Genomic DNA, 72,089 nt, shown 5'->3' with positions numbered 1-72,089 from the left:
TTGACGGTCTCCTCATATTTCTGTAATTTAAGATCTTGCCCTAGAAAGGTTTTTATTGAATAGCGGAATAGGAAATATGATCCAAAAAAGTGTATGTATCTCGCACGTACAAAACCACACTAGGCCCCAATTACTATTGTTTCTACCCCTAAAAGGATGGATGAGGAGTAGGAGGAGTATGGAACAGACAGCACCCTCAAATCTTCAGAAGTATGAGATGAACCCCAAAAACTTGGAAAGGTGGATCTCACACGTACCGACACAGACTATCACGCAATTTAATTGATCCCCAAAGGATTTAATTGAATAGCGGAATAGAAAATATGATCAAAAAGAAAGTGTATGTATCTCGCACGTACACCACCACACTAGGCCCCAATTACTATTGTTTGTACCCCTAAAAGGATGGTTGAGCAGTAGGAGGAGGAGTATGGAACAGGCAGCACCCTCAAGTCTTCAGAAGTATGAGATGAACCCCAAAAACTTGGAAAGGTGGATCTCACACGTACCGACACAGACTATCACGCAATTTAATTGATCCCCAAAGGTTTTAATTGAATAGCGGAATAGAAAATATGATCAAAAAGAAAGTGTATGTATCTCACACGTACACCACCATACTAGGCCCCAATTACTATTGTTTGTACCCCTAAAAGGATGGTTGAGGAGTAGGAGGAGGAGTATGGAACAGGCAGCACCCTCAAATCTTAAGAAGTATGAGATGAACCCCAAAAACTTGGAAAGGTGGATCTCACACGTACCGACACAGACTATCACGCAATTTAATTGATCCCCAAAGGTTTTAATTGAATAGCGGAATAGAAAATATGATCAAAAAGAAAGTGTATGTATCTCACACGTACACCACCACACTAGGCCCCAATTACTATTGTTTGTACACCTAAAAGGATGGTTGAGGAGTAGGAGGAGGAGTATGGAACAGGCAGCACCCTCAAATCTTCAGAAGTATGAGATGAACCCCAAAAACTTGGAAAGGTGGATCTCACACGTACCGACACAGACTATCACGCAATTTAATTGATCCCCAAAGGTTTTAATTGAATAGCGGAATAGAAAATATGATCAAAAAGAAAGTGTATGTATCTCACACGTACACCACCACACTAGGCCCCAATTACTATTGTTTGTACCCCTAAAAGGATGGTTGAGGAGTAGGAGGAGGAGTATGGAACAAGCAGCACCCTCAAATCTTCAGAAGTATGAGATGAACCCCAAAAACTTGGAAAGGTGGATCTCACACGTACCGACACAGACTATCACGCAATTTAATTGATCCCCAAAGGTTTTAATTGAATAGCGGAATAGAAAATATGATCAAAAAGAAAGTGTATGTATCTCACACGTACACCACCACACTAGGCCCCAATTACTATTGTTTGTACCCCTAAAAGGATGGTTGAGCAGTAGGAGGAGGAGTATGGAACAGGCAGCACCCTCAAATCTTCAGAAGTATGAGATGAACCCCAAAAACTTGGAAAGGTGGATCTCACACGTACCGACACAGACTATCACGCAATTTAATTGATCCCCAAAGGATTTAATTGAATAGCGGAATAGAAAATATGATCAAAAAGAAAGTGTATGTATCTCACACGTACACCACCACACTAGGCCCCAATTACTATTGTTTGTACCCCTAAAAGGATGGTTGAGCAGTAGGAGGAGGAGTATGGAACAGGCAGCACCCTCAAATCTTCAGAAGTATGAGATGAACCCCAAAAACTTGGAAAGGTGGATCTCACACGTACCGACACAGACTATCACGCAATTTAATTGATCCCCAAAGGTTTTAATTGAATAGCGGAATAGAAAATATGATCAAAAAGAAAGTGTATGTATCTCACACGTACACCACCACACTAGGCCCCAATTACTATTGTTTGTACCCCTAAAAGGATGGTTGAGCAGTAGGAGGAGGAGTATGGAACAGGCAGCACCCTCAAATCTTCAGAAGTATGAGATTGTGTTCACTGTACCCCACAAAGATTGTGTTCCCTGCACCCCACAAAGATTGTGTTCACTGCACCTCAAAAAGGATTTTGTTCACTGCACCCCACAAAGATTGTGTTCACTGCACCCTAAAAGGATTTTGTTCACTGCACCCCAAAAAGATTGTGTTCACTGTACCCCCCAAAGATTGTGTTCACTGCACCCCACAAAGATTCTGTTCCCTGTACCCCACAAAGATTGTGTTCACTGCACCCCACAAAGGATTTTGTTCACTGCACCCCAAAAAGATTGTGTTCACTGCACTCCAAAAAGGATGTTGTTCACTGCACCCCAAAAAGGATTTTGTTCACTGCACCCCAAAAAGATTGTGTTCACTGCACCCCACAAAGATTGTGTTCACTGCACCCCACAAAGGATTTTGTTCACTGCACCCCAAAAAGATTGTGTTCACTGTACCCCCCAAAGATTGTGTTCACTGCACCCCACAAAGGATTTTGTTCACTGCACCCCAAAAAGATTGTGTTCACTGTACCCCCCAAAGATTGTGTTCACTGCACCCCACAAAGATTCTGTTCACTGTACCCCACAAAGATTGTGTTCACTGTACCCCACAAAGATTGTGTTCACTGCACCCCACAAAGGATTTTGTTCACTGCACCCCAAAAAGATTGTGTTCACTGCACCCCAAAAAGGATTTTGTTCACTGCACCCCAAAAAGGATGTTGTTCACTGCACCCCAAAAAGGATTTTGTTCACTGCACCCCAAAAAGATTGTGTTCACTGCAAGCCACAAAGATTGTGTTCACTGCACCCCAAAAAGGATTTTGTTCACTGCACCCCAAAAAGATTGTGTTCACTGCACCCCACAAAGATTGTGTTCACTGCACCCCAAAAAGGATGTTGTTCACTGCACCCCAAAAAGATTGTGTTCACTGCACCCCACAAAGATTGTGTTCACTGCACCCCACAAAGGATTTTGTTCACTGCACCCCAAAAAGATTGTGTTCACTGGACCCCAAAAATGATTTTGTTCACTGCACCCCAAAAAGGATGTTGTTCACTGCACCCCAAAAAGGATTTTGTTCACTCCACCCCAAAAAGATTGTGTTCACTGCACCCCACAAAGATTGTGTTCACTGCACCCCAAAAAGGATTTTGTTCACTGCACCCCAAAAAGATTGTGTTCACTGCACCCCACAAAGATTGTGTTCACTGCACCCCAAAAAGGATGTTGTTCACTGCACCCCAAAAAGATTGTGTTCACTGCACCCCACAAAGATTGTGTTCACTGCACCCCACAAAGGATTTTGTTCACTGCACTCCAAAAAGATTGTGTTCACTGCACCCCAAAAAGGATGTTGTTCACTGCACCCCAAAAAGGATTTTGTTCACTGCACCCCAAAAAGATTTTGTTCACTGCACCCCAAAAAGGACGTTGTTCACTGCACCCCAAAAAGATTGTGTTCACTGCAGCCCAAAAAGATTGTGTTCACTGCAGCTCACACACAGAAAAATGGATGTGGATCACTGACACCTGCCTATCTCCTATCCCACACCACACAGCAATATCGATTGTAGTTTGTAGAACACAGTTTCCCTAAAATTCAGCAGCAGCCTCTCCCTAACAGGATTGAGAAGAGATCGTAGATCGGGACTAAGTGCAGACCCCACACAGCAATATCGATTGTAGTTTGTAGAACACTCTGACCCTAAAATTCAGCAGCAGCCTCTCCCTAACAGGATTGAGAAGAGATCGTAGATCAGGATTGAGTGCAGACCCCACCCCCCACACAGCAATATCGATTGTAGTTTGTAGAAGACACTGACCCTATAATTCAGCAGACTCTATCCCTAAAATGCCTACAACTCGCCCTGCCTAAACACTCCGACCTGTCCCTCAATTCTATCCGGACACAAATGGTTTTTTCCTGCCTGTCTTTCCCTAATCAGCAGCCAGCACGTTGATGTGTGCTCTGTCCCTGATCTAAGCAGCAGAATGAAGACGCTGCGGCTGCCTGGAACTTATAAAGACTTGGTCACATGCTTCAGACGGCCAATCACAGCTACTGAGACATTTGCAGGCATGGCTGGGATGGCTTAAGGCACACCAGTTAAACGATTGTTCATTGGCTGTTGAAAGCCCGCCATGAAAAGAGCGCCAAAGCATGCAAATCCCCGGAAATAAAACGACCGAACACGGATTTTTACCCGAACATACAGTAAAGTGTCCGTGTCCGTGTTCGGGTACAAAAAATCCAATTATTCGGTACGAACACGAATAATACAGTCCGTGTTCGCTCAACACTAGTCGGTGGCTGTCCCACAGTACGTCGTGCCCAGCCGCCACTACTTTTCCAGGCAAGCCATCCCTTCCCTGCACAACCAAGTGGGGGAAAAAAATCAGGTGTGCACTGCGCAACGCCATCTGTGCCAAGGTCCACCTAACTACCGATTCGTGGACCAGTAAGCACGGTCAGGGGCGTTATATCTCCCTAACGGCACACTGGGTAAATGCAGTGGCGGATGGGCCTGAGGTGGATAGCAATTTGGCGCATGTCCTTCCACCACCGAGGATTGCAGGGCGCTTCAGTTTGCCTCCTGTTCCTAACTCCTCCTACTCTGCTTCCTCATCCTCTACCGCCTCCTCATCCGGACAGCGTAATACCTTCACCACCAACTTCAGCACGGCCAGGGCTAAACGACAGCAGGCAGTTTTACAACTTGCCTGTTTGGGGGACAAACCACACACCGCGCAGGAGTTGTGGAGGAGCATGGAACAGCAGACAAATGAGTGGTTGCTGCCAGCGAGCCTCAAGCCCGGCCTGGTGGTGTGCGATAATGGGCGAAATCTCATAGCAGCTCTGGGCCTAGCCGGTTTGACGCACATCCCTTGCCTGGCGCATGTGCTGAATTTGGTGGTGCAGAGGTTCCTTAAAAACTACCCCGATATGTCAGAGCTGCTGCAGAAAGTGCGGGCCGTCTGTGCGCACTTTCGGCGTTCTCACCCTGCTGCTGCTCGCCTGGCAGCGCTGCAGCGTAACTTCGGCCTTCCCGCTCACCGCCTCATATGTGACGTGCCCACAAGGTGGAACTCCACCTTGCACATGCTGCAAAGACTGTGCGAGCATCAGCAGGCCATAGTGGAGTTTCAGCTGCAGCATGCACGCGTGAGTCGCTCTGCGGAACAGCACCACTTCACCACCAATAACTGGGCCTTCATGCGAGACCTGTGTGCCTTGTTACGCTGTTTTGAGTACTCCACCAACATGGCCAGTGGCAATGACGCCGTTCTCAGCTTAACTATCCCACTTCTATGCCTCCTTGAAAAAACAATTCGGGCGATGATGGAAGAGGATGTGGCACAGGATGAGGAGGAGGAGGAGGAGGATGAAGAGGTAACATTTCAAAGGCTTTCAGGGCAGTCATTCGCAAGGGGCTCCGAGGGTGGGTTCCTGCACACACAAATGCCAGGGACACAATTGTCCAGCAGGGGCACAGTTCTGGAGGATGAGGAGGAGGAGGAGCTGGAGGAGGAGCTGGAGGAGGAGATGGAACCATGTTCACAGCAGGGTGGCATTTCAAAATTATTGGCCTTTGAAATGCTGTCATTCCGTCTGGTGGAGACGCACAGTTTTAAAAACCTTATGTCGGTGGCTGTCCCACAGTACGTCGTGCCCAGCCGCCACTACTTTTCCAGGCAAGCCATCCCTTCCCTGCACAACCAAGTGGGGGAAAAAATCAGGTGTGCACTGCGCAACGCCATCTCTGCCAAGGTCCACCTAACTACCGATACGTGGACCAGTAAGCACGGTCAGGGGCGTTATATCTCCCTAACGGCACACTGGGTAAATGCAGTGGCGGATGGGCCTGAGGCGGATAGCAATTTGGCGCATGTCCTTCCACCACCGAGGATTGCAGGGCGCTTCAGTTTGCCTCCTGTTCCTAACTCCTCCTACTCCGCTTCCTCATCCTCTACCGCCTCCTCATCCGGACAGCGTAACACCTTCACCACCAACTTCAGCACGGCCAGGGGTAAAGGACAGCAGGCAGTTTTAAAACTTGCCTGTTTGGGGAACAAACCACACACCGCGCAGGAGTTGTGGAGGAGCATGGAACAGCAGACAAATGAGTGGTTGCTGCCAGCGAGCCTCAAGCCCGGCCTGGTGGTGTGCGATAACGGGAGAAATCTCATAGCAGCTCTGGGCCTAGCCGGTTTGACGCACATCCCTTGCCTGGCGCATGTGCTGAATTTGGTGGTGCAGAGGTTCCTTAAAAACTACCCCGATATGTCAGAGCTGCTGCAGAAAGTGCGGGCCGTTTATGCGCACTTTCGGCGTTCTCACCCTGCTGCTGCTCGCCTGGCAGCGCTGCAGCGTAACTTCGGCCTTCCCGCTCACCGCCTCATATGTGACGTGCCCACAAGGTTGAACTCCACCTTGCACATGCTGGAAAGACTGTGCGAGCAGCAGCAGGCCATAGTGGAGTTTCAGCTGCAGCACGCACACGTGAGTCGCTCTGCGGAACAGCACCACTTCACCACCAATAACTGGGCCTCCATGCGAGACCTGTGTGCCTTGTTGCGCTGTTTTGAGTACTCCACCAACATGGCCAGTGGCAATGACGCCGTTCTCAGCTTAACTATCCCACTTCTATGCCTCCTTGAAAAAACAATTCGGGCGATGATGGAAGAGGATGTGGCACAGGATGAGGAGGAGGAGGAGGATGAAGAGGTAACATTTCCAAGGCTTTCAGGGCAGTCATTCGCAAGGGGCTCCGAGGGTGGGTTCCTGCACACACAAACGCCAGGGACACAATTGTCCAGCAGGGGCACAGTTCTGGAGGATGAGGAGGATGAGGAGGAGGAGGAGCTGGAGGAGGAGATGGAACCATGTTCACAGCAGGGTGGCACCCAGGCCAGCTCATGGCCATCACTGGTGTGTGGCTGGGGCGATACAGAGGACACGGACGATACACCTCCCACAGAGGACAGCCTTTCGTCGCCTCTGGGCAGCCTGGCACACATGAGCGATTACATGCTGCAGTGTCTCCACAACGACCGCCGAGTTGCCCACATTCTAACTTGTGCTGATTACTGGGTGGCCACGCTGCTGGATCCCCGTTACAAGGACAACGTACCGTCCTTAATTCACTCACTGGAGCGCGATCGCAAGATGCGCGAGTACAAGCGCACGCTGGTAGATGCGATGCTGCTGGCATTCCCATCTGACAGCGGGGCCACAGTGGAAGCACAAGGCAGAGGAGGAGGAGGAGGTCGCCAACGCAACCAGGGCACCGCCAGCACCTCAGAAGGCAGGGTTAGCATGGCCGAAATGTGGAAAAGCTTTGACAGGACGCCACAACAAACAGCAGCACCAGCAGCTCAGATGGAACGTCTTAGCAGGAGGCAGCATTTTACCAACATGGTGGAGCAGTATGTGTGCACACGCCTACATGTAGTGAATGAGGGGTCTGCCCCCTTCAACTTCTGGGTCTCCAAATTGGGCACATGGCCTGAGCTTGCCCTTTACGCCTTGGAGGTGCTGGCGTGCCCTGCAGCCAGTGTATTATCTGAACGGGTATTTAGCACGGCTGGGGGCGTTATAACAGACAAGCGCAGCCGCCTGTCCAGAGACAATGTGGACAAGCTCACGTTCATTAAAATGAACCAGGCATGGATCCCACGGGACTTTTCCGTACCTTGTGCAGAATAGCAATGGATACCGACCTTACCCACCCATTGTTCCATTTTTGCTCTTTCTCACTCTTTTGGGGTGTACCCTCATTTAAAATTTGTGAAAAGAAGCAGTGTTGGCTACCTCGTCCTCCTCCTCAGGGCCAGATTAACGTAGGGGCTATTGGAGCTGCAGCTCCAGGCCCCTACCTTTTATATAGGCCCCGGGTTGGCCATATTCACTGTGACCGCTCTTCTGTCACTTGTAAACACAGAAGTCTGGCTTCTATGCTCGCTTCCCCAGGCAGCACCCTCAGAACCTCCCCACACAGCGCGAAGGCCTGACAAGGAGGGACAGTTGCCGATGCATGGATGTGTTTATGGGCTTCAGAGACAGCATCCCATGTTGAATTAGGCATGCATGGCTGCACCCTTCCTCCTCTGGGTGCATGCCAAGGCACGGCCCTTAAGGCCCTTCAAAATCCTCAGCACCAAGACCATGATGCTCTTAATCCGGCCCTGGTCCTCCTCCACCGCCGCTTCCACCTACACCGCCCATAGATGTGCGCAGCCTATTGCATTAGGGTGTGCACCCCAAAGTTAAAATACACATGCATGTGTTTGCCTACATGTACATGGCCCCGATACATTACTCTCCCTGCTGGCAAAGAGAAATAGAGCAGAGCAGGTCCGAGGGAGATCTTTCCCATCTCCTCACTGGCAAACAGAGCGATAATGCTATGTGCTCTAGGTGATTAGGGTGTGCCCAGGTACACCCGGCACACCCTGTGCGCACGCCTATGACACCGCCACATCCACCACCACCTCAACCTCCCTCCTACTCCATATGGGCCTCGTCCTTCAGAGATGAAGAACATTGTTTTATTTTTCTGTTTTTTTTTGTTGTTTTAAGTTATTTCCCTATCCACATTTGTTTGCAGAGCACTTGCCATGCTCTTAACTACGTTTTGCTGCCATTTGCAGCACTCTAGCCCTTTCCATTGGTGTTTTAGAGCCATTTTAGTGCCTTAAAGTTCGGGTCCCCATTGACTTCAATGGGGTTCGGTGTCCGGGAAAAGTTCGGTAAAAGTCCGGGACACGGACCCGGACTTTTTTTTAAAGTTCGGCCGAACCCGTCGAACACGGACATCTAGGTGTCCGCTCAACCCTACTCACTGATTATCTTTTTTTCCAACAGTAATGGGTGATCTCTTGATCTCTAAGTGAAAACCCTTGTTCTCTAGAGAGATAAGCAGAGATAGACTTGTTTTTAATACCATTACACACATTAGCTCAGAAACTGGAAGAGAACTAAATTCATTGCACTCTGAGTGTAGCAACAAGGAAGCCATCATCGCCCTTACTTGCTGCATAGGTAAGGGTAAACAACAATTATGTCACTTCTCAGACTGGTTGGGGAAAATATGGGGTAGAATCATGGTAAGAGGGCACAATTAAATCTCTGGGCTACGCAGAATAAGCTTTCTTTGGTGGTATGAAAATGAACACTAAAGAAGTGATCTAAAACATGAATGGGCTACCAGGTGTGTCTGATGATAAAAAAGATAAAAAAGAAACAAAAAAACGATATATCTAAAAAATGGTAAAGAGTAATAAAGTTAAGTGGATAGTGGGTAAAGCTGTCAATCCCTGTAGTGTCATCACATACAATCGCTATATAATTCAGTAAAGTGGAACGGCGCTAAGTCCATATGTGATAATATAATGCAAAAAGTGAAAAACATCCCATAATTAATGCAATCAAAAAAACAAATCTATCTTCCCCAAAAATACATTTGCCATATCAATGCACATAAACAAATACAGTGAATGTATGGTGCAACACCTAAATATAGACCATGAATAATACTTAGCAAAATAAAAGCAGTAAAAAACACTTTGAAATTTCACACAATATAGTGTTATAAGAGTCCTATGTAGAGATTATAAATCCCCATAAAAAAAAAGTTAATAAATAAAGTGCTGCGATCGTGGTGAAATTCCAAACAAATGGTGCAATCAGGTGCTCAATCCAAGCAATCCACCACCTCTATTTACAAGGTCATGTACATCAACCTGTACGGGCTGCTGGAAACAATCTTGATACACTTCTATTTACAAGGTAATGCGTATTAAGCTGTATGGGCTGCTGTAAAGGATCTCCATACGCTGAATGCACATGAAAAGGCAGAAAGAACTCCTCATATTGTAGTATTTAGAACAGGTATTACCCACTTGCCAACCGGCAAAATGGCGCTACTGCACGAAACAACGTACCTGTATGTCGTTTCATTCAATAGCCACAAGATGGCTCCATGACCCTGCCAAAGGTGCGATTGCACTGTGATTGGCTAGTGGTAATGTTAATCAATGGGTCAGTTGTCTGCCAGCCACGTGTGATCATCCCCGGGAGAGGCAGAATGGCGATTTGTAAACAAGGCAGATCGCCGTTCTGCAAGGGGATAAGATGGAGATCTTGTGTTCCTGCTAAGCAGGAACCAGGATCTCTGTCTTCCCCCAGTCAGTGTAACCCCCTCCCCCACAGTTAGTAAGCGCCCCCTAGGGACACACTTAACCCTTTGATCGCCCCTAATGTTAACCCCTGCCCTGCCAGTGTCATTAGTGCAGTGACGGTGCATTATTTAAGCACTGATCACAGTAATAGTGTCCCCAAAAAGTGTCAAAAGTGTCAGTTAGATGTCCGAATTGTCTGCTGCAATGTCGCAGTCCCGATAAAAATAACTGCTCACCGCCATTACTAGTAAAAATAAATAAATAAAAATTCCATAAAAATATTGCATCGCTTGTAGACTCTATAACGTTTGTACAAACTATGCATATTGAGAAAAAAAAAGAAAAGAAAGGAAATTAAAAAAAATTGTGTTTTTGTCCCTCATGTAATGGAAAAGTAAAGTTAGGTAAAAAAAAAAAAAATAAATACATTTTTAATTGTAAAAAAGTTAAAAATCAAACCCCCCCCCCAAAAAAAAATTGAGCCCCCGCCCCCACATATACGCACTTACAAATGTAAACACACGTAGCAGGCCTATGCCTGAAAACATAGTTTGCGATAACCATGTTACATATCACCTAGCAGGCTGTAATGAGAGCAATATTTCTATCACCAGACCTTCTTCCCAATGCCAAACTGATGACCTATAGGGCTTTTAAAGCGTCGCTTATGGAAAATATAGGGTACTGAAGCTTGTCACCATTTCACGGGCACACGCAAATTTAAGGTTTGACATGTTGGGTATCTATTTACTCAGTGCAACCTTGGCTTTTATAATTTATTTTAAAAAATTGGGTAAAATTTACTTCTTATGTGTTTTTTTACAGATATTTTGAGTTTCCTAGACCTTTGCGGTAATATCGTGTGGCGTATGAAATTGTAACTACCACTCTTTTATTCTCTAGGGTGTCTGCTTTCAGAAAATAAATCATGTTTTGGGGGTTTTTGTAATCTTCAGGCCTAAAATTATTTTTTTAACATGTGTGCAAAATATGCAAAAACGGCTCGCCTTCGGAAACATGTTCCCAGACTTGTATAAAGTACTCTAAATTTCTACTTGAGTAAAAGTACAAGTGCTCGATCAAAAAATTACTTGAGTAGAAGTGGAAGTGCTCGCAGAAAAAGTTACTTAAGTAGAAGTACTAAAGTATTCAACATTTTTTTTACTTAAGTATTGCAAGTAGTTTTTTCAAAAAATTTGCTACTTAAGTACTAAAAGTAAAAAGTACCAGTAGTTTTGAAAAAAAAAATTCTACTCAAGTACTGAAAGTAGAAGTACAAGTACTGTGTTATGTAGTTATTAAAGAAAGAAGTCAAAAGTTTGAACATCATATTGTTTTTATTATTTCAAATGATTTATTCAAATGATTAACCTGTGTTTGTTAGTAGTTTCTTGTTGCACTTTAAGCGCTGTAGCACCATTTATTTGTTTGTTTCATATTTTCTTTTTATTGGAAAGATTTGGTATAGCAGCTTTTATTATACACAGCCTTTATTTTCGTATGCGCTGATTTACAAATGACATTATACACATTTTTTTAAGCTTTATGCAACCTGCCATCTACTGTTCTGGCAGTGGTAATTTTTTTAAAAGTAACGAGTAACTATGCAGCACAAAAAAAAAATACTTGAGTAGAAGTATCGAAATCATCGAAAAAATGTAGTGAAGTAAAAGTAGAAGTAGGAGAAAAAAATTCTACTCTAGGAAAGTACAGATACCGCATTTCGGTACTTAAGTACAGTACTTAAGTAGTTCTACTTCGTTACTATACATCTCTGCATGTTCCACCCGTAAGCTTTGTTAGTTAAAATAACTGGCTCCTAACTTTTTTAGCTGGCTCCTAGATTCAAAGAAAATTTGTCAAGCCCTGGATTAGCGAATGACAATCAAAGAGCCAGGATCATAGCACTGAGATCACTGACAGACATATTTTGCATGTGGATCGTATAACATAGCAATCATTTGTGAAATTCTCAGCAATGTGGTTATCTTGCATGTAAATGTTATTTTAAGTGTTTGCAAATTCGTGACATCATATTCTTGCCACAGAGACAAGACTGTGCAGATGTGACCTTTCTATTGTCCAGATGCAGTGTACCATTCAATCAATGGGAAACCTGGATGATTTAGGACCAGTTTTATTTAGCCCCGTTCACATCGGGCCGGTTTGACATGCAATTTGACATGTCAAATCACAGGCCAAAATCGGAACCTATTGCCGCAATGGCACCGTCCGAATAGGTGCGATGCCGACTTTGCGGCGCTGCACTGATTACCAAAAGTAGTTTCTGCACTAATTTTGGCCACTTTGGGTGGGGGGGGCGATTTCAATAGACATCTGTGCAGGAGCTCGCACAGATGTCTGTCAAATCACCCCCCCCCCCCCCCAATTTGCACTGACATGTGGGTTCAGCTGAATTCGCACAATTTCAAACCCACCCTCAGTGTGAGCGAGGGCTTAAAGTTATTTTCAAAGTTTTGTTTTTTCGACAGAAACAGGAAGGGGTTTTTTGTTGCTGTTTTTGTCCTGTTCAGATCCTCTTTAGGATAGTTCTCACTAGAACAGGTTTCCCCATTAGAGGATTTCCCCTTACCTCCTTTCTGATGGCAACTGTAAAATCTTTCAATTTCCCCCTCACCTTATAAATATTAAAAAAACTAATAGAGAGGGTGAATTTCTTCAATGGTGATACAGACAGCCATAAAAACCTTGGTGGATTTTATTAATTCCCTACTTTATCTTTATACAATGGGACCATGGGGGATTAACAGGAATTCTGATCATAGCAGAAAAAAAAGGAATTTCACTGTACTTCCTGCTTTGAAAATACAACAGGAAGTGAGGAAATCTCTCCAAAGTGAGGGAAAATCCACAGTTGGGAAGCACTCACAGGAACATGTGTCCCCATTGGAATATTTCCTCTCTATTCTTGTCCCAGTCACACTTCAAAATGATAGATTCTTCCTCATTTTTATTCCTGATTACAATGTTTACAAGGACAAATGGAAAGAGCGAATCTTTCCAATTGGGACTCAGACGGCAAAAGATTCTTGGCAAGGAATTTCTAATGCAACATACAATTTAGGGATTTTGATTCACTTCAAAGAAATCATATCTCTATGTCACTGAAGATCACAAATAGATGTTATAGATGCTTACAGATAATATTCACAGTAGAACTACTTGTCTAGGCTTCTTCTCTGCAAAGCATTGGGCACCGCCATCTTGTTTGTGGCATCAGTTTTCCCATAAGTGTGATGTTGCTATGAATAGCACTCCTAAATACAGCATCTATTCTATAAAGCTGGACCAAGACAAAATAAGGGGGGGGGGCAGGAGAGCCATCTGCCCTGGGGGCAGTGTGGTCCTGAGGAGGTAAGAGGGTGCTGGGAGCCTGTGAGTGCTTGCATCACCCCTGTAATTCAGGCAGATGGAGAACAGGGCACTACCAAGAGATTTAGGAAGGGGAGCTGTTCCCCTCTTCTCTAAGAGGACAGAAGGAACCCAAGGACTCCCTCAACAAATGGGGACACGCATTCAGACAGCAGTAATTAAGGTAAGAAGCTTGAGATTTTTTTGTGTCTTACCTACAGTGCCTTGAAAAAGTATACCCCCTGAAATTTTCCACATTTGGTCATGTTACAACCAAAAACGTAAATGTATATTATTGGGATTTTATGTAATAGACCAACACAAAGTAGCACATGATTGTGAAGTGGAAGGAAAAATGGTAAATGGTTTTAAAAATTTTTTACAAATAAATATCGGAAAAGTGTGGCGTGCATTTGTATTCAGCCCCCATGAGTCAATCATTTGTAGAACCACCTTTCACTGCAATTCTTCTTTGCAAAATAGCTAAAGCTCTGTCAGATTGGATGGAAAGCATCTGTGAACAGCAATTTTCAAGTCTTGCCCCAGATTCTCAATTAGATTTAGGTCTGGACTTTGACTGGGCCATTCTAACACATGAATATGCTTTGATCTAAGCCATTCCATTATAGCTCTTGCTGTATGTTTAGGGTCGTTGTCCTGCTGGTAGGTGAACCTCCACCCCAGTCCCAAGTCTTTTGCGGACTCTATAAGGTTTTCTTCTAACATTGCACTTGGCTCCATTCATCTTCCCATCAACTCTGACCAGCTTCCTTGTCTCTGCTGAAGAAAAGTATCCCCTCAACATGATGCTGCCACCACTGTGTTTCACAGTGGGGATAGTGTGTTTAGGGTGATGTGCAGTGTTACTTTTCCACCACACATAGCGTTTTACTTTGAGGCCAAAAAGTTCAATTTTGGTCTCATCTGACCAGAGAAACTTTTTCCACATATTTGTTTTGTCCACCAGATGGCTCCTCACAAACTGCAAACGGGACTTCTAATGGCTTTCTTTCAGCAATGGCTTTCTTTTTGCTACTCTTCCATAAAGGTCAGATTTGTGGAGTGCACGACTAATAGTTGTCCTGTGGACAGATTCTCCCACCTGAGCTGTATATCTCTGCAGCTCCTCCAGAGGCCTCTTGACTGCTTCTTAGATTAATGCTCTCCTTGTCCAACCTGTCAGTTTAGGTGGACGGCCATGTCTTGGTAGGTTTGTAGTTGTGCCATACACTTTCCATTCTCGGATGAGAGATTGATCAGTGCTCCGTGAGATGTTCAAAGCTTGGGCGATTTGTTTATAACCTAACCCTGCTTTAAAATTCTCCACAATTTTATCCCTGACCTGGCTAGTGTGTTACTTGGCCTTCATGATGCTGTTTGTTTACTATGGTTTACTATAGTTTTCTAAAAAAAAAAAAAACCTCTGAGGGCTTCACAGAACAGCTGTATTTATACTGAGATTAAATTACACACAGCTTGACTCTATTTATTAATTAGGTGACTTCTGAAGGCAATTGGTTCTACTAGATTTTAGTTAGGGGTATCAGAGTAAAGGAGGCTGAATACAAATGCACACCACACTTTTCAGATATTTATTTGTAAAAAAATTTGAAAACCATTTATCATTTTCCTTCCACTTCCCAATGATGTGCCACTTTGTGTTGGTCTATCACATAAAAGCCCAAAAAAATACATTTATGTTTTTAGTTGTAACATGACAAAATGTGGACATTTTCAAGGGGTATGAATACTTTATCAAGGCACTGTAATATATTTTTTTTAAACTTCAACTTTATTGGGTTTTGTCACACAAGAAATATACAGCACAATAACAGAGAGCATAGAACACCAAACATGCGGATATCACAGCAGTTATACAAAGCAGTGACAGGAGTACAACGAGTGCTGAATCATATATCCATAAACATCAGAAAACAGTGAAAAAGTAAACAAAAAAAAACCACGCTAGCCAAGAAAGGCCATGGTATGGTGTATTATCTTCGCCCCAAAAAACTTAATTAAAGAAACAAAGCAATAGCAGTAGATGGTGGACAGTACAGCAACTATTCCTCCAAGCGATGTGCGAAACCAAAGATGGGACCCCCCCCAGCGCCCGGTCAACCCATCCGCCCCAAATCTTTGTAAATTTCTCCGGGCAGCCCCTGACTTCATACGTCAATTTGTATAAGGGTAGAACGTAATTAATTAAATTTTTCCAGAGATCAAGCGGGACCCTATCCGTATGTATCCACTGCATCACCACCGTCTTCCTGGCATAAAACAACAGGAGTCTAAGAAATTGTTTCTGGCGCGACCGAAGATCGAGGTCTCTAAGAATCCCCAATATACACCATTTGGGATTACATACATTAGGCAGGCCCAGAGACGTGGAGATGAAGTAGGTAACCTGAGACCAAAAAGGTCTAATTTTAGCACAGCCCCACAACATGTGAAGCAAGTCACCCGGCGCCCCGCAGCATTTATGACACTCCGAGTTGGGTCTCTGTTTCATCCAGAACAACCTATGAGGGGTATAGTAGGTTCTATGATTCTGTATCAGTCAATCTCGAGCTGATATTGGGGTCCTGAAATACACTTCAAGCAGTTCTTCCCAGTCATAATCCGAGAGATCTGGGATGTCCTTCGTCCACCCGGCCCTAATAGCATTCAATCGAGACGGCACACTGCAAATTAGTACACTATAGTAAGAGCTAGTCAATTTGGTATGCGCATCCTGCAACAACTCCTTTTCCAGCAGAGAGTTGACAAGAGAGACTGGGTCGGGCCCAAATTGGGCAATGGCCGCGTGCCGTAATTGGATATAACGGTAGTGCCAGGAGCCGGGTACCCAAAAGTCCATCCGAAATTGCTGAAAGGTCTTAAAAAGCCCCCCTCAAACAGTTGGTGAGCATACTTAAAGGCCTTTCCCTGCCCACAGAACAGCGTCCTGAGATTCAGAAGAATGAGGTAAACTAGGATTACACCATAGAGGCTGATTCAGGGAAAAGAGTTCCGGTGGTACCGACAACAAAGATTCGCACATAGTGTAGATCTGAAGGGAGGATTCCAGAAGCGTTGTACCCTCAAAGGCAGCAACACTGCGGCGGTAAATAAGATTAGCAAGGGTTTCTTATGAGGAAACTACCGCAGCCTCGGCAGCCGTAGCCGCATTGGCCCGTTGAGGGAAGAGCCACCCATGGATATGCACCAGCTGTGCAGCATAATAATACAGGCGCAGGTTTGGGAGAGCGAGGCCCCCAAGCGCCACTGGCTGCTGAAGCATAGCAATGGATAGCTGAGGTGCCTTGGGGTACCACAGGAACCCAGAAATGAGGGAGTCAAGTTCCGCAAAAAACCTATTCTGTATAAACACCGGGGAGTTGGCCAAAATGTACAAGAACTTAGGCAGCATAACCATTTTAAACAAGTTTACCCTACCGGTCTGATTTAGTGGCAGATGCTTCCAGTTATCCAATTTAGATTTAAAAAGAGCCAGACAGGGGAGAAGATTATTGGCCAGGTATAGAGACAGGGGATTACCCAAAAACCGGAGAAAAAACCGAAGTCTTGAATAAGTTTAAGCACTGTCATAAGCGAGCCCTGAGGATCAGACAAATAGAGCAACATGTCATCTGCATAAAGAGAAACTCGCTCCTCAAGAGTCCCCACACACGTACCGTGGATATCCGTGGAGGATCGCAGCAATTGGGCAAGGGGTTCTATGGCGAGTGCAAAGAGGAGGGGGGACAGAGGGCAACCCTGTCGCTCCTACATATCTGCAGGGGATTAGACACAACACCATTCACCCGAATACGGGGCAACGGTCGGTCGTACAGAATCTTAAGCCAAGTAAGAAAGACCCTCCTAAAGTCAAACTTCTCCAGTACATAGAACAGATATGGCCACTCCACAGAATCAAAATTTCTGTGTGTCGAGTGATAGGACCACCCTAAGTAGGGGAGAAGGATTTGGAGTCTGAAGGTTAGTAAACAAACGAGGAATATTCATATACGCAGAATGACCCGGAATAAAACCCGTTTGATCTATCCCTACTATGGAGCTAATCACCTTATTAAGTCACAGCGCAAGGATTTTATTTAAGATTTTAAGTTTGACATTAATAAGCGATATCGGCTGGTAGGAGTCACAATAACGGGCATCCTAAGGAGGTTTGGGAATCAGAACTATAAGGGCCTCACGCATGAATCAGGCAAAGAGCCCTTATCGTAGATTGTTTTATACAGCAGCAAAAGACGTGGCAGCAGGAGCTCCTTATGATGTAAATACCACTCCACAGGAAAGCCGTCCGGGCCCAGAGTCATGTGTTTAGGGAAGGTTTTGAGGGCAAGTTACACCTCTTCCAAAGTGAACGGTACGTCAAGACTGGAGCTCTGTGCCTCGGTTAGACTGCGAAATGAAATAGAGTCCACATATTCATATAGCTCAGGGGGGGTGTAATGGGCACTAGAAGTATAGAGGTCAGTGTAAAAATGGTGAAAGGAGCTAAGAATATCGGCAGTGGAAGAACATGCTTGCCTGTGACGATCAAAAATGACAGGTATAGTAACTGGTTCCGGAACGGGGCTGGCCAAAAAGGCCAGCAAACGGCCATTCCTGTCCCCAGTTTCAAAAATATGCTGAGACTGGTAAAGAAGCCTTTTCAGAGTCTAGGCACTGTAATATTTAGTATCCCAACAAGGTAATCTGAGTTCTTCTACACTGCATTTTTTTAAGTTCTTTTATGATATCCATTAAAGTACAGCACAAAACCCAGGTTCCTTCATATAATAATGGTGATGTTTGAGAAAGAAATGTTTGGCGCCATAGTTTGGCATCTTTGCCCTGGGCAATAGATGACCTTGTTGCGGCACTGAAGGCTAGTCTGCCCTTATTCTCCTGCAGGCTCCAGATCACACTGCTGCTTGAGGGAGGACAGCTCCAAATACTCCCTCCAATAGTTGCCTTCACTCCAATCGTTCTGAATAATAGGAGTGAAGGCAGCGCCCCCCTCCCCCACTTCTATTGCACCCAGGGCAAGTGTCCCCTCTGCCCCCCCCCCCACACACACACACACACACACACACACTTGTCCCAACCCTGCTCCTACTGTGGCCTTGTGTGCTTGATCAGGTTTAAAGTTTCAGGCATGATGGTTGGGTGCTAAATCATAAAGGGGCATCTGAATACAGCCAAACACATTGGTGTCTATTTATCTTATTTTCACACAACTTTCACCCAGGATTCAGACATTTTTTAAACTGAGTCCAGTTAGAAACTGAGTTGAAAGCTGCATGGAAAAGTTTAAAAATAGATGTTGTAAATTAATTTAAAAAGCAAGCTACTATTGTCAAAGTACAGTAACATAGAAGTATAATAAATAATGTAAATATCAAAGGGAAAATTCCAGGGATCAAATACAACAATAGCTCTATAGACGTTGTGTTAATCATCTTTTTCTAGACTGACACTCTCCTTTAGTAAACCTATGGAGCAATTATTTTTCTTGGAAAATCCCTCTAGCAAAAGGAATGCTTGGCAGGCTTGTTTTATTTAGTTTACCACCATAGTTTTGTAATAATGCCGGTATACCGTGGAGAAAATACTGTGAACTTGAAGTACAGTTGGAAATGTTTTATTTTACTATCCAGGAACTTCCGTACCTGTAGAAAAAATAGCTGACAATGGGATCCCTGTGCGGCTGATAACTTATCTTAATGGTTTTTAAGCAATTAGGCAAAATAATTGCAGAAGATAATTTTCCATTCCTCTTGTGGCTAATCTGAAACAAACTTCATTTAATAAAAAGCAAAACAATTAAAATAAAAAAAAGAGAACAAGCATATAAAAATGTGAATGTAACATTAAAAATTACTTTATAGGGAAAAAAATTTAAAATATATATATATAATAAATAATATATATATATATAATAAATATATATATCTATATAATAAATATATATAAAATAAAATATAAGGATACTTTCCTGTCCAGGGAGCCCACAATGTCCGCACCCCAAGCCGATCTGTCTATCGGCTTCGGGTGCAGATGGTGGCATTGCAAGTAAGGGAAATCGGCAACAAAGCCTTCAGGCTTCAGCTTCACAGCTTTTCTACTACACATGTGTGAGTAGCGCGGTGCTTTCTGAATAGTCCTGTCATCTTCTGGGACACACACAGGTCCCGGAAGGCAACAGGGGGGAAGAAGGAGGGCAAGATAAAACTGCAGAAGTGACGTACCTTGCCGCGGCGACATGGGAAGGAAGTCCCACAGAAAACATGCTAAAAAGATACAAAAAAGAAAAAAATATATATCCGAAAACAAGAGGGGTGTGGGGTGTTCTTTTGCTTGAGACAGAGTTCAATTTTTTGCCTGGAACTTCGCTTTAAGATAACCACTGCAATAATGGCTATATTGTGGAGATGAGGATGTGGGAGGTCCTCTGGAGTTTAGTTAAAAACAACTCGTAGTTGCCTGGCCTTCATTTCTCAGCAAAGCCTGTGGCAAATCTGTGCATGTGCAGGGGTTTCCAGCATTTGTACAGACATGCTGAGGTCTGGGACTTCCATACCTTCTCCATCTTTGCATATGCGCAGGATACCCCTGCATGTGCACAGTTGACCCACACCCTGAGGACCCACACTCTGAGGCACACATCTGGAACACGCAAGGAATCCTAAGGCACAGTGAAACTGCCTCCTGGGAGGGAAGGCGAGAAAAGAGGAAGTGCTGCACTGCAGTCCAAAACAAATCCGATTGTTGGAGAAAAGGGGCAGGAGGCACGTGAAAATAACCTGTTTTATAGGGTGAAGGTCCGCTTTAAAATTTGCTAATGTGCTGGCTTTTAACAGTATACAACTAACCCCGCAAGGCCTGCTGATAACTTGTTCCCCTACTTCAGCATCGCCAGGCAACAAGCATTTTTCCCTTCCATCCAGATTCAAGAAACAGTCTCTCAATTTGGTTTTGTTGTTTTATTAGGGGTGATAACTTGGATGGGGAATAGAAATTATGGGATGCCCAGCATGACTGAAGCCATAAATGGGGGCAACTTCCTTCCTATGTACAAGATCCGTAACTGTCCTCCTTCCTGGACACTGACAGTCTTTGGTGATCAAAAGCAAAAGCCCCCTTAAGGACTAGGAACTCTCAGTCCCTTTTAGAAAATAGCACAGTGTGTTAGAAGCTGTATTCAGGAGTATCTCCAACACCACTGTAGAAACTTCTCCCAGATCTACTGCCGGCAGGAATTACCAGCCCACCTAGCTGCTCCAAAGATCTCCTAGGGAAAGGGATAGGAAGGGTTGAGCACAGTGCTGTCCTCCTGAACGCTTGCTACATGTGGTAGTCTCTCCCCTTATGAATTCCTGGGTGTGCAGATGTGCTCACACTGTCATCCTTGTTCCCTGCTGCTCTGTAAGTAAGACGCCTTCTAAAACCGAGACACTGATAGGATCTTCCCAAGCCAGCCTGAGCCCAGCCTAGAGGCAGATACCCCCGACCCAGGGGTCCCCTCCAAGCCCACCAACAGTCTCCTCAGAACTCCATCCTCCACCCTGGGTATTACAAAAGTTTCCTCCATTATGCAGATCAGCCCTTTTGGCCTCCGCCCACTAACTTCTAGAAGTCTCTCCAAACTTCTAGATCCAGGGGGAGTTACAAGAGACCTGCCTCTGTAGAGCATTCTTGCCTGACCTACAGTAACCATGACCCAGTTTCTGATCACACAAACCAGCAAAGTCATACCTTTATGTAGCATGACCCCCTGGGGGCTGCTGGTTAGTGGAACATCCTCTGCACTCCCTGGACCCTGAAAAATATCCAACCTGCTAGCCACTACAGGTTCAGCCATACGAATAAGAAACACCAAATACTTATGTGATGGTTAGTGTGGGGTCACCCTTCCAAATCCCAATAATAGAGGCAAAGCTTGGGAGATTGACACCAGAAAATATCCAACACTCAAACAATATATATATATATATATATATATATATATATATATATATATATATATGCTAGGTTGCTAGGTGAGAGTGACAGTAATGTATTATATTTGTAACTGTAATACTATGACTCAGATATAGTAACTTCAAACTGTAATCTGTTTCTACCTACTCAGTTTAGTAATCAGTCTAAATCAACTGCCAGGATTATATTCTATAACTGGGAGCCCCCTTTAAGAACTAACGAAAGTGTAGTCTCTATGCTAGCAAGGCCTTGTACTTCTTCACCGGCAATTGGAGCTCTTTATCACTCTTCATGTGATATTTGTAATCCAAGGATAAAGATGTTACTAAGATCCTAACTGCTTTCAGTGTATTCTGTGTGCAAAGGTATACTTGCGGTTCCAAAAGGTCACCAGGCACTTTAGTGAAACGCCAGTGTCCACGAGTGACCCTTCTTCCAACAACAGAACCTCTCCTTCTGATGCTGCAACACAGGGAGACGCTCAGCATGCGCGGTACCAGGCCGCTCTTTCAGCGCCGCTCGCTGTCCTTTCAGCTCTCACTCTGGACCAGTCACTTCCCCGTGACTTTCGTCATCCACTCCACTGAGGATGGGCTCTCCCCGCTCTAGGCCACACTCTCAGGCCTCCGTCTCAGTCAATCCTACTCCAGCTCTCCTTCTCCGATCCGCACTCCACGAGTCCCAGAAGCAAGGGAACGTGCATTTGTCCCCGCCCCAGGTATATACCCTCTCCCATTAACTCCGCTGGTCCCCAAAGCTCCCTGGGAGTGAGGTTCAATCAGTCATTCGTCTCATGGTTTACACCCTTCTTTAGACCAGTGTTTCTCAACTCCGGTCTTCAAGGCACACTAACAGGACAGATTTTAGGTATTCCCTTGGGGAGAGGCAGACTAGAATACTGCAATCACTGAGCCACAATTGATATCACCTGTGATGTATTTCAGTTTTCTTGCAAACTTGGCCTGTTAGTGTGCCCTGAGGACCGGAGTTGAGAAACACTGCTTTAGACTACATCCCCTATAGTCCAATTCGACCACTCCTAGGGAGAAGCCAATTCTACTTATAAATATCTTAAGGGTGCATCCTAACATTATCCAGACAGCAAACCAAATACAAATGCACAGTAATTCCAGCCCAGCTACATTTAATAATTTGCCTGCTACAATAGCAAGCTTGGGAAATAAAACAGAAACTACATTATACTATTGTAGCACCCTACAGGTAGGTGCTAGGTAAATGCATAGTGGGCCTTGTCTTCAGGGCCATGATTGCTTTTTTGGTTAGGGTGTCATGGCTTCCAGGTGTGCCTGCTGAGAGGGGAGTCTCCCCCCTAGCTCTGTGAGAGGCTTCTCATAGGGCAGTGGAGGAAACCCAATCAGGGACACATTCAGGCTTGTAACTACCCCAGAAAGCAGATTCTGCCACAAAGGATTCTGGGAGTGGGTATAAGTTTTAGGGAGGTGCGTGGCTCGGCGTCTTTGGCAGGAAGCAGAGTCCCAGGAGGTAGAGGACAGCTGTCTCTCCTCCTGTCAGAGGAAGCAGATGTCTCGGGTGCCGCCTGAGAATCCAGAGAGTGCTGAGTTGAGCTGAGGGGGATCCGGTGTGCGGAGAACCAGCAGAGAGCGAGAGGTGTCCAGTCCCAGGAAAGCCTACACAGGTCGTGAGTACTGAGGATTGCCCCTGGGGGGTCTGCCTAGCATCAGTGGGGACCCCTCCGGAGAAGGTTCTATGATACAAGTATCAGCTAGCTGTCAGGGGGTTACCTGGCCAGAGGACCCAGAAGTGATAGAGGGGGTACCTAGTTTGAGGACCCTGAAGTGTGAAATGGGGCGTCTGCAGTTTGGGCCCTTAAGAGTCAGTGCACAGTGTGTAGTGCATCAGTTAAGAGTTGCAGCCATACAGGAACTCACAACAAGCTACCTCAAGCCAGTGCCAGGCAGGAGGGAGTAGTCAGTGACTTTTGAGTGCAATTATTGTTAGAAGTTCAATATTCTACAGTCCTGGATCTTTTGCACTTAAGTTCCAGCACAGCTTTCAGAGATACAGTGTGTTCAAAGCGCCAGTAAGCGCTGGCTAGCGTCGGCTGGCATCAAGACAGCACTAACGGGCATTTTTGCTATAAAGTCGTAGAATTGTACATAGTCGAGCCTAAGGAGTATCCCACTCATTCCCTTCTCCCATCCCCTAAAACTACAATAAAACAACCAAACAAGGATGCCAGAGTTGTCCATGTCTCAGTTCTCACACCTAGGTGCGCAGCTCACATGGGCTGGAGAGGTAACCTGTAACAATGGCAGACCCACATCAAGCCCAATGCCTGGAAAACCTGCTACTCTATGCTATAATCTCCTACTACAGAAATCCAGCTTTCTTGGAATCACGTTAAAAACAAACAGCAAAATAGTGTAGGGGCCAGAGCTTCTAAAGATATTTCACTGTTCAGTTACTGGCTACTTGAATATGTGTTGCTTTTATGCCTCATTTTTGCCTTCTGCTGCTGATGACAGGCTTTTAGGATTAGAGCTGGAAAAAATATCATCCTCATGGCTATTGGTGTTGGCGTGATGCAGAACCCGGAGATTGGACAGACATCTACCATACCCCCTGGATACACACATGCCCCCATGTCCGTTCTAACAAGACGATAATTCCAATCCCACAGTGCAGAAGGTTTCGATTCTTTCCATTAAATTGCAAGTAATTAGGAGGGCCATCTTTATCAGTGGAAAAAATGAAGTAATGCAATCAATAATGAAAACCCCCCTTTCGCTCAGTTTCCCAGAAAATTAACATGTCAGCTTTCTAATAACCAAGCTCTGTGAATAAACTATAACCTTTCGTCTCCCTCACGCCATTCAGACGGATGTAATATCCATTATAGAACAACATGCTCCCTTCATCCCTTCCCCCTCAGTGAGGATCAATGTGCCAGTCCCTCCCAGTCCTCTTCACCCTCCTTCCCAGTCCCCTTCACCCTCCTTCCTCTGCCTATTCAGAGCACTCCCTACAAGCTTCACAAGCAGATATACACAGCTCTGACAGCAAAGGTAACCAGCACGACATAGACAAGGTAATGTAACTCTTATTATATACCTGACCCCACTGTTCCCACGTTCTAGCTTATGTTCTGTTTACTGGACAAAGGTACCATTTCTGACTTCCCAGGAAATGTTCATTTAACAGGGTTTTATAAACAAGCAAGCTTGCAATTCATTTTATAGCCTGAAAATCTATATAAATAATTAAAGGGTATGTTTAATGACGCAGTACACCCACCGCCTGTCCAAATGGAACAGCTTCATTCCTATATATTAATGACCACGTCTTATGCGTCTTTGTGCCAATGTATTATTACTACTATTATTCCCTCTTAATGTTAGAACATGTACATTGATAAGAATAAGTCCACCTGACAAAGGGCAAATATTATCAATTTGTTTTCTACATGACGCAGATAATAATCTGTAGACTCTACCAGAAATCAAACGGTTTGTTATTTTTTAATTACGATTTATCGCAATGCTTACAGCCATCATACTGAGCTACGACAGCCAGGATCCCCATTGATGTATTCAGGGATGCTCCTGAAAATACAGTAACAATAGACTTCAGTCAATTGCATTGTGAAAAGCCATAGATTTTTTGGCCAACACAGGATCACTATAACAATAGAATGAAGTGAAGAATTGTCTTCTATGATAGTGTGGTCCCTAATATAGCGACAGTCAGAGTATGCAGCATACAGCTTTATTTATTGTATGTGATCTCATAGGTTGGAATGAGTAAACAGGGTTATGATGGTTTTATGCCTCTAGGCGGGGCTTTTTTTTTAGCGTTAACCTGCGGGAACGCAGTTACGGCACCTCCAGCAATGGATGTATGTAATGGCAAGGAGTTCTGGGGTGTGCTGGAGGGTCACATTAATGCTGGTTGCTGGAGGACCTATTGTACCATATTGGACTATATTGCTGGTGGGGATGTTATGATGCTGGGGGGGGGGGGGGGGGTCAATTATTTGGGAGAGGTCTATTGTTGCTGGCTGCTGGGAGATTTGTTGTTGCTGTTGGGGTCTATTGTTGCTGTGGTGGTATTTTGTTGCGGGGGTCCATTGTTGCTGGGGGGGAGTCTATTGTTGTCTAGGGGATATAGTGTTGCTGGGGTGGGGTCTTACATTGCTGGGGGGGAGGGTCTACCATTTCCGTGGGTGGGATCTATCGTTGCTCACTGCACAGGATCTATTTTACTGTCTTTCTTATTATCATTAACACAGTCCGTGCAAATCACTTAGTAGCAGAAAATGATACTTGGTTCTGTATTCTCTAAAGGGGCGGTACTCGGAGGTGGATAGAGGTGCGTAGGGAGTAGAAATGAAGGGTGACTCAGAAGGGGGGAGTTCCTGCATCTATTCTCTGAGAAAAAAAGCTCTGCTTCTAGATAATAAAGGAAAGGAATTATAAAACCCTCTGAATAAATCTATGAAATAGATACAACGGTGTTGTTTACCAAGCTGCAGCAGCCCCTACAACTAACCCAGATAAATGTATTATAACAAGGATGACATTTTTGCTATCTTTACTTCTGAACCTGTTTTTTTTTTAAGATGCCTAATAATTTACAGTAATAGGTAAAGGAGAAGTTTGGGTTTGTAAGACAAAATCAAACCTTCACAATAGGGATGCACCGGTACCGATGCTGGCATTGGTGCCGATAAAACAAAAACAAACCTTCATACTAGGGATACACCGATATCGATACTGGTATTGGTGGCGATACTGAGAATTTTCATAAGTACTCTTACACATCAAAATGCTCCCAATACCCGAAACCGATACTTTGTGGTGCAATTTGTGTCCATACAAAATGGATGCAGTGCGATTCCTGTCTGAATGCCATGTGGTTTCCTGCACTGCTACTGTGTGTACCCAAGCTGAAATCACTATGACACCCCTGGGTTCACACAGGTGCGGTGGAGAAACTGCATGCCATTTGGACAGGAATCGCATCGCATTTGATTCTTTTGCAGTGCGATTTGACCCCATTCATTCATTTTGTATGGACGCAAATCACACCACAAAGTATCAGTACATAGAATCGGAGAATACTTCAATGAAAGTATAAGTACTCGTCGATAAAAAGGTATTGTAGCATCCCTACTTCATACTCGTCTCTATGCTGCAGCATCGTTGTGATGCTGCAGCTTCCCTACATTCGCTGTTAGACTGAGAACTGAGTAATCACATGACCACTGATCGCTTAATTCTCAGTCTGCTTGGAGTGGAGAGCAGTGACTCACAGCGCTTACTGGAGCATTGGGCTAAGGAGGGGATGGGCACAACTGCCTTTGGCTGTCAGCTGCAAACTGAGAGCTGGAGCCATCTGTCAAACAGGTGGATGGATCCCGGCAATATGGTCGGAATCCTTCTAGTGCAGTGGTTCTCAACTCCGGTCCTCAGAACCCACTAACAGGCCAGGTTTGCAAGATAACTGAAATACATCACAGGTGATATAATTTTCTGCTCAGTGATTGCAGTACTCTAGTCTGCATCTCCCCAAGGTAATACTTAAAATCTTGCCTGTTAGTGGGTCCTGAGGACTGGAGATGAGAACCACTGTTCTAGAGCCTAGAGTGCTCTATGATGTCAGCTTATAGTGATCTATAGCCTGCTATTAGGTGACTCTGGATGACAGAAAAGCAAAAGTAGGTGCACCACTGAGACCCAGACGAGATGCATGACCAAAAAAGCTTTGGCCATGCATCTCTTTTAAAGAGGAACTTAATTTTTGTGTAATTTTGGCCCTTCCTTTCCTCAATCCGACACTGCCTTTTACGATCTGGCACCATGTGCGCAGACATGCTGGAGGGCTCTGCCTGGATTTTGGGTCTCAGCGGAGCCCTGTGCTCATGCTGAGGCTTCCCACGCATGTGCAGACATACTGAGATCTGGGACTTTCATACCTTCTTCATCTTCACACAGGGAAACCCCTGCACATGCACAGATGTGTGCATGGCTCTGTTGGGAACCACGCCCTGAGGCACATCTGCACATGCAAGGAATTCAAAGGCACACCTTTGCAGGGAGCAGGAGGCGAATTTTATTCTTGCCAAGGTGAGAAAAGAGGAAGTGCTTCACTGCAGCCCAAAATGGTTAAAAACCTTTAAAAAATGAATCTATTTGTGGGAGAGGGAGGGGGCAGGAGGCAGGTGAAAATAATTTGTTTTATAGGGTGAAGGTCCGCTTAAAAATCTGCAAGTGTGCTTGCTTTTAATAGTCATCTTGGGAAATAAATCTAAACCCACATTATACTAATATGATATAATCTCCTGTTCTAGAAATCCAGAGTGATCTTGGAATCGCGTTAAAAACAAACAGCAAAATAATTTGCTCAATATCCACTCACCACTGTGTGCACAGAAGAAGAGAAACAGCTGCTGCCACAAGGCAATAAATGTCTCAAAGATATCAATACACATAAACCTTTATGAAGGGGAACAGAGCTTTAGCAAATATGATAAACCAATATCAGCAAACATATAATAGCGTTAAATTCTTTCTTATCTATGTGCGGAAAAACACCATGTTATAAAGTAATAAAGTCCAACGTGCCACAATAAGTGATAGCATTAATATAAGTGTCTTCTACTCTGGTGTACCCAGGATACCCAGGATACTCACATCACACTCACCAGATAAAATTGAGTCAAGTAGGGCCAAAAGAGGAATATCCCACTGGCAAGTCTCCAACCGGCACCCTTTATATGCTGGTGACATTTTATTTTCTCATGTACCAATCAGATGCAAGGAAAGTCTTATACAACCATGGAAAACACTTTCCACACAGACAACATTTGACCCACTCAGCCTGTAGCAGCATCCGTAAACACTGTGGGTTGCTATAGTGAAGTGATAATATAATGTACTGGTAAAGTGCTGGTTACGGTAAAAATCCTCTCTCCAATGACACCGGATACTCACCACAGCAAGTGATCTTTCAGCACTGTGGGGGATGTGTCCCCTGATCCATTCACAAACTGAATAGTATTTTACACCTGGAATACAAGGTGTGTAAATGGGCCAGGGAGACCGGTCATTCATTCTCCCATTCACAGAACACCTTGCATTCTGGGAGAAAAATACTAGAAGTTTTGTGAATAGAAGACACAACAGGAAGGGAAGGGTAAAGGTCACAAGTTCTTCATAGTTGCTGCTCTAAACTCTTTGCTTGCAACTCTTGCAATTCCCGCATTCTACCCTAAATGATTCCCCTATTTCAGGTTCAGCTTTGGAGCTTTTTGTATTCCTTGCCGGGAAAAAGAATTAGCATTGTAATGTTAAAAAAATGCTGGTGTTGTCCAATGAATTGACTGGAAGCAGTGAGAGAAGCTGCAAAGCTAAACCAGAAAGTAGTTATCATTTTTGGGCTGCGCTGTGTAAACCACAACACCGACTGAATAGAAATATCAATACTTTGGCAGACAAACGTAAGTGATCTGTCAGGATTCCTCCAACCACAAAGTTCTCTGCAATGTTAAAAGGCCTGTCAGGCTAAACATTTAATAATTTTGGTTTTTAATTAAGTGGGGAAGAAATAAAAAACCCATTTGAGTTTTTGCTGGTATCAGAGACTCCAATAGAAAAATTTCCCTCCACTCCCTCTTTGGCAAATGTTTGGCAAATGTGGTCAGCAGGACAGATGTGAAACTAAACCTCTAACAGAAAGACAGATAGAGATACAATTGCTGTTAAGGGACTGCTAGAACTGCTGTGTCCTTGTTGCAGAATTGTCCTTACTTCCTGTCTTGTGTGGGAAAATCAATCTAATGATCCTCCAAATTTCTTATGGGGGTTCTAGCCCTTCCTCATGAGCAAGTGGAATGCCACAGATTGAAGGCCTTCCTTTCACCTGCTATAGGCTTCCATTCAAGGATACTCAGGCTACTCACACCACATACTTGGTACCCTATGCCATGGCTTGTAAGGAGATCTAAGGAGAAGTTCTTCTATGAAACAATGTACCTTTCAAATTACTACATTGGTTAGTGGTTGTTGGAGGGGCATTCTGTGTACAGGTACAGAGGTGATTAGAAGAGATCTCCATCACAGTACGGTGACATCACAGGGCATGTTATTTAAAGGCATGGCGTGCAGATTGGCACGAATTGCTAGCTGCAAAAACACACTGGTGCCATGGGGAAGTTTAAAGTTGTAGCGACATGTACATGGGAGTGACATGTGGCCTGCCAAGTTTGAGTGTCAGCTTTTGGAAGGGAGGTGCCAGAGTGTTTTTGAGTCCACAAGCAAGCATCTTGACCAAATGACGACAGAGAGAGCATGCTTGCCAATACCAGAACAGTTGCCAAAGTATCAATGATTATGGCCTTGAATTCCCAAAGTAGGAGTACCTGTCACCATCTGTCCCTACAACACCTTAAATTACTTTTTGGGAGAGACGGTCCTTTATAATATTCCATATCCTAACTAGGCCACCAAACCAGGTTACAAACTGTTTTGCTTAGGTTTCTCTTGAGGTTCTTTTTGACCCTATATATAAATAATGTCCTCATCTATAAAATCCCACCTTAAATATTGTCCTTATCCATAAATGCCCACCAACACCTGCGTCTGACTACAAGCTAAAGTCTTCTGAAAACCTGTATGAGCCTGTCTTTCCTTTCCATTCATTCTGGGCCTATGTCACTTCAAGGAGCGTCACCATCACCTCCTACTTTCACAATCTCACATTTCCTACCAAAGCTATGAGCGAGAGGCATGGCAGCTCATGTCTCTAACAGTTTGGTTGAGTGCTCCTGTACCTACTGAATTATAATTGTGACATTGAGGCCCTGCTATAAAATATTAATACTTTCATGTAATCAGTAAATGCTTTCCTGGCAGCAGACAGCGCCTTCAGAACAAAGCACTGTAACCTGATGACTAGGCACACTGGATTAAAATCTTTTAAAAAGTACCTTATTAGATTGTAAGCTCTTCTGAGCAGGGCCCTCTTAATCCTCTTGTATTTTGCTGTATTGTCTCCCTTTTTTATTGTAAAGTGCTGTGTAAACGGTTGGCGCAATATACATGCTGTATACTGTAATAATAATATTAAAATACTATTTTTTTTTTCAATAATAATATTAATAATAATAGTACAAAATAAAATGACTCAAGAACATCGGCATTGCCAGGCTTAGGCAAACTAGGGCATTTGCACCATCAGAACCTCAGCAGATATCACGTGAGAGGGTTCTTTGTGCACTACGCAGATGCTAAGTCAACCAGTGCTACAAACACTCTCGTTTCCTATGGTCAGTGCTAATGACTCTGCTTGTACTGCATGCACAATTCAATGTTAATTTCCACTAGGCAAACATCAGATACAGGAGATGCATTAACGTTAACAGACGAGCTCCGACGTTTCCATAGTGACTGATTCCACTTCAATATTTCTGGGGTGGAAACACATCTGAGTGTGTTATTCTGTATTTAAATCCATAGATTTCAGTTTAAACATGGGTCATAATACTGCCTGCTGTAATTTACTAAAGATTACCAATAATTTAGAGCACATTTCTCCACCATGATTGCTTTTAGGGCAGTTAGTTCTATTGAAGTCAGGCTGCGGTTGTAATTTTCCTTGCAGTGTGTTTGTGTATATTAGGCGGAGGGAATTGCAGAGAGCAGATGTTGAATTCGTGAGTAGCTATGGAGACGTCGATGCAAAAAGCCTTTCAAGCCAACCTCTTATAGATCTCAGTGTTGTATAGAAACCCCTACACAGGGACAGCCTTGTGCAGAGTGTTACTTAACGCATTCGTTCCTGGAGCTTCTGGATCTAGTCTTCTTTTTTGCCAGTTTATAGTTATATTGTATTATTTTTCATATATACTGTATATATATATATATTAATAATGACTTGCTTCTAAAAGGAGAAGGAGCTTATAGATAGCATCATATTTTGCATGCCAGGCTTGTAAGTAAATGTCCCAGGCACTGGATTTTTAAAGCCATTGCATCGCCTTTGCACATACCCAAGGACAGGACCTTTGCAGCCTAATCCGATTGATCATCATCACAGGGCTGGTAATTCTCATTAGTATGTCAAGCACAACAGAAGTGATTTCATTAGCATTAGCATTTGTGACCAAAAAAAGACATTAAAGCAGACTGTGCAATAAAAGGCAAGGTGCAATATAACAGTGCCCCTTCCCATATAGTTAATAGCAAATTTAAAGTAAGAAAAAAAAACTGTAAAGGAAATGTTATAAAATATAATAGGCAGAAAATTATAAAAATCGGCACTCAGTCATATACCACAAAAAAAGAAAAGGTTGTCAGCCACTCATTTAAGTGTGATACCAGCTGAAATATAAGCAGCGCTAAAAATAAATGTGATTGTGCAAAGAATAACTCTATAAAAACACAAATGAACAAATAAATAGCAAAAAAAATGGCTGCTTAAAAAAACGTCATGTAGACTATTAAGAGGCTAATAACATAAAAATATATAACAAAGTGCAAACGTGTAGATGTGCATATACTTTACATGCAATCAACTGATAACCAGGAAACATCAGCAAGACAATATTAAAAAGTCCATAATGGTGATTGGTGAATAGTCCATAGGTGAATTAAATCATTCCATCCAGAAAGTGCACTGTGCAATGTAAACGGGTAAAGGGGTCCATCACCAGCAACATCCTCTTATGCACACCTCTTACCAGATATGCAGGACCATAAGTTATAATGGTCAAACACGCCCAGAAATCTAGAATGAACAGCCCATTAAGTGACTTGAAAATATTAAAGAAAAAATACTGCCATAGTAAAACCCATCAAATAAACAATTGTTTTTTACAAAGTAATGGCAACAATTACCTCAATATGGTTAGTATACAGCATGTATAGTAGTAGTGATGTAAGATCCAGCAAGCTGTCGGCTCATACACCATCGCTGGGTAGCGGCTAGGTATGCAAGATGTCGTTATCTCCAGGCCACTTCCAATGTATTTCGTCACCAATAACGTCTTCGGGGATGGGTCAAGTGATGGTTTTTAAGGAGACATTTTTTTGCACTTTGTTTATTTGTATTATATAGAGTTTTTTTTTTTTTTTTTTGCACAATCACATTTATTTTGAGTGCTGCTTATATTTCTTTATATGAAATATAACTACCCTTGCTTTAGTACTGAAGGGGGTAAATCCACCATCCTTCCAGCAAGACCCCAAGGAATGGTGAGTACCCCAAGTCTTGAGAAATTACTGTATGGTATTGTGCAGGAGCACCTACCTGCAAGATTTAGGCAGGCCATAGACTGTTCGAATCATGGCCAGTTCAAACTGTGTATGGGCATGCTAAATGTACCCAAGTTGATCGATCAATCAAGCCTGGCAGATTTTACATGCAATTATTGCTAGCTGCGAGACGGATTCCCCTATCAACACTGACTGTGTGATGGAATCAAGCGATTTTGTCTATTGCCTGCCTCAAAATGCACTAAAATCTTGTTGGAATGGTGATGATGTTATTTTTGCAGGTGGAATCAGGGATAAGGTAAATATATTAGCTAAACTTTTAGTTTGAAAGATGTTGCACATATGATTCTTACCAGTCAAGATGGTGCTCGACACATTACTGGCTCATTTTTTATTTTATTGGAAAACAACAGGACTGCACAAAGACAGAAAATTGCACCTTAACCATGTAGTTCCATTAGGAAGATCCTTACAATATTCAAGCATTAAGCATTAAACATTAAACATAATATTATTAGTACACTACCACTAGGTAGTGGGCTAAGTGGCATAAGTACTGACTGCATAATATATGAGAATGGTTGTTACACCTTTGTCTGTATAAACAGCATGCTAAATTTTTTTCCCTACAGATTTTTTTTCCTTTATGCTACTATGTCTTTAGGGGAATGAAGCACGTTTCCACTTTAAGGTCTGCTAGATTTGCCACTTTCTACATGTATAAAGAAGAAGCATCACTTTATTTTTTACATTTTCTTTAAATCCCCTAGGGGATCAAATGCATGTAGCACTTGGTCCCATTCTGATCCTTAGCCCATTTGTGCATTAAAAACACATCTTCACTTCTGTTTGTGCTATGCTGTAGCTCCACCCCAGGGTGAAGCCCAATTTATGGGCGTGTCTATGAGGAAGCTATAGCACAGCACTGTAGCCATTGCCCCCTCTCTTAGATTCTCTTTGTGAACAGATCTGCAGCGCTGAAGGTTCATTCATAAATTCAAAAATATTCAACCAGCTCTGTGGAAGTGTGATAGATCTTTGGTGAAGAGTAAATTAAGCAGCAGCCACATATCTATCACACATCCCCACATCACTGAGTCATTGTTTACTCTTGAATTTATGAATAAACAGTCAGCACTGGCAAGGCTTTGTGATTGATCTGTAGCTGTTTGTAAACATATACTGTGCCAGCGGATCTGTTACATTGCACCACAGTATTGACTGTTCATTCATAAATTCAATAGTATACAGTTAGTGCTGTGAGGCTATGTGACAGAACTGCAGCTGCTGGTAAACATATATTGCACTGCAGTGCAGGGTGATCTTCAGCTTGGTTTGTGAATTGACCCCACCCTCTTGCATCCTAAATGGCGATGCTCATCCCCAGTGTGCGCCTGCTGCCAGAGACTAACGCTGTCCATTACTTCTTATCAGGTTCTCATCTTCTAGCTAGCAGGAGGTGAGCAGGCCTATCAAGCTGCTGGTCATACTGTATATGCATTTAGACTGAAGGTGAATAGAAAAATGAAGTGGTATTCCTTATTTAAAGATAACTGTAGTTTCAGTACAGTTATCCTTAAAAGTTATCCTTAAAATGTGAACACCACCCCCCTTTCTTCCCCCAGGCCCGCCATTTACCTGTTTTTGTTATATGGATATCTTCACTGTAGAGCCTCACTATTGAGAGTGGCACATACACGCAATTGATTATCCATTAATTCCTTTAGTAAGACCTTTGCTTGTTGGCTTTAATTGACTATGGTCTTCCCATAGAAAAGAAGGGGAAATATATTTACCATGGCAAGGCTGTGTGCCTCCTAGCCGCCCCAGAGTAAAGATACAGCTGTAGTCATTGACCACACTGCCATCTTAGTTTATTTTGATCTGTAACTGCCATGGTGCTGCACATGTGATCAGTTTTGACACTAGCTATTTGATGTTTTGAGTTTGATTGAGAACACAAGCAAGTCGGACAGTAAGCATTCCCAGCATGTAACTGTTCTTTGAAACCGTTAAATCAATGGGTTTAGTTCAGTTTTTAGACTATAGCACCCTTTCCTCATTTCTGTAACATGGGGGGAGGTGTCAAGTGGCAGTGGGAGCTAGGAACAATTCCAACTGATAACATTCAACAGAGGCAGACAGATAACAGACATTTCTTGGTAGGGTTTACATACATTTTAATTCCCAAAAGGCTCATTTTGCAATATAATATATATATATATATATATATATATATATTTTTAGAAGAAGTAGAGTTTCCCTTTAACAGATTACATAATCCATTCCATTCATTACTGTAGTGTAGAACATCATCCTGCCTCTGCATATTGGCATATTATATATTGAGAGTGCACACTGACAACAGAGGAATGCTAATATGCTTTAATGCTTATTGCAGAAATAAATGTGCCAAGCACCCTAACCCTTTCTGCCCTGGCTCATTTTCAGCTTTTAGCGCTGTCGCACTTCGAATGACGATTCCGCGGTCATGCAACACTGTACCCATATAACAATTTTACCATTTTTTTTTCATACAGATAGAGCTGTATTTTGGTGGTATTTAATCACCACTACATTTTGTATTTTTTGCTAAGCAAACTAAAAAAAAACAAAAATGTAAAAAAAAAACAAAAAAAAAAAAAACCTGTTTCTTCATTTCTGTTATAAGGTTTTGCAAATAAGTAATTTTTCTTTTTCACTGATGTGCGCTAATGAGGCTGTACTGATGGGCCTTGATAGGCTGCACTGATGGGCCCTGATAGGCTTCACTGATGGACACTGATGAGGCTGCACCAGTAGTACTGATGGGGCAGCACTGATGGGCACACATATGCTGCACTGATGGGCACTGATATGCTGCACTGATGGGCACTGATATGCTGCACTGATGGGGCAGCACTGATGGACACAGATATGCTGCACTGATGGGCACAGATATGCTGCACTTATGGGCACTGATATGCTGCACTGATGGAGCTGCACTTATAATCAGTGACAGCACTAAAGAAAGGAAATGCCCATAATGACATTTGTTTACATGTGATCAGCTGTGATTGGACACAGCTGATCACATGGTAAAGAGGCTCATTACCCTGATCAGTGATGTGCTGTGTCCGAGGGACACAGCTCACCCCCGATTGCCACGCTGAACAAGAGTAGTCCCGCTCAGCTGTCATTGTACAATGGGCTGAGCTGGAACCAGTTAAAGTATCCTTCTTCTGAACCTCATATACAGTCAGGTCCATAAATATTGGGACATCGACAAAATTCTAATCTTTTTGGCTCTATACACCACCACAATGGATTTGAAATGAAACAAACAAAAAATGTTCTTTAAATGCAGACTTTCAGCTTTAATTTGAGGGTATTTACATCCAAATCAGGTGAAAGGTGTAGGAATTACAACAGTTTGTATATGTGCCTCCCACTTTTTAAGGGAACAAAAGTAATGGGACAATTGGCTGCTCAGCTGTTCCATTACTCCCATTATCCCTCATTATCCCATTTACAAGGAGCAGATAAAAGGTCCAGAGTTCATTTCAAGTGTGCTATTTGCATCTGGAATCTGTTGCTGTCAACTCTCAATATGAGATCCAAAGAGCTGTCACTATCAGTGAAGCAAGCCATCATTTGGCTGAAAAAAAAACAAAACAAACCCATCAGAGAGATAGCAAAAACATTAGGTGTGGCCAAATCAACTGTTTGGAACATCCTTAAAAAGAAAGAACGCACCGGTGAGCTCAGCAAGACCAAAAGACCCGGAAAACCACGGAAAACAACTGTGGTGGATGACCGAAGAATTCTTTCCCTGGTGAACACCCTTCACAACAGTTGGCCTGATCAAGAACACTCTCCAGGAGGTAGGTGTATGTGTGTCAAAGTCAACAATCAAGAGAAGACTTCACCAGAGTGAATACAGAGGGTTCACCACAAGATGTAAACCATTGGTGAGCTTCAAAAACAGGAAGGCCAGATTAGAGTTTGCCAAACAACATCTAAAAAAGCCTTCACAGTTCTGGAACAACATCCTATGGACAGATGAGACCAAGATCAACTTTTACCAGAGTGATGAGAAGAGAAGAGTATGGAGAAGGAAAGGAACTGCTCATGATCCAAAGCATACCACCTCATCAGTGAAGCATGGTGGTGGTAGTGTCATGGCGTATAGCATGTATGGCTGCCAATGGAACTGGTTGTCTTGTATTTATTGATGATGTGACTGCTGACAAAAGCAGCAGGATGAATTCTGAAGTGTTTCGGGCAATATTATCTGCTCATATTCAGACAAATGCTTCAGAACTCATTGGACAGCGCTTCACAGTGCAGATGGACAATGACCCGAAGCATACTGCGAAAGCAACCAAAGAGTTTTTTTAAGGGAAAGAAGTGGAATGTTATGCAATGGCCAAGTCAATTACCTGACCTGAATTCGATTGAGCATGCATTTCACTTGCTGAAGACAAAACTGAAGGGAAAATGCCCCAAGAACAAGCAGGAACTGAAGACAGTTGCAGTAGAGGCCTGGCAGAGCATCACCAGGGATGAAACTCAGCGTCTGGTGATGTCTATGCGTTCCAGACTTCAGGCTGTAATTGACTGCAAAAGATTTGCAACCAAGTATTAAAAAGTGAAAGTTTGATGTATGATTGTTAATCTGTCCCATTACTTTTGGTCCCTTAAAAAGTGGGAGGCACATATACAAACTGTTGTAATTCCTACACCTTTCACCTGATTTGGATGTAAATACCCTCAAATTAAAGCTGAAAGTCTGCAGTTAAAGCACATCTTGTTTGTTTCATTTCAAATCCATTGTGAGGGTGTATAGAGCCAAAAAGATTCAAATTGTGTTGATGTCCCAATATTTATTGACCTGACTGTAAAGTTTAATCTTTTTTTTCAATCGATAGTAAGAAACTATTAAAGGTAAAAAAAAAAAAAAAAAAAGGTATACAGGGCCAATAAGTAGTTGTGCATGAATTCGTTTTGAAAAATAAGGTTATTGTTTAGTGTCACTTTATTGTGCTTTTACTGCTTATCCGGAATATGTACATAGTTTAGTGTGCATAACCAACATTCACTTTAAGAACCTTTCGTTATGGCAGCAACAGATTCTGGAAGAATTACCACCAGCACCAGCAAAATGGAGGTCCCCCAGTGCTCAGAGAATGTGACAGCTTCCCGCACACTGCTCTGTCCCCAGCTCCATTCAGCTGTGGGCTGGGAGAATTCCTAGGCCAAAAGCTAAATGTAAAAAAGGGCCGGGGGATACTGGTGATGTTATTACCTACATATTGAAATGCTTATATCTGGGAAATAACTTGAGTCACAGGGTGCGTTACAGTCCCCTCTCTCAGGCTGATTCAGAGGACTCAGTGTGGCTAACTCACTTTGTCGCAGCAGCTGCTCAGCAGGGATTTTTGACTTTGACTTGATTTTTGATTTTGGACTATTTTTTTTCCACAGCACAGGAGAATTATTACGTTATGGCTTAGGTTTTGTTTTGCTTTTTTATTTGATACATTGTTTTTGTATTTTGCAACAGTGTTGTTTGTGTGTATCCATAGAGGAGACTACAGTCAGGAGTGATTATTACTCTGGTGTGATAAAGGAATGGTAAGGTGAGTCCTGCGCTGTCTAAGAGGAGCGATCAAGGGGGTACAGAAAATCCTGGATGCTGCTAGTACCAGGACTGGTAACCATACAGTGTCAAAAAATAAACAGGTGGGGGGTACTGCGCTTCTGGGTTGATAATCAATGATAAATTAATATATAAATCAATAAATAAATAAATAGTGTTATGTGTATGTGCCTGTCACAATATAAATATAAGGGAACTCAAATACCTAAAATAGATCCATCCTCATGATAAACAAATAACAATGTTAAAATTGGTGCAAAAAAAATCACTTAAAGTGCTGATGATGTGCTGGTGGCAAATACAGTGCTCAGGTGCAAACAAATAAATATATCCAAGTGTCCTTAGTGTTTTACAAAAATGTTAATAACGGATCCCCTGAAGAAGCCACATGACGCGGAAGTGGCGTAATGCGTAGGGACGTTCGGACCGGAAGTGACGCACATTGCGGAAGTGAGGACTGCGATCCCACTCTAATGCTATCCTTTTGCGCTGTGAATTTTCCACAAATGTGAGTGGTTTTAATTATATTTTAATAAAGTACCTGTTACCCAGACATACTTGCACTATGTTGAGTATTTTACTTTGAGATCTACTGTGACCGCTGGTAATCTGGAGAGTAAGAGGGATTCATGTGACCTACAGCAGCCCTGACTATTGACCCTAGTGGAACATGGTATAGGATTGGAGAGGAGCCCCCTGGATTACTGATAAGGCTTTTTGCCATTGTCCTTAAGGTGAGCGGCTAGTACACCTAGAGGGGATAAGAAGAAGCACCCCACTACCTTGTGCACGGTGTTTGGTGAAGGAGTAGCACCTGTGGAGATATTTTACCCACCTGAACACCCACCTTAATTATTTGGACTTTTTTGCACTTTTGGACCGTTATTAACATTTTTGTAAAACACTAAGGACACTTGGATATATTTATTTGTTTGCACCTGAGCACTGTATTTGCCACCAGCACATCATCAGCACTTTAAGTGTTTTTTTTTGCACCGATTTTAACATTGTTATTTGTTTATCATGAGGATGGATCTATTTTAGGTATTTGAGTTCCCTTATATTTATATTGTGACAGGCACATACACATAATACTCTGGTGTGATGCTGGCTATAGAAAGCGAGTGGGCTCTCGTAAATGTGGGGTCATGATTAAGCGATAGAACAGCATAAAACGTGTTGACTTTCCTTTGGGTCCCTTCCCCAATAGGGTTTGGATGCTGTTTTTCATGCAATAAATAGATGTTCTCTTATTTACAGCTGGCTCTTCTGGGTATTGGACTATCTCACAGGGGAACTTCTGCTTTGTCTGTGCTGACCATATCTGCAGGGCCGCTGATAGAAATCTTGGGGCCCCGTACAGCCTACCTGATGGGGCCCCCTTTAGCCCCACCCTCAACTCCGCCCCTGATCCCGCTCCAGACCCTGCCTTATATGTAATATGTGCTGCTTTTACTAACAGAACAGTCTGGTTTTTCTCCTTGCTTTGCAGTGAGACTAAATAGCCAGATCGCTGATCTGTGTACAAAGCATACAGCAAAGTCAGTATAACTAGCAGAAGATGGAGATCTATAGGCTCACAATATGCATTGCTCTTTTACGTTTGGAAAATTGTTACTGCCATCAGAACCTTATCACACAGGTATTTTGTTACATGACATGGTCTCTTAAAGAAATACAGTGATTACAGAAATATGTAACCATTGCTGACCATTGCTTTTGAAAATGCTAGTTGCTTTACTGGCACATGATGCAGTGGCTTCAATACAGTCTGTATTTTTAGCTAAAATTAGCAAAACTAATTTAAGTGGGTCTTATATTACCAAGCAAAGTATGCTTATTTATTTAAGGCCCCTTCTCCATGCCGCAGTACAATTAAAAAAAAAAAAAAAACCTGTGGGGAAAAAAAAAAAGTAAATAATTTACTTAGGAAACTTACTAAACCCGCAGCTTATATGTGCTCCATCCACGATATAGTCTGGCTCCCTCTGCTCCCTGTAAGTTGTCTATCCTTGCCACTGCTGCTGCCACCCGCCTCACATAAGCCTCTTGATCTTGGCTACTGAGTGGGGACCTGAGCGGAGGAAGATCACTCCACCAGGGTAGGCAATGGGCAGCCACAGTGGCAGGCATCCGGGACTTTAGCACAGCAGCCAGCAACATGCGAAGCAGGCGCGGGAACGCGCAGGCACATGAAATTGAAAAAAAAAAGTCCCTCAACTGCTCCGCCTTCACCATTCCATAATCAGAAAGGAGCCCTGGAATTGCACGTAGTATAACACCTAAGCTAGTAGAAGCGGAATGAATGGGGGGTGTATTTTGAAAGCCCCCTTTTTTTTTCTGTACTGCCTGCTAGGCTGCCCGTGCCCTCCCTGCTAAGCTGATGACGCCGGGCCAGGTACAATATGGCCGGTTGTACTGGCTAACAGCGGCCCTGCACCTAGAACCCTCAAGTGTTTTTCTAAAGAGGTAATGTCTGTTGAAGACCATAGCGTCAGGAAGTTCTGAACCTTATGCAAGTCAGAACACGGGACCCATAGGACCTTGAAGTGCCTAGCCCAAACTGATCCACAATGGGGTCGTGCCCCCAAAATTGTGCCAACCAATAGCCCTATCTATGAATGACTTGTAATGTCTCTATGGGAGGCCAGATGTAAATGCAATCCATTTACATCATGCTACCTTTTACCTATCACATTTAGGTCTGGAAAAATATTCAATTTCATTTTCTAGACCTACGCAGACGTGGAGGAAGGAGGGTGTAAATGGACACAAGTCCATTTACATCCAAACCCCTGTAGACCTACATGGAACATTCAATCAGGTCCGCATGTAAAGCTGACAGGGGGACCTAATTGAAAAGCTTGGTTGAAAGGTTATTTAAGGGGAGCGGTGGTAGTGGGGGGTAAAAACATGGCTCAGCTGCACATTCTTATTCCCTCTTCCAAACACAAGTGTGAACTAGCAACTCATGCTTATAATCATAATCATTATGATGATCACAGAACAGCATGTACTTTATGGCTCTGGCTCTGTGTCACATGGCTGTTGGATGTTGACTTTGATAAGGCTATACTGTGTTACAATCAGTATGGCCATAAGTTAACAAAGTCAGCACCCAACAGCAATGTGACACAGAGCCAGAGCCATAAAGTACATGTTGTGCTGTGATCATCATAATGATTATGATTATAAGCACACTGTCTGGGAGCTGTACCTTTCTTCCATAGAAGTCTGTCAGTGTCACTGTGTGCTGTGCGTGCCGCTTGTCTGTGTACCGCTGAGCCCTCTCAGCCATCTCTCATCAGTCTCTTCCTCACTCCACAGTATTTACTGAGGGAGAGTGATGTACAAATGAATCACTCCACCAGGAAAGACATAGTAGGCAGTGGGCGGCTGGAACTACTTATCTCATACAGTGCAGCTTGCGGCAAGGATAGTGTGCCTACTCTCCGAAAAAATGGAAATAAAGTCCCTCCTCTGCTATCACCTCCTGGGCCACTCTGTTGACCTGATGGGGCCCAGGAAAATATATTTATATGCCCTGGTAAGCAAATTGGAGTGGGGGTTGGGATCTAAAGTCTTTTTATTTATTTAGGCAGAAGTTAACTTTAAAGCTGTCTGGGCCCCTAGTTGAGCTCATGGAGCCCGGGCCCGGTACAGCAAGGCTGGTTGTACTGCCCTATCAGCGTCCCTGCATATCTGCATAGGTGTGGGGTGTTTGGCTCGCATGCCTCAACTAGATTCCTCCCACCCTGGTACACACTATATTGTCAAAAGTATTGGGATACCCGCCTTTACACGCACAGGAACTTTAATGGCATCCCAGTCTTAGTCCGTAGGGTTTAATATTGAATTGGCCCACCCTTTGCAGCTATAACAGCTTCAACTCTTCTGGGAAGGCTGTCCACAAGGTTTAGGAAGGAATGTGTCTATGGTAAGTTTTGACCATTCTTACAGAAGCGCATATGTGAGGTCAGGCACCGCTCTAATTCATCACAAAAGTGTTCTATCGGGTTGAGGTCAGGACTCTGTGAAGGCCAGTAAACTTCCTCCACCCCAAACTGGTGTGCAGTCATGTTGGAACAGGAAGGGGCCATTACCATACTGTTCCCACTAAGTTTGGAGCATGAAATTGTCCAAAATGTTTTGGTATGCTGATGCCTTAGGAGTTTCCTTCACTGGAACCAAGAGGCCAAGCCCAACCCCTGAAAAACAACCCCACACCATTGGATTTGGACCAGTGAACAAAGCAAGGTCCATAAAGACATGGATGAGTGAGGTTGGGGTGGAGGAATTGACTGGCCTGCACTAGTCCTAACCTCAACCTGATAAGACCCTTTTGGGATGAAATAGAGCAGAGACTGCGAGCTAGGCCTTCTCGTCCAACATCAGTGCATGACCTCACAAATGTGCTTCCCATGAACTCACTCCTAAACCTTGTAGACAGCCTTCCCAGAAGAGTTGAATCTGTTATAGCTGCAAAGGGTGGGCCAACTCAATGATAAACCCTACAGACTAAGACTGGGATGCCATTAAAGTTAATGTGCGTGTAAAGACAGGCGTCCCAATACTTTTGACATTATAGTGTATATATTACCACTAATTCCACCTATTACATCACTACAGGAAGGCTTAATCTAAAAGGGAACCTAACACCCACTTACATTATTTCCTATTATCACACTCTTCTGGGACAGAGCCACCTAGTTAAGTGCACCTGCTTACAGCCCCCACCCCAAAGCTCCGCCACCATCTTTTCAATGCCAATGCATTTCAGTGGTTCAAAAGACCTCCATTGTGAGGGCTACAGTTCAACAAATAGGCCTTATGCAAATCTGGACATTTGTCTGCTGACATTCAGAGAGCAGTTACACATGACTGTCATAGGAAGGGCATAGGTGTCTCTGATATTTAGACTGTGACTTGCAGCCATTCTTTACCTTTTCTATGTTTTGTAGAGGCAAGATCTAATAGGGGCATAACTGGGTCTTTGATGATAGACTGGAGCACAGTTTATTTTCACTGATTATACCACAATGAACTGTTTGTAAGCTAAATAGTTCATATTTAGCAGTGGTTTCTCTAATTACTGCCAAGTTAAACTGGTTATATCTACATTATTTTTTAATAGCTGGAGCTTGCTTATTCCAGAATATGCAAGGTTGGGGATCTTATAAATAATGTTTAAGAACTGTTTTTTGGTTAAGATGTGCAGGGGAGGCGTACATATTCAGGGTATGGTATACTGTATATGGTTTATGCCCTGGGCACCATTTGAAGGGGGGTTCAGGTCAACCCCTATTGATATGAGGATGGTAGGTGACTGTTGGTGTGTTTAGTCACCCATAGTGGGTCACCATCACACCCGGTTGCTAATAGTGGGATCAGGGTAATGGGCACACCCCTCTCTCTGCACAGTGCCTGGCTCTGCTGGTACTGGGAGAAGATCCTCCCTACTGAGCTGTACAATGCTGATGTCATAAGGCAGTGCCTGATTCTGGTGATGTGTGTGCTGAGGATGGTTCAGCTCAACACATGAGATTGGGGGGGATCTGGTCTATAATTATATAACTGAGACCCTACCGTGTAATGGGGATCCCATTATATTCCAAAGATCCAATTATATACTGAGGATAGCATTATATAGCAGAGATCCATTATATACCGGGAATCCAATGTGTATCAAAGATATTTTGACACTCCGGGTGTGCTGCGTTAATCTACAGAGAGGAATGTGACCCTCAATCTGAGAGAGATACAATGTAATAGTATTATGGGGCACAAATACAGCATGGGGTGTAGTCATGGTTTAATATGGCAGTTTCAGTGTTGTAGTGTTGGTAGGGTGTAGTATTGGTGATCTGCACTATTGGTGTGGTTGTCTGTAATGTAGGTGTGGTGGGGTGAAGTTTTGGTGGTCTGTAGTATTGGTGTGGTGGGTGTGGGTAGTATTGGTGGTCTGTAGTGGTGGTGTGGTGGGGTATAGTGTTGGTGGTCTGTAATATTGGTGTGGTGATCTGTAGTATTGGTGTGGTGGGTGTGGGTAGTATTGGTGGTCTGTAGTGGTGGTGTGGTGGGGTATAGTGTTGGTGGTCTGTAATATTGGTGTGGTGATCTGTAGTATTGGTGTGATGGGTGTGGGTAGTATTGGTGGTCTGTAGTGGTGGTGTGGTGGGGTGTAGTTTTGGTGGTCTGTAATATTGGTGTGGTGATCTGTAGTATTGGTGTGGTGGGTGTGGGTAGTATTGGTGGTCTGTAGTGGTGGTGTGGTGGGGTATAGTGTTGGTGGTCAGTTATATTGGTGTGGCGATCTGTAATATTGGTGTGGTGGGTGTGGGTAGTATTGGTGGTCTGTAGTGGTGGTGTGGTGGGGTATAGTGTTGGTGGTCAGTTATATTGGTGTGGCGATCTGTAATATTGGTGTGGTGGGTGGGGGTAGTACTGGTGGTCTATAGTAGCTGTGCCATTCAGGAATAGAGATTGTGCAACATTAGAGGGACTATTTGCCTTTCTGTGGGTCTGCAAAACTCACAGAGACTGCAGAGATAGGGGAGAGCATCACCCCGGTGTGAGCATTGTTAAGGACACCACCGAGAGCCTGGAGTGACTGTATCTTTTACATAGTTTAGTGGTGGATTATCCTGGGTTAATAAATCAACCACTCTCTATCAGATGTTTGAACAGAGACACAATTTTATTGGTTGACATAAGTGCTATTTTCCATAGATACGCCCCTAGGTGTGTGAAGGGTGGGTAGAGGCAGGCAGGCTGGGAGGTATGTTAGCTTTGGAGTAAAGATGGGTGAAGAGAGATGTCAGCATGGGGGTAAAATGAGTGGGGAAAGAAAGAGCTCTACATGGAGGGTAGGTTAGTTTGGGAGGGATGAATGTCAGTGTGTTTATAAACAACGTGGGGGGCAATATATGGGGTGAGAGAAAGATGTCAGTGTGGAGGGTAAGATGGTTGGAGAGGGAGAGATGTCAAAGTGGGACATAAGAAGGTTGGTGAGAGATGGATCCCAGTGTGTGGTATAAGATGGGTGGGGAGGGAGAGATGTCAGTATAGAGGGTAAGGTGGGTGGGAGAAGCCATTAAAAAGGAAGTCATGTGAGCATGTATAGTGTCGTAGAATGTTGAATTGTCCTGTATGTAGTGTTAGAGAGTTCGAAGTAAATTTAGATGAATGGCAGACGCTCAGCCAGAAGGAGGGATTACTAAGCAGGAGGGTGAGAAGAGGGAGCTATCATGTGTTCTTGGAAGTGTGACATCAGCGGCTGGAAATAGCTGTCAGCTACGTTAATAATACACTTCTGTGCCACCCTCCTACACCAGTACACAGTGCAATGGCTCTTTACATGCACATTTATCACATGTTAAGACAAATACCAGCAGCACATCTGTTTGCAATCCAAAGTATAACAGTTGAATACTGAAGCCACTAATTATGTAAATCTAGAATATTTGTGTAGCGTTTACCCGCTGATTTTGGTGGGTCCTCTGTTCTGCCCCAACTCTTAAAACCGCTCTGTCCACACTGACACACCTGGTTAGAGGTAGACAACCATATACACCTGGATAACTTAAGCATTAGTGATTTACAACAATGTAGCAATGCACAGAAAGTTAGACCCAGACTACCAGATAGGAGGTTAAGTAAATGTATTGTCGTAAAGCGGATACCAGTACAAGACTTGATATGAACAAATAAACACTGCAGTTGCAGAACAGAATAAATTGAACACTAGCCTATAACTGGAAGGCCCAACTGTATTACAACAGTGTTAAAACAAGTTTTCTCTATCGTCCATTGACAGACGCAGCTCTTATGCTTCTTATACCATTGGGTTATGCTGCCCGCTGCAGGAGTAGTACTAGACAGGAAAAAAAGCAATTCACCACACCCAAGGGGGCTGTCCCTATAGGCATAACCCCACACACCCTGTTCCAGCAAACCAGTTTTTTTCTGCCTAGTGAAGAAGTAGGACCTAGGTTTACTGCCGGGACTTCGTTCTCAATTTTTTATTCTTTTAAGAATATTTTGTTTTATTTCTCTTTTTCTCACTTAGTTAATGTTCAGGGGGTTCCTCCTGGTGATCTACAAGCAATGCTGGCTGAGGTATCGCACTGGATATTCTAGATCCTTAAGGTCTCCCAGCCTGGCCTACAAGCGTGAGCAGGTTGTAGTCCCGCACTAGGCCTCGCCACAACAGAGCCCCCTTTTTGGGTGGGTACGAGCCTGCGAGTGGTTTTACCAGAGCTAGATTAGGCCCAGCTGACTCAATAACAATGTTCTTGAGTGAACTCTATTAAGATACACCAATTATGGGTATCTGTAAGTGTTCCTGAGCGGGGTACCCCTTAAAGATGGTGGCAAAGTACCTGGCACCCTAATACTAATGTTAACCGGCTTGCGATGGGGCTCCCTGTTGGTGGTGCACAAACGCCTGTATCCTTAAGAGTAATTGGATGTATAACTGCAGGTTACTATGTAAGGGTCAGTATTTTGCAGAGCAAGGTATAGCAAGAACTTCAATGTGTGTTCTTCTCTCACCAGGCAGGCAACAGGTCCGTTACACACATTTGCCTGTTTCAGACATCAGGTCCCAGAGACTTGATTCCTTGGCTCTGATAAGCTGCGGCAACAGGACTATCCTACCTCAGATGTAGGCAGTCAGTCACCGGCAGCAAGACCTCTTTGTGTGGAGCTCTTTTTCTCTAAGATGGCTGCTCTTCCCATAGCAAGTCCTCTCAGCACCATATCCCCTAGCAAAAAGAAGCTAGTCTTAACCCTTTACCTAGGGGGAAAAAGTCCTCTCTCTCCTCCTCTGTAGATAAGGATCTTGGCTCCTGTAAGCAAAAAAGAATTCTGGTTGGCCGCACATCCAGCAGAATCACCTTTTTTTCAGCAAGTCCATAAAAACATGTCCAAAAAACACAAATAAATGAGAACAGCATCACCAACTAACGCATTTCACGCTCCCTTAGCGCATAGTCATAGCTCACTCTATGACTTGATCTTGGCTTCTGTAGTTTGGAGTCCATCCCTCTGTCATTCAACGGTATTGTGCTATGCTCTTTAAGAAACTACACTTCCCAGTGTCCTCTGCAATAAAACAAGTTTTCTTTACTATGCTCTAAATGGCTCAGACTCTCCTGCTCTTTGATTGGCTCAAGCTCTCCTGCTCCTTTATTGGTTCAAGCTCTCTGCCAGGAGTGAGCAAGGGGGATTTTATACAGATCTCTCTGTCAGCTTGCAGTAAGAGAGAAGCTGGCTGCAGCACTTAGCGCTACATTTGTACACACACTGGACTGATATTGCTTTGTTTGTTGACCAATAGTTACCTTTCAAAGGAATGCCAATCTTATACTTTAAAGTGGAACTTTAGCCAGAAAATGAGGTCCTGCTAAATCACTCCAAGTTGGCCCCTTTTGCAGGTATAGCTATGTAAAACATTAAAAATAAGTGCTTATACTGTATATAATCCAAAAACACACTGTCTCACCCAGCTCTGCACATGCTCAGTTTCTCTCTGTTTTTTGGCACTGTGCTTAAAATCAAAGTTAATAGAGGCCGATCTGCTGATGGCCTAAATAATTACTGCTGCTCGCAGGGGCTCTGGGCTTTAGCAAAATGGCAGCCTCAAGCAAACAAACAATGCTGGAGACAATTTACAGCACACACTAATTTTGGTAGGGGAGTTATTAATGTGTAATGCATGTTCCTTGCTGAAGAACATTATTTTTATCAAGTTGTTATGGGTAAAATTCCGCTTTAAGCAGAAGGTTAAACTAGAATATTAACAGTAGCTAGACAGTAAATATAAACCAAATCACTAAACTTATAAAAATGTAAAAGTCATTGTTACCCTGTCACATGGGCTTCTAAAGAAGGCCCCAAGTGACCATTTTACCTAAAAAAAAAAAAATGCAGAGAAGGGCCATAGAGTACTCCTACACACCAAGGGATTTCTGGTCTGCTTTCACAAGATTGTTTACAAAAGCAATATATAGAAACAGTTAAAGGAAACCTATGATATATCAGCTCCATGTAAATCAAGGCTTCATTCACACAAACGCATAGTCCCCTACCGACCTTCCTGCAGAGGTTTATGCACCTGGGAAATGACAGGTGTTCTGTGTACCCAGAATGTCAAGATCAATGACAGCCTGAGAGACGGTACAGAGCTTACGTATGGATCTTATATACACAGCAGCTGTATGCCCCCCCTGTTCCCCTGTCCATTATATGTCCATAAGGGGGGATAGATAAAGAACAGTACAACATCTGTGTATAACAGCCCAAAACCACGGCAAGAGCTATACTTCCTGGCATAAATGAAACTGTAAATATTAAAGAAATGGCAGCGATCCTGGAGGTGGCATACACATTAATTAAAAAAAAAATGCCTGTAGCTCTGCTTAAGATATCATACTTGGATGCCACGGCCAATTAAAAGTTAGCTTTATTATATTCATGTATAGGAATGAAACACTTTAATTTACAGATAGATGAAATAACAAGTTTACACCCCTTCATAACCAGGCCATTTATTGCAATACAGCACTGCGTTAATTTAAATGACAATTGCGCGGTCGTGCAACACTGTACACAAATAAAATGTATGTCCTTTTTTTACCCGCAAATAGAGCTTTTTTTTTTTGGTGGTATTTGATCAACTCTGTGGTTTTTTTGCGCTAAAAAATTTAAAAAAATGTCCGTTAAAGTAACGCAGTGCAGAATCGCAAAAAATGGCCTGGTCATTAAGGGGGCAAATCCTTCCGGTCCAGAACTGGTTAAAGAACCATATACAGGTGCATCTCATTAAATTAGAATATCATCAAAAAGTTAATTTATTTCAGTAATTCAATTCAAAAAGTGAAACTCATATTTTATATAGATGTGTTACACACAGAGTGATATAATTCAAGCATTTCTTTTAATTTTGATGGTTATGGCGCACAGCTAGTGAAAGCCCAAAAGTCAGCAACTCAGAAAATTAGAATATTACATAAGACCAATTAAAAGAAAGGATTTGTAATACAGAAATGTTGGCTTACTAAAAAGTATGTTCATATACAGTATAGTATGCACTCAATATTTGGTCAGGGCTCCTTTTGCATGAATTACGGCTTCAATGTGGCGTGGCATGGAGGCGATCAGTCTGTGGCACTGCTGAGGTGTTATGGAAGCCCAGGTTTCTTTGATAGTGGCTTTCAGCTCATCTGCATTGTTGGGTCTGGTGTCTCAGTATTGGTACTTTTGGCAGTGTGGGCAGGTGCCAAGTCCTGCTGGAAAATGAAATCAGCATCTCCATAAAGCTGGTCAGCAGAGGGAAGCATGAAGTGCTTTAGATTTTCCTGGTAGAGGGCTGCACTAACTTTGGACTTGATAAAACACAGTGGACCAACACCAGCAAATGAAATGGCTCCCGAAATCATCACAGACTGTTGAAACATTTGCATTTCATTTGGAAATCAAGGTCCCAGACTCTGGAGGAAGAGTAGTGAGCTACATAATCCAAGTTGCATGGGGTCCAGTGTGAAGTTTCCACAGTCAGTGATGATTTGGGGAGCCATGTCATCTGCTGGTGTTGGTCCACTGTGTTTTATCAAGTCCAAAGTCAGCGCAATCCTCTGCGAGGAAATTCTAGAGCACTTCATGCTACCCTCTGCTGACCAGCTTAATGGAGATGCTGATTTCATTTTCCAGCAGGACTTGGCACCTGCCCACACTGCCAAAATTACCAATACCTGGTTTCATGATCATGGTATCACTGTGCTTGATTGGCCAGCAAACTCGCCTGACCTAAACCCCATAAAGAATCTGTGGAGTATTGTCAAGAGGAAGATGAGAGACACCAGACCCAACAATGCAGACAAACTAAAGGATGCTATTAAAGAAACCTGGGCTTCCATAACACCTCAGCAGTGACACAGGCTGATCGCCTCCATGCCACGCTGCATTGATGCAGTAATTCATGCAAAAGGACCCGACCAAGTATTGAGTGCATACTACACTGTACATGGACATACATTTCAGTAAGCCAACATTTCTGTTTAAAAAATCCTTTTTTTTATTGGTCCTATGTAATATTCTAATTTTCTGAGATACTGAATTTTCACTATCTGAAAGTCATAATCATCAAAATTTAAAAGAAAGAAATGCTTGAAATATATCACTCTGTGTGTAACGCATTTATATAAAATATACGAGTTTCACTTTTTGAATTGAATTACTGAAATAAATTAACTTTTTGATGATATTCTAATTTTATGAGATGCACCTGTGTATACATAACAGCAAAACTGACCCTCTTGTCTGACTTCTGTGTGGCCACTATATAAATAGCCCTTTATGTTTGGAAACACAGTTGACCTTTCATACTCTGATGCCTACATGCTCCTAGCCTCTGGCTTCTTGCCTCCTATTTGCAGCATTTCCAATTGAATCACAAGATGTTGACTGGACTGAAGTAGTGTCAAATGCCCAACTGTTTTCCTCTGCATTTCCTCTTATTGGTAACCTTCTCTTTCCTTATCACTCTTCCTTTTTATAGAACTGATAATACAAATGGCTTTCTGCTATTTTATCACACCTATTATTTTGCTTAAGTTTAGGTGAGTATAAGTAAACCCAATCATTAAATGTCATATATTCTTTTTTTTTAACACATTATTGTAATTTTAACAAGTGATTTTTAATTTTTAAGAAACAAAATATGGTTGGTAGTGCCCTGTGAAGCGCCTCCATCCCTTTTGTACATACAATTGCAGAGTTTTGCTCATTGGGACTTTAGATGAAACGCCACACAACCAGTAATAAAAACATAGTACAAGTTTATTAAATATATGCCAACAATGAAACTGGGAAAAGGTGTCATAATGCCAAACAGTTGGCCGAAGTATACAAATCCATTACATTGGTGTATACAGTAATCAAATAGCACATAGTAAATGTGTCGTAGCATCTGCGGTAATCCGATGCGTTTCATGAGTACAGTCTCACTCTTCAGGGGTTGATGCATAGACATAATCTATAAAGTAAAATGATAAGAAAAAAATATAACATAGTAATGAACATCAAAATGTATCAGGTAGATTGGAATGTGGATATCAGATTAAGGGATCCATACTCACAAAATGTTGCCAAATGATCTGGAAATGTCTCAGTGCCTGTGATTATCGGTGTGCAGTGTCGGCTTTCTGGCAGGATCGGGCACGTGGGAACTTGAGCACGCCCAAGCCCATCTCCAGTCCACACCAGTGTGAACTGTGGTTTAGGGCTTGTTGGCCCACTTTTAAAAAACAAAATAAAGGTAAGGAAATGCAACGTATTTTACAGCAGGATTTCCCATGCAGGGGTTTCAGTTTCACAGAGCAAAACAGGTAACAAAAATGATGTGCCACCTGGGGACCTGGCTCCCTCTTTGCAGCACAGCTGCTCTTTTCACTGGTCCCTCAGGCTGTCTCACCCACCACTCCTGGCTACACAGGCCCACTCTCTGACCTTTTAATAATGGATATGCTGTCACCCCAGGCTCTCTCACTCCTCCAAGACCTCCAGATTGCTGCAGTCCCCTGAACTCGCCTAGTCACTTATTTCTTCCAGTTCTCCAGACTCAATAAGCTGTCCTGACTTTCTATGTCCTGTGAGTAAAAAGTCTCTCCTCCAACATGGAGTGCTGTCTCCTGGGTAGAGCACCTCTGCTAATGAGAGTATGCCTGTCTCCTGGATGCAGCACACACCTGTGTCCTGATGAGAGCCCTGAGCTATGGTCATATCCAAGGACATGCACATAAGTGCAAATGAAACGCCTCTCAGGGACTTTGAGGCAGCTCATACATAAGAGTATATTTAACCACTTTACCACCAGAGGATTTTCCTGCTTTACGTCCAGGCCACTTTTTGCAACTTTGCACTGCGCGAACTTAACTGACAATTGCGCGGTCATGCAACGCTGTACCCAAACGAAATTTACGTCTTTTTTTTCCCACAAACAGAGCTTTCTTTTGGTGGTATTTGATCACCTCTTTGCTTTTAATTTTTTGCGATATTAATAAAAAAAGAGCAAAAATATTGCAAAAAAATTGACATTTTCTACTTTGACAGTTGAAAAATATCCAGTATATTCAATTTTTGTCATATTTAGGCCAAAATGTATTTAGCTACTTGTCTTTGACATAAAAATCCTCAATGAGCGTATTTTTAACCGCTTTAAGATCGGAAGATTTTACCCCATTCCTGACCAGGCTATATTTTGTGATTCGGCACTGCGTTATTTTAACGGACAATTGCGCGGTCGTACCCAAATTGAATTTATGTCCTTTTTTTCCCCACAAATAGAGCTTTCTTTTGGTGGTATTTGATCACCTGTGCGATTTTAAATTTTTGAAAAAAAGAGCGACAATTTTGAAAAAAAAAACAATATTTTTTACATTCTGATATATAACATTCCCAAAAAAAAATGTAAAAATCAAAATTTTTTAACATTTTAGGCCAATTTGTTTTCTGCTACATATTTTTGGTAAAAAAAATCACAATAAACGGTTTGCGCAAAAGTTATCACGTTTACGAACTACGGGAAAGATTTGTCATTTTTATTGTTTATTTTTTTACTAGTAATGGCGGCGATCTGCGTTTTTTTTTTTTGCGGGACTGCGACATTGCAGCGGACAGATCGGACCCCTAACTTACATTTTTGACACTTTTGGGGGTACCAGTGACATTACTACAGTAATCAGTGCTATATATATGCACTGTTACTGTAATAATGACACTGGCAGAGAAGGGGTTAACTTTATTGGTGATCAAGGGGTTAAATGTATGTCTCATGCTTACTGATGTGTGTGGGGGGAGGGGATTGTGTGACACAGACACAGATCGCAGGTTCATCTATGCTGAATCCTGTAATCTGTGACTGTCTGTCACATAGGAGATCCGCCCGCTTTGTTTACACAAGCGGGCGGATTTCCTCACTCGATCCCCGACGATCGGGGAAGAGCGGTGGTGATCACCGCCTCTCCTCCCCTGGCCCGACTCCCGCTGTGTCAGAATACAGCGGCAGTGGGCCTCGGGCGCCACGCTCGCGCCACAGAGAGGGGGTGGGTTCCAGCGAAGTAGGTCTACGTCGCTGGACGATAACGAGCCACTTTGCCGCAGTACCAGCTCAGTGAGCGGTCGGCAAGTGGTTAAAAGGGCAAAAGCCAATTTATTTGTATACAAGCATAAAAAGGACACAAGTCCAAAGAAAGTAACAGTATAACATACAAAAATCAAAACATATATAGAGTACCTTGACTTTAAGATACACCCCACAGACTGCTGCCTGCGCTTAGTGAGCCAGCTGAGAGGATCTCAAAGCCTGTCCTGTGTGTGATTTTTTAAAGTGCTTTTGCATGCCCCCTACTACACACAAGTGCACAGTACTGCATGTGCACTGTCCAGTGGACAGTGCATTTACGAATAGAAGCTACAGTGCTAAAAAAAAATGTACTCTGTACCATGTGATCACTGTGACCAATCACATGTAAACAATAGCTGTGATTAGCATCTGCCTTTAACTTTCCTCTCACACTTACACTGGCTGTGAGAAGAAAGAAGGCTTTTTCTATAGCAGTGCGATCCATTACCAGTGCAAGCAGTATTGGACCTGTCATATGCAATTATCATCTTTCAAGTGCACATTGATTTGTCTTTAGTAAATCAACCCCAATGAATTTAACTAATGCTGGAGCCAGCAGCACAAGAGGCACATCAGACTGATAGTAGGCTGTGACGGAACCGTCGACCCACACCGTGCTTGTGGTCTTCCGTCAGTATAAGGCTTCCTCCAGTCTGGACATATTCCAGCCGCCCCCCATACAAAAACTAGCCTGAACTTAGCTTGTATGTGTCTGGAAACAACTAACTCCTTTATTAAAGCGGAGTTCCGGGCACAGATCTCATTTTTTGATGAACATACCCCCGGGACAGTCAGGGCTAGCACATTCCACAATGGCTAGCCTCTGATCTGTCCTGGTTCGCACTTACCTGCAAGAAGAAATACTTACTTTGAAAATTTCTTCCACAGCGTTTCCATCTCTCTTGTGGGCAGCTGAAGCCGGCGCGGTCCTCTTCGGTGTCTTCTTCCGCATCTTCTTCTCCCAGAATGCGCCGCACCGGCCCCTCTCGTCACTTCCGGTGCGGCGCCGCATTCCTAAACAGCTTCTGGGCATGCCCAGAAGCTGTTTAGCAGGGGAATGCGGCGTCGCCCGGAAGTGACGTGCGGGGCCGGTGCCGTCGCATTGATTCCTGGGAGCGATGACGTTCAGCTCCCAGGAATCATCGCGAGGCAGGAAGTGACGGGGTGAGCCGCGGCGCTGGAGGAGGAAGTACCCTGAGGTGAGTATTTACGATCTTCGATTACAAGGTGAGTGTACAAAAAAAAAAAAAAATAACTATCCAATTCCTTTTCAGGTTATGTGTAGCTAGCGGAGGGGCACAAAAAAAAAATACCGATTTTGTGCCCGGAACTCCGCTTTAACACAAGCAGTAGACTTTTATACACTTGAGAAGCATGACAGTCACTACATGAACAATGGCCTGAATATTTACATAAAAGCATCACATAATGAATAGATAACGGGGTAGAGCTGACTCATGGCTAATCCCATCTAGACAAGGTTATCATTCACATGCTAATTAGCTCAGCGTACTTAAGTCAGCCTGGAAGCCCAGACTGCCGGCACCAAAAGTAAAACAAGATACAAATACACATATTATAGTGTAAATACTGAGAACCCACAGTAAACAATAGATGATCGAATCAACATGATTTACAATCCATGAAAGACAGGTGTTTGGGCTGATGACATGCATCTGTTACAAGTCTGATCAACTGAGCAGTCCAAACCATCAATTTATCTGTCACATCGTTTTTTTTCAGTCTCAGTGACGGCGAGTACCGTCACATAGGCCATGTTCTTTGTTCTGCTTTTAATTATTTATTTTTTATTTTTGACTAATCTTAGGCTTTAAAAAAGCCCCTTATTTATACTGCTACCTTGCTTTTAATATATATATATATATATATATATATATATATATATATATATATATATATATATATATATATATATATATATATATATATATATATTTTAAAATAAACTTTAAAAAAGCTACAAAATGAACATAAATGTTAATAAATAGTAGCAAGCTAAACAGTTTAAAAAAACTATAATGAGATATTAAATATTAGAAAAAGTACACTGGGTTAAGTTGGGAATATCTAATCAAATGTGCCTAAAATCTTCTGTAAAATATAAAGCACCTTAGTGTGGAATTATAAGAACGCTGGACACTGTTATCATCCATCCGGAAGAAAACTGTTACATTCCCATCAAAAATAAAGAAACAATAGCATAAGAACCAGATCATACTGTAAGACCCCGTTCACACTGGGGCGACGCTACTTGCCGGGCGACCTCACAGGTCGCGGCTCGCACCACGACCTCGGAGCGGCCGGCACAGACTTCATATCATTGAAGTCAATGCAGGTCGCCCCAAAGAAGCTCCGGACCCTTTTTCTAAGTCGGAGCGACTTGTGTCGCTCCTATTAGAACGGGTCCACAGCTACTCTATGGCAGGCGACCTGTCAGACGACCAGGTGTGAACGGAGTCTAATTGTAGCTGTGGATTGAAACTGCTTAACATTTTTACTTGCTGTTTCAGAGATAATTTTAAATAGGAGGCTTCTGCTTGTAAAAACAGGAAAGTAGGTTGCCATGCTAACAAGAGGTACATGCATAAGCCTGCTCCAAAGCATGCACAGTGTGTGGGTGGGTTATTATCTGCGGTTTTGGATAAATGGCTTGGAAGTTTTAAAAAAAAAGTCCTTAAACTGGCTCCTGATACAAAGGTGCAATAGCAGCTGCCAAGAGTCCTAATGAAATGGAACATAACAATCAGAAAGTGATATTTTTCCTGAAGTTCAAAACACCTTGAAGTGGAACTGAACTCAAAAAGTGAATTATTGCTATATTATCTGTACAATAAAAAAATGGAAATTGTGCTTTAGAAGTACCCAGAACATGTGCATTTTGTCTGGAATTCCTCCTGAAAAATAGCAGTGAAAAAAGTAGTAGTGAAAACAAAAGAAATCTGTCAGGTTTAAGCCGGCTATACACAGTAGAATTCTGTTTGAGTTATTGTACAGAATTTCAGAAAAATCATTTGTCAGAGAACTCGATAGCTCCTACAGTGACAAATTAGATTTGAAGTCAATTAAAAAATGTCTATTTTTTCCAATATTTTCTATTTAAAATATTTGAACAGTTTGAACACTTGAACAGTTTCTTAAGGGCAATATATTAAAGTGATACTAAACCTAAAAACATTTTTTTTTACCTTAAAGTGATTGCAAAGTCTTGTTTCTTTTTTTTTGATAAAAATAACAAACATGTTATACTTACCTCCTTTTTGCAGTTGGTTTTGCACAGATCAGCCTGGATCCTCCTCTTCTCGGGTCCCTCTTTGGCTCTCCTGGCCTCTCCCTCCTGTTGAGTTCCCCCACAGCAAGCAGCCTGCTATGGAAGCACCTGAGCCGAGTCACAGATCCCTGTGTCCATTTAAGCACGGTGCTGTGGTTTGGCCCCGCCCCTCCTCTCTACTCTACATTAAGATAAAAAAAACTTCTGATTTTACAACTCCTTTAATGCATTGCTTACATTTAGATAACAAATGTTTTTAGTTTCCTTGTGCCCCCCCCCCCCCATTTCCTGTGTGAAGGGGAAGAGAGGGGAGAAGAGATCAGTGCTGTGCATGACTGCATCTATTCTCCCTCCTCTTCCTCTTTACACAGCATTCAGCAGCAGGAGCCATTGGCCATTGGCTCTTGCTGCTGTCAATTAGATGCAGTGAAGAGAAAGTGGGGGGCTAGCCTAAGTCCCCCTGTGTAAGTCTATGGAGCGCAGCTCCATAGGTACACAAGTCAGGAGCGAGCACGCATCACTTGTCCCCATAGCAAACTGCTTGCTTTGGGGACACAAAAGAAGAGGAGGAGCCAAGATCGCTGCTGGGGACCCGAGAAGAGGAGGATCCTGACCACTCTGAGCAATACCACTGTACAGAGCAGGTAAGTATAAAGATACAGTATTTGTTATTTTATTTAAAAAATAATAATTCTGACTTTAGTAACACTTTAAGTAATGCAATACAAAAGTCATTGAATAGGAGGGGGACCATAAAAATGTCATAAATTATTATCTATTCTATGGCATACAGTATATCTTACCTAGGTGAGAGGAGGGCAGGACAAAACTGGTTCCTCTCACCCTCCTCTCCTCAGTATAGCTTAATGGGGGATTGGGGTATGTAGCTTTGGTGGAACAGAGGGAGAGAGAATAAGAAATGGGGGGGGGGGGGCTCCAGAGAAGGTGATGTTGTCTCCATTTTGTACAACTGTGACTGTTTGTAAAGGGGCTGGACAGTTCTTCTCTACTTAATAGTTAGCAGGTGTTCAGCTGTTAAAAAGTGGGTGTATTGACCCTTACTGTACTTTACCATTGTAATAAGTCCTTTATGGGTGGTTAACAGGAGATGACATTGTTTGTTGGTATGAGTATATCTGCAGAGGGACCATTTTGTTCAGCTCTTTAAATAAAATGGGTCATTTATTGTACATCGAGTTTGTCTGAGTTTTGTCTTGAACAGTAGGTTAGTGTTGTGATTTCCATAATCATGGGAGCAGGGATTTGGCTGCATTCAGGAAATGTAATATCAATGAGCATTTGTACTTTATTAGGGTCATGGTGTGGTGTAGTAAGAATCGGGGTGAATGGATGACAATGGTTTTAGTGATGAGACGATATACCTCAATCCAAAATGGTTGGATCTGTGAGCAGTGCCACCATATGTGAAGGAGGGTGCCCTTCAATTTATGGCATCTACAGTGCAAATCTAGGATGTTTTCTAATATATGACCTAGCACTATGAGTGTGTGTTCTGTACCCCCGAGCCCTAAGCTAATAATTTATCTGAGTGTTGTCCTTAATGGAGAATTTGAAGGACGTGTTGTTGATCTGTTCTCAACTTTCTGCCGTAATGTTTTGGTTGAGGTTTGTTTCCCATTATCTGGAAAATGGTAGAACGTTTCGGAGCACAGACTGGGCAAGACCAACATAGATTGTTTATAAATCGTGGCACAGGAAAGGCTTCCAAAGCATATTCATAAGATAAAAAAAATGCTAGACAGACAAAGAGAATATTGAAAAAGAAATACATTAATTGCTCAGTTCACATAAGATGCAAACTCTATACATGCCTTCATAACACAGTAAAATCGAATTTCATTCAAGCTAAACTTTGTAGTATTTATTAAAGTACTATTAAACCCCAAAATAAAAATGATAAATATTGCAGCTTACCATTTGTAAAAATGTCTTAGGGTGCCTCTTCTTTGGATAGAGGAGCAATGGAGACACCTTTGGACAGTAGAATTGTCAATCTGGGGAGAGAGTAGTGTTAGGTGCACCAGCACATTAAAGTTGAACCTCGGGCTAACACTTTTTAAGCAGTTACAGCAAAAGTTGTTTTTTTCTTTTTGAGATAAAGGTTTTACATACATGAAGTTGGAAAAATAGACTCCCTGACCAGATCAAGAGGCGAAAATAAAGAACAAAAAAGGGGTAGTGAAAGAAAAAGTAGGCAGCCACCATATCTAAGAATTGATAAGCTGCAATGTAATACATTTTTGGTAAAATATTAAAATTTTACATGCATCATTACATAAGGATGAATGGGAGATACTTGATATATTAACATATACACCAAAAGTATCGGCACGCCTGCCCTTACACGCACATGAACTTTAATGGCATCCCAGTCTTAGTTTGTAGGGTTTATTACTGAGTTGGCCCACCCTTTACAGCTATAACAGCTTCAAATCTTCAACCTTGCTTTGTGCACTGGTGCACAGTCATTCTGGAACAGGAAGGTGCCATCCCCAGACTGTTCCCACCAAGTTGGGAGCATAAAATTGTCCAAAATGTCTTGGTATGCTGACGCCCTAATAAGAGTTTCCTTTACTGGAACTAAGGGGCCAAGCCCAACCCCTGAAAAACAACCCCACACCACAATCCCCCCTTCACCAAATGATTTGGACCAGTGCAGGAAGCATGGTCCATTAAGACATGGATTAGCTAGTTTGGAGTTTAGTAACTTGACTGGCCTGCCTTAACCCGATAGAACACATATTTTGATGAATTATAGTGTAGACTGCAAGATAGGCCTTCTTGTCCATATCAGTGCCTGAACTCACAAATGCACTTCTGGAAGAATGGTCAAACATTCCCATAGACACACTCCTAAACCTCATGGACAGCCTTCCGAGAAGAGTTGAAGCTGTTCTGGCTGCAAAGGGTGGGCCAACTCAATATTGAACCCTAAGACTGGGATGCCATTGAAGTTCATGTGCGTGTAAAGGCAGGCGTCACAATACTTTTGGTAATATGGTGTATCTGAGTCTACATATATTGAAAATTTACAATATGTTCTACATAATATTTGTTTTGCATTTTTCTTTTATACATACCTATGCATTTTGAATTTTTTTTTTCATAGACCATGTGCATTACAGTACATATGATTTTTCACAATAGGAAATCACAATAACGGTAATAAATTAGTTAGTTTAGATAAGAAGTAAGAAAATATTTCCATACTTCTCCATGGATTTTTCACCTCATTATGATTAAAAATTGTTGATTGCAGCACATTAACTGTTAGAAAATAGAATGAATGCTTTGAAAACAATTGTTTGTAAATGAAGTTCTACCCATGCATGATCAGCTTAAAAGCTCTGCTCCCTCTGACTGCTAGTTTCTGGAGATTTGGTGATGTCACTACTGTGCGGAACACTGTTGCTTTTTACTGGAGGCGCTGATTACAGAAAGCAATAGCCCTACCTCTACCAAGATGGCCATTTTCACACGAAGATATAGTGCACAATAAGGCATGGTATGTCAGTAATAGATATTGATCAGCTGCAAGGAGCACATGGGTAATACTGGTGACTGCCCCTTTGCCTTTTGCCTGCCTTTTTGGGCGCAGCTTCCAGGGTTTAGTTCCTTTTTAACAGGACAAGCCATGCATTTCAGTTCCCCTATCAAATACTTTCAACTGCTATTCATATATTTTTTAAAAGCATGATTCTTTATTTTTAGCAGCATATGGCTAGCTATAGCAAAATGAGACCCTGTGTATTACAAAAAATATAACTAAAATCTTTTACATTTTTCTTTCAGATGCCAAGAACTTTTTGGGCCATCTTTTTCCTGGTCTCATTCTGTCTTATGTTGACAGTAGCCTCAAAGAAAGGAAAAGGCAAAACTGGTGGCTGGGGTAATAGTGGGACCAACCATAACCCCCCAAGCTACCCAGGAAACACAGGCAGCAATTGGAATCCCAACCGTGGCCAGAACCCAGCCTACCCTCCTAATACAGGAGGTGGCTATAATCCCCACTATCCAAACAACCCTGGAAGCAACTGGAATCAAGGTGGTGGCCAAAATTACAACCCTGGAGGAAGCAGCTACAACAAACAATGGAAGCCTGACAAGAAAAAAACCAACATGAAGATGGTTGCCGGCGCAGCAGCAGTAGGAGTAGTCGGGGGTTTCGTCCTAGGAAATGCCATGAGCAACATGAGATACCACTTTGACAATGATATGGACAGTCGTTACTATAACTCCTACCGTAACCAGATGCCCAACCAAGTCTACAAACCCCAGTACCAAGGCAATCCACAAGTGTCTGAAGATAGGTTTGTCACTGACTGCGTCAATACTACCATGGTTGAATATGTAGTCAAACCAAATGAATCAAAGAACACCACTGATGTAAATGAAACCGAGATCAGAGTCAAGAGCACCATCATTCGGCAGATGTGCGTCACTGAATACCAGCGCTCACCTGAATATTGGGGTAATTCTGGGCTGCAGATCATTTTTAGCTCAAGTCTCATCTTTTCCATTTCCCTCTTTGTGTATTTTGTGGTGCAATGATCTGAAACCATGATAAAAGTCAATATGTATATATATATATTGAAACAATACAGATATCCTGCTCCACTGCCTAAGCCAATATTTTCTCTACTGATTCCCTGTATATTCTTAGCTTTGGGATGACCTGAAATATATGCTGTGTACTTTGTTAGTGTAAACATTACCTATCACAGCTGTGTAACAAAAAAGCAGTGGTTCCATCAGTCTTGCATGGATACAGATCTACCTTACAAGGTTGGTAAGATCTATATGTCTTGCAGCAAACCCTTTTTTATTCTTATTATTATTATTTTTATTATTGTCATGTACCAACGAAAACTGCCTATGTTTGCATGTTCTTGCCCCACCACCAAGCTTTCGTTTAAAATCACATGCCTAACTGGAAAGCACCATCACAGCCTTCCAAAGTAGCCATCTACTTCTTGATCTTCTCCTTCACCGGACATTCCTGAGAAAAACTGGAGAATGTACCCATTACCTAAGGCTGCTGTGCAACATGTAGCCTTATTTGTGGTTTGAATTTCACTTTTCAATGACACTTCTTATAGATTTCATGGCAAAATGAACAGATATTTCATACTTACAAGGTCGCTGATGTTCCTAATCAGAAGATACACATATTATGAAAATAGATGGCGGCTGTGCTTTGCACTCAGGGTGACGAGCAAGAGCGGAGATTCAGGACCAAACACCCAGCAAATATGATACAATGCAATTTGTTATACTACTGTTTATACTAATGGTCTTATTTAAGGAAAAGGGCAAAGTAAAGTAATCAGTAGTCAATACATTTTTTTGATTGCTCTATACCGATAAAAGGTGAAATCTGGTTGCTTTTGGCTGCTGTACTATTCACACAATCATTGATCTTTGCACTACTTTATGATATCACTTACAGGCAGTCACCGGGTTACAAACAAGATAGGTTCTGTAGGTTTGTTCTTCAAGTGATTGTAAAGTCGCATTTTTTTTTTTAAATAACAAACATGTTATACTTTCCTGCCCTGCGCAGTTGGTTTTGCACAGAACAGCTCTTCTCAGGTCTCACTTCTGTGCTCCTGGCCCCTCCCTCCTGTTGAGTACCCCCACAGGAAGCAGCTTGCTATGGGGGCACCCGACCCGAGCTGCAGCTCCATGTGTCCATTCAGACATGGAGCTGCTGTTCGGTCCCCCCCCCCCCTCCCGACGAATTGACTTTGATTGACAGCCGCAGGAGCCAATGGCGCCTCTACTGTGTTTCAGCCAATCAGTAGGGAGAGTCCCAGATGGCCTAGGGACTTGTGAACATCGCTAGACAGAGATGGGGTGCTGGGGAGGCCGCTGCAAACAGAAGGCTTTTTATCTTAATGCATAGAATGCATTAGAATAAAAAACCTTCTGCCTTTACAACTCTTTAACCACTTCACCACTGGAGGAATTACGCCCTTCATGACCAGGCCATTTTTTTGCGATACGGCACTGCTTTATTTTAATTTACAATTGCGCGGTCATGTGACATTGTATCCAAATAAAATTAATGTCCCTTTTTTCCTATAAATAGAGTGCTCTTTTGGTGGTATTTAATCACCTCTGTGTTTTTTATTTTTTGCACTATAAACAAAAAAACACTGACAATTAGCGCCGGTTCACATTGCAGTGACGCTACCTCGGAGGTCGCGGTGCGAGCAGCGCGCCGCTACCTCGGAGCGGCCGCCACGGACTTCATAACATTGAAGTCTATGGCGGTCGCCTCCGGGTCGCCCAAAAGAAGCTCCGGACCCTTTTTCTAGGTCGGAGCGACTTGTGTCGCTCCTATTAGAACGGGTCCGCAGCTTCCCCATGGGAGGCGACCTGCGGCGACCTGTGAGGCGACCAGGTCGCCTCACAGGTCACCCTAGTGTGAACCAGCACTTAAAAAAAAAAAAAAACAATATTTTACTTTCCACTATAACACATCAAAAAAAATTTGAAAAAATCTAATTTGTTCATCTATTTAGGCCAATATGTATTCTGCTACATATTTTGGTAAAAAATAAATCCTAATAAACGTATATTGATTGGTTTACACAAAGTTAAAGCATCTACAAATTATGGGATTTTTTTATTCATTTTAATTTATTTATTTTACTAGTAATGGCGGTGATCAGCAACTTATAGTGGGACTGCGATGTTGCAGTGGACATTCGCACACTTACTGACACTTTTTGGGGCCCAATGACACTATTACAGTGATCAGCGCTAAAAATATGCACTGTCACTATACTAATGACACTGGCTGGGAAGAGGTTAACATCTGAGCTGATCAAAGGGTTAATTGTGTACCTAGCCAGTGTTTTTGTGTACTGCAGGAGGTGTTTTTACTAGGGGAAGGCATGGATCCATGTCCCTGCTGTGCAGAGACACAGGATCCCTGCCTTCCCTCCTCCTGACAGAACAGCGATCTGTCTTGTTTACATAGACAAACCACCGTTCTGCCTCTGCACAGAACGATGGCGGGTGCTGGCAAACATCGAGTCCGTGATACCTGCCGATCAGATCCCGCTGTGTACAATCACATGTGATCCAGTGCAAGGATTGGTGATAAAGCTTCAATGGAGACACCATTTTCGCATGATAACTCTTACAGGAATGAATTTCCCTTCCTAGAGGGAGATTTCCTCTCACTTCCTGTTGTCTCCCACTGATTGCAAGAATGAGTCAGATGTTTGTAACTCGGGGACTGCCTGTATTGCCATAATAATTTGTTTACAGTCATTCAAGCACCATCTAACTGTGTAGTCAAGCGTGAACACGAAAATATGATTGTGTTCCCTACACCCTAACTAAATAATTAGCGTGATTGTTGCCAGTTTTATTTAAACAATGTAAACATCAATGATGAAAAATGGAAAAAGCATCCCTGCTAGCATAGCGGGTCACCTGTTGCTGTACTTGTATTGTATTAATAAAGGATGTTTTGATTTTCCATATGTTTCTATAATCCATATAATGTGGCTGGTGCCACTGTATGCATGCCTGTAAAATCCAGGAACTGTGCGAAATGCATAGTTACAGTATCTCACAAAAGTGAGTACACCCCTCACATTTTTGTAAATATTTCATTATATCCTTTCATGTGACAACACTGAAGAAATTACACTTTGCTACAATGTAAAATAATGAATGTACAGCTTGTATAACAGTGTACATTTTCTGTCCCGTCAAAACAACTCAACACACAACCATTAATGTCTAAACTGCTGGCAACAAAAGTGAGCACACCCCTAAGTGCAAATGTCCGAATTGGGCCCAATTTGCCATTTCCCCTCCCAGTGTCATGTGACTCATTAGTGTTACAAGGTCTCAGTTGTGAATGGTGCGCAGGTGTGTTCAATTTGGTGTTATCGCTCTCAATCTCTCATACTGGAAGTTCAACATGGCACCTCATGGCAAAGAACTCTCTGAGGATCTAAAAAAAAAGAATTGTTGCTCTACATAAAGATGGCCTAGGCTATAAGAAGTAGAGATCGACCGATTTTTGGCAAAGCCGATATATCAAGGGCCAATGTGCACTTTTCCCGATATATCGGAATCGGCCGCGGAGGTTACCGATATTGCCGATATTTCGGCAAAGTGCATGTACTGGAGTGATGCCTGCAGCTAGAGGCATCATCCCAGTACGGGCATCCATAGCCAATGGTTGGCTGTCTTGTAATGACAACCAATGCTGCTGAGATGCCGCTCGACTGTCATTGCAAGGAGCGGGAGGGGACGCCCCCCCCTCCTGCATCCTTCCGTGGCACGCCCGGGTCTCCCGTCCCACCAGGAGACCCAGGCAACAAGCCTGCACGGCCGCCGAAGACCCAATCAAAGCCGCATTCGGCTCTGATCGGGTCTCTATGCAAAAACCTGGAAGTGATGTCATGAGTGACATCACTTCCGGGTAATGTCTGGCGCCAGATCCAAAAAATGACAGCATTCAAAACAGCCAAACTTGGCGTTTTGAATGCTTTTAAGTGCAGAGGAGGGGTTTGGATCCAGATCCCTCCACAAAAGTACCTGTCAAAAAAAAAAAAAAAATTTGTTTTAAATGTACAAAAATATCGCTCAATATAGGCCGATACCGATATGCATTGGCCAAAATATCGGTATCGGAAACGAAAAACCGGTATCGGTCGATCACTGATAAGAAGATTGCCAAGATCCTGGCCAAGATCATACAGTGGTTTAGCCGGACAGGTTCCACTCAGAACAGGCCTCGCCATGGTCAACCAAAGAGGTTAAGTGCACATGCTCAGCATCATATACAGAGGTTGTCTTTGGGAAATAGAGGTATGAGGGCTGCCAGCATTGTTGCAGAGGCTGAAGGGGTGGGGGTTAGCCTATCAGTGCTCAGACCATACACCACACAATGCATAAAATTGGTCTGCATGGCTGTTGTCCCAGAAGGAAGCCTCTTCTAAAGATGTTATTTTGAGGGGACAGCAAATTTACACTGTTGGAAAAAGATATATAATAGATAGATACTCAACTACTCAACAATATCCCTATATATATATAGTAGCGCAAACTTGTCAAGAAGCAAGTGCCAAAAAATACTGTGCCCACTGCACAAAAGTACGAAATGCAATAAATGTCACATAGGCAGCAGGAAAAAGTTCAGAAATGACTCAAACAGTCCATATTCCTTCACTCTATCTCCTGGGATGATAATGTACAAAGACGTGTTTCTTAAAAGGATCACCACCACCACCGTGCTCCAAGGGGGGAGGAGAATTACCCACTCACCAGATGCTGGGGCCCAACCCACTTTCGTGTTTGAGCATTCAGGCTTATAATGATATAAGCCTGAATGCTCAAACACGAAAGGTGGTGGTGATCCTTTTAAGAAACACGTCTTTGTACATTATCATCCCAGGAGATAGAGTGAAGGAATATGGACTGTTTGAGTCATTTCTGAACTTTTTCCTGCTGCCTATGTGACATTTATTGCATTTCGGACTTTTGTGCAGTGGGCACAGTATTTTTTGGCACTTGCTTCTTGACAAGTTTGCGCTACTATATATATATATAGGGATATTGTTGAATATCTATCTATTATATATCTTTTTCCATATGTTTTAGTTAAGTAGCTGCATAGCCAATTTATTTATTGGTGAGTGGTCCTCATTTGAAGCGCTTGGGATAGCTTATACCTTTATTTGGTTTTCGGTGGGCATTTAAGCTGTCATATTATATAAATTTACACTGTTATACAAGCTTGAAAAAAGATTATATACTGTACAGTGTGTCTTCTTTTGTAACTTTGCTGTGGAAAAAACCTTATTTACAGCACCGCTGGGCGCTCACGTGACCCGCTGGAGATCTTCTCCTCTTCCCCCAGCTGACGTCAGTGGCCCCTCCCTCTGCAGTGCTCAGAGCAGGGCTGACGTCTGCGGGGATCTCAGCCCCTCCCTTTGCAGTATTCGGAGCGGGAGTGGAAGAAGAGCTCTGGCGGGTCACATGAGCATCTAAAGGCGCTGCAAATAAGGTATTTTCCACAATAAAGTTACAAAAGGAGACACACTGAACATGTCATAGTGCTCACTCCTGGTGTAATTCAGGTTTTTTAGAACATAGAGAGGGTCAAATGACACAGCACATGCACTCACACTGCTGTTTCTCATGCTTTGAAGGATCAGGATATATATATATATATATATATATATATATATATATATATTTTAGGGTTACAACCACTTTAAGATTGTCATTGTACATACATAAATAAATAAGACGCCTAAAGCCCTAGTGTGTTCTTTGTAGCCAAAATGAATATGAGACCCGATCCTGTTTTCGGGGAAACGCGGTACTCACCTTGTCTCTTTCTACCACAACTTTGTTTGGCCACTAGGATTGGGTAAAGAAGACACAAACAACGTGTAAGCTCCAAACAGTTTAAGCTCCTAACTTGTCATAGCTCATAGAGGGCTGTGGACTCCCATGTGACTTTCCTGGGCCAATCTTAAATCTAACCTATACATGGCCTATACTGGCCATTTTACTTCCCTCTAGGTGGCCAAACAGAGCAAAGAAGAAGGGAGTGATTTTGAGTATGTACTGCTGGGGACTGAGAGGAGTTAAGTGACCCTTTTGCCTTGCAAGCAATCATTTTAAAAGTACCCTGTTGTTATATTAAGTTGATCAAACCAGTGAAAGCTGCAGGAGACATCAGCACTCTTGGAAGTATTGGTTTTAGTGTGGACTTTAGCAGAAGACTTCTCTGCTTAGTGTGGTCAGTTTTGAATAGAAAAACAGAGGGATTGGCCAGGAACACCAGGGATTTTACACAAAGGAAGCAATACAAAGAGAACACGATACTTTCTCATACATAACACATTAGGCACATATCAGGAATATGAAGTGTTGGGGTAACAAACGCTTTTAAATGCTTAGGTAGCAGTATGTCTCTCCATGCCCCCAGGGCTGGGACAAGGGGTGTGCAGCCCAGGCTGCAATGGGTTATTGCAGGGCTAGGGGCGCCCTGACCCTAACTCTAAGGTAAGGGGGGGCGCAGTTTGGCATATTTTCCCTGGGCGCTGGATGACCTTGTCCTGGCACTGCATGCCCCCTTATACTTACCTGAGCCCTGACTCGATCCCGTACTGTATCCATCTGTGCTCCCTCAGGCTTTGCTGAGGCAGCAGAAGCCATTGGCTTCTGCTGCTGTCAGTCAAATCCTATAACGAAGGAGTGGGAGGTGGGGCGAGACATCTGTCTATGTCTATAAATGCAGGAAGCTCAGCTTGGTAAGGAAGCCCGCAGGTGTGCTCCCATAGCAAGCAGCTTACCAAGAAGAGGAGAAGCAATGAATGCCAGTGGAGGACCCCAGAAAAGGTTCAGTTCAGTTGTTAATACTTATACTTTTAAATGATTTACAAGTATTAACAGCCAGTAATATTTTGTGCATTTACAAAAACATTCACTTTTTTTTTTAACAGTCTCCATTTTTAGCTAGCATTACTGTGAAATTCTTTACTGAAACAAAGTAATCGTATTCATTTTCTTTTTAATGAAGGACATTGGGGCTCAGCAGGGATAACTGGCATGGCAGAAACGTTATGATTACATTGAAGTCATTCATTACCTCACACTAAAGCTCACTATACACTACACAATCTGTTTGTACAATCTCGTTTAGATCTACCATCATCTATGTAGTGCAAGAGCCTGCATTACATACAGATTGCATGGTTGGATTAGGCGTGTCCTCCTATTATATAGTTTTGGTAAATCTAAAGGAGATTGTACAATCAGATTGAATAGTTTATGGCCACCTTAAGGCACCATAATTCCTGTTCTAAAGGCCTAGGGGAGCCCTAACCAGGTGACATGGCTTTCCACCGGTCACCAGACATGGGAGTAAGTCACACATGTGCAAGTCACAAGCAAATCTCAAGTCTTAACCTTCAAGTCTCAAGCAAGTCCCAAGTTACTGTGGCGAAGAGCAAGCAAGTCAAGTCGAGTCGCTGCTAGAAGTCAAACAAGTCAAGTCAAGTCATTTATTTTGGTCAAGTTACAAATCAAGTCAAAATACTGATCTACTCCAATTTTCCCCTTAAAATCAGTTAAAAGTCAGTGGTCAGGAAAGGTTTTGTTTTATTTTCAACATTAACAAAACTGCTTAGTGCTTTTTTCTTGGCATATTAAAGAAACACGTTGAATGCCCAAACAGCTCAAAATCCTTTGTCCGGTCATGTTTCAACACAACAGTCACTAAAAACATGTTAAGTATTTCCATTGTTAAACAGCCTGTGTCCTAAAAATCAGAACACACTGAGGTGTTTTAAGTGACTGTGGTGTCAGAAACATAACAGGCACATTCATTTTGCGTTAACACATCTTGAGAAAATGCAAATATTTAATAACTTAAAAAAGTAAAGTCATTTCGAGTCATATGTCTCAAGTCAAAGTCAAGTCTCAAGTCATGAATATCAAGTCAAAGTCAAGTCGAGTCTTTTATTAATTTTAGTCAAGCAAGTCTCAAGTCCTCAAACTGGTGACTTAATTCTGACTTAAGTCAAGTCATGTGACTCAAGTCCCCCACCTCTGCTGGTCACCACCCAGGACCAGGTGGGTCACTCGCAATGAAGACGCTTCGCATCTTGGTGTTTCAAGTATATTTCCCAGAAACAGAACTGAGGAGACCCTTTGGCTCAGCTCTTCGTACATCACAACCACCTCTCAGCCTCACAGTTGCGACCTATTCTTCTGATGTTGGCTGAGGAAACTTACAGATGGCTGCATTTGCTTCCCAGGTTTCATTTCAGGAAACAGAACACAGGATCTTTCAAGAATCTCTGTGACAGGCAGCTATGTTTTCTATGACAATGTAATCCTCTCTGTTCACAACCACTTACACTCCCTGACACTAAACCTTTATTACTCTTTTTTTTGGTCCACTAGTTTATCTTTTTGGCTCAGCTCAACCTCAATATGAGCATTTTATCCTAATGGGCACAAAATGATAAAGAGTCTCATGTACTCAAGTGTTTATTGTCCCCACAGCCACCAACTAGATCCTGAAAAGTTGGATTCTTGTCCAGCCAAAACATTTTTTTTTGTTTTCAACAGAGCAGGGAAGGGTTAGAACCTCTGTTAGGTTTAAACTTCTATCCAGGGCTCCTACACAGAGATTTACATTCAATTCCTGCCCTTCTGCCAACATCTTACTGGACAGCAAATGAGGATCATTTTCAAACAGAACAGTAAAAAATAAAATGGTTTTCTTTAGTAGAGTAGGGGAAAGTTAGAACCCCTGTCAGATATGTATTTCTGTCTGGGTCACTGTTGGATTCTTTTCCTCATTACCTGTGCAGTGAAACCACTGTTTATAGACCAGGAAGTAAGGGTAAATATTTCTAACGGAGCCCATGAAAAAGAGTCCTGAAAACCTAAAAAATGTTCTAATTCTTCGCCACTCTATCCATAAGTAGAAAAACAATTTTGGCTTGGCATAAACTTAAAGTGGATGTAAACCCTCACATATACCCAGTGAAGTGAACAGCCTCAGATGATACACAGGTGAAACAGGTCTCCCTACATAGGTTTTACATGCATATCTGCTGTCTTCAGCTTTCTATATATCTTTAGAAAGTGCACATCGTGTTAGAATTGTTTTTCCTGTTTCAGCAGTGGGAGGTGAGTCCTGGCATACACTGTGTGACAGCTGATTGGAGGAAAGACACACACCCCCCCCCCCCCACCCACATAGGCAGAAGAACAAAGATACTTGCAGAGCCGTGCTGTGAATAGACAAGCTCTCTGCTTATCTATTTATAGCACCCACCCTGACACAAATTTTCAGCTGCTCTATGTTGGAGAACTTGTCGGATGTTCTCATGCTGATAACAGAAGAACGAAGCAGTAAGAAATCACGGGACTTAGTGCTTTGAAGAAAATAAGTAAACATTACAGATACTATATATGTGCCCAGGTCAAAATCATAAATCGGGTTTACATCCACTTTAAGTTTGAATCTGATTTCTGGCTATGAGGAAATACAAGTCTTACACAAGGCCTACAAACACTTATGTGAAAAGATGCACTGACATGCCTATGTAATCCTTCACAAGCACGGGAGCACCATGTGAAGCTGCTGAAACCCTTTATGGGGCACTTTGAGCACCTAAACTAATAAAATCTTCTTTAATCATGGTCTACTTTAACATATTGTTTGTTGTTTCATTTTTACAGCATTAATAGTAACAGTATTAATAACTAGTTGCTGCCAATATCTCCGCCTCCTGGCACCTCCACTCCTTCAGTTCTCCTCCCCTTTCCCAAAAATAATTTGACCCCCTCAAATCCCCCCCTAAAAAAAGAGTTAAAGCTTTCATTTTTTTTTTGGAAGAGAATTCTTTGTGTCTTCTGTCTAAACATTTGGCCCTATTCTTACTGCCTTGTGCTTCTACATTTAGTCCAATTTTCCCAAGACTTAAAGTGCAGTCTGAGAAGCCACCTATTCTCCAGCCCACCCCACAAGGGGTGAAGGACTGTGCAGCAGAACGTCTCTTAGGTTGGGGCTCTTGGGTAGGCTCAGGCTGGAATCTGTTCTTAATGATTAAAAAAAAAAAAAATTGTTGACAAAAAAAAAATCTTGACCTAAATACAAAGGCCAGACTATGAACTATGGTTAAAAAGAACATGGTCTGATTAATTTCCACATTAAAGCGTTGGGACCACAAATTTCTACCCACTAACCCATGGCAAACCTACTGCAGCGGCAAAAATGTATCCTTATTTATAATAAATTGCTAGGAATTAAACAATCACTGGATGGGTTGCTGCTTCTATTCAGAGCAAAATCCTACAGACAAAACAGGCACAATCTGCTTACACTAATCCCTCGGCATCAACTTTAAATAGCTAATGGATCTGAATGACTGAGGGAAGCATGGGATTATGAAAATGAAAATGTAAAATGATCTTGTGTATTAACAATCCTACACAAAGTAACAAATAAACTTTTTAAGAGGCAGCATTGGGAGGCTTTACTTACCTTTCCCACACTGCGCCATCTCCTGATTCTGCCACAAGAGCTCCAAAAAATGACCAGTACTTTTAGATTAATATGTGATTCTTTCCCTGCTTCCCAATAATATAGTGTTACATACCCGGGTAGCCAATCACCAGGGCCCAGTACTATCATG

General features: G+C 42.8%; 1 protein-coding gene across 1 annotated transcript; it reads left to right on the top strand.

The window, feature by feature from the left end:
- The first annotated feature begins 24,445 nt into the window (after positions 1 to 24,445).
- On the top strand, positions 24,446 to 62,182 carry PRNP (prion protein (Kanno blood group)). Its single transcript, XM_082254896.1, has 2 exons — positions 24,446 to 24,569; positions 60,682 to 62,182. Exon 2 carries the CDS (start codon positions 60,682 to 60,684, stop codon positions 61,438 to 61,440), a length of 759 nt encoding a protein of 252 aa, XP_082111022.1. The 5' UTR covers positions 24,446 to 24,569; the 3' UTR covers positions 61,441 to 62,182.
- Positions 62,183 to 72,089: the final 9,907 nt, after the last annotated feature.

Source organism: Pelophylax lessonae (genome assembly GCF_965119305.1).
Source record: "Pelophylax lessonae genome assembly, chromosome: 4".
NCBI classification, from domain to species: Eukaryota; Metazoa; Chordata; class Amphibia; order Anura; family Ranidae; genus Pelophylax; species Pelophylax lessonae.
This window is presented reverse-complemented; position numbering and strand designations above follow the sequence as displayed.

What these genes read in the sequence shown, in the direction of transcription:
- PRNP (XM_082254896.1), top strand. Translation starts at nt 60,682, where the DNA reads ATGCCAAGAACTTTTTGGGCCATCTTTTTCCTGGTCTCATTCTGTCTT.